Source organism: Carica papaya, chromosome 3, assembly GCF_054855325.1.
Source record: "Carica papaya isolate Zhongbai chromosome 3, ASM5485532v1, whole genome shotgun sequence".
NCBI lineage: Eukaryota > Viridiplantae > Streptophyta > Magnoliopsida > Brassicales > Caricaceae > Carica > Carica papaya.
The window spans coordinates 24,499,703-24,560,650 of NC_142311.1; the positions used below are offsets into that span (position 1 = coordinate 24,499,703).

Consider the following 60,948-nt stretch of genomic DNA (forward strand, 5'->3'; position numbering starts at 1 on the left):
ATCTCCTAAGAATTGCAGCTTGTTTTTCATCTTTTCACACCTTGAAAAATTACATTTGATCGTGTATTTAAAGTATGACTTGTTTGGGGATTGCCCATTCAAAAAAATTAATTTTCTCTTATTTTTGAGTGAATGTCAATATTTAAAAACAACTCTATTACAACTTGATGCAGAACCCCAAGACCCTTGCTTGAACCTTAGAACTCTTCAATCGGTTTAGAACGAAATTTAGATCACAAGTAAAAAAAGGAATCAAATTTGTTCAATCACCCAAATGGTAGAAGTTAAAGAGAAACCAAGAAAGATAAATGATATCCCTTGAACCCAATCCAAATAAGCACCAAGAACAATTGAAATAGGAAATCAAAATTGAAATATGAGTGATAACAATTGTATTCCAAATCAACACCTTGTGCATAAAGTGAAAAGAAAGCCAAAATGCTCTCAACTCAATTCTGAAATGTTTGATTACAACTCTTGATGTCCACAAAGAAGAGTTCCTTCGGTATTTATAGCCAAAGAAATCAATGATAAGTTACAATACAATAACTACAATTGTAACTCCCACAATAACTAGGTTAATTATGTGGTAATTACAATTGTAACTCCAACAATAACTAGACTAATTATAGGCATGTAATTGTTATGTAACTCCTTGTAACTTCAATCTTCTTAACCAACACCACTAATTGTTTGTGGCACCATATAGTTATGGGCTCATTCTTGTAATAACAATAAGACAAAACTTAAGCCCAAAATGAGTTATACTTAACTATATGGGCTTAATTAACTCAAACTAAAATAAAACAATCCAAAATACTTAAAACAACTCAACTAATCCAGCCCATACACAAGGCTTATTCATCCATTATCAATAAGACTCAAACAAGCCCAAATTATACCAAATCACTTAAATCTAATTAAAGTTACGAATTTGGGCTGTTCAAAAAGCTCATATTTGAACTTTCCATAATTGGCCAGCCCATCATCCACATGTTTTTGAGTAAAAACGTGGAGCAACTCTTTAAGCTTCTTTGAATTTGATCTTGTTACTGGTCCGCTGAAACTTTCCAGGTTTGGAACTATATTTTTATTTACATTATTTAAAATTTGCTCCAACTCACGTTCTGATGTTCTTTGAGTATCTTGAGTGTTTTTAGCCTTGTTTGCATCATTCCCCCTTCCCTCAAAAGGATTCGTCCTCGAATCAATTCCTGCATCAATTTCAAAAGGGGATAAATCAGATATGTTAAATGTAGCCGAAACACTATACTCACTTGGTAGGACCACTTTGTAGGCATTTTCATTGATTTTGGCTATGATTTAAAATGGATCATCCCCATGAGCATCCAACTTAGATTTCCGTTTTGATGGAAATTGTTCCTTGCGCATATGTTTCCACACCCAATCTCCAGGTTCAAATGAAATCTTGCGCCTTCCTTTATTGACATGGGATGCTACTTGTTCATTTTTTTTTTCAATGTTCTGCCTCGCTTTTTCATGAATTGTTTTAACCATTTTTGCTTTCTTATGTCCATCCAAATTAGAAATGTCACTTATAGGAATCGACAACAAATAAAGTGGAGTTAAGGGATAAAAACTATACACAATTTCAAAAGGAGAAAACCCAGTAGAAGAATGTATACTCCGATTATAAGCAAATTCAACAAATGGTAGCATATCTTCCTAAGTTTTAACATTCCTTCCAATTAAAGCACGTAATAATGTACCAAGTGTTCTATTTACTACTTCAATTTGACCATCCGTTTGTGGATGTGAAGTAGTAGAAAATAAAAGTTTGATCCCAAGTTTGGACAACAAAACTTGCCAAAGGTGGCTTAAAAACTTAACATCCCTATCGGACACAATGGCTTTAGGAATACCATGCATTCTAATAACTTTGCAGAAAAACAATTCCGCTATGTGTGTGGCATCATCTATTTTGTGACATGGTATAAAGTGTGCCATTTTGGAAAAATGATCAATAACAATAAATATTGAGTCTCGGCCTTTTCTAGTCCTAGGCAAACCCAACAAAAAGTCCATAGAAATATCAACCCAAGGTTGTGTAGGAATGGGTAATGGCATATATAATCTATGTGGTTGAACTCTAGACTTAGCTTACCTACATGAGATGCACTGCGCACAAATTTTCTCAACATGTTTGCGCATATTAGGCCAAAAGAAATGTTCATGTAAAATGCTCAAAGTTTTGCTAATCCCAAAATGTCCCATTAAACCACCACTATGTGCTTCACGAACAAGCAACTCCCTAATAGAACTATTAGGCACACATAATTTTTCCTTTTTAAATAGAAAACCATCATGCCTATAAAAGTCTTGAAATACCTCATGTTCACAAGCCGCATAAACATTTGAAAAATCACTATCATGCACATACAATTCTTTGAAATGCTCAAATCCCAACAATTTTGTAGAAATAGTAGAGATAAGACTGTACCTTCTTGAAAGCGCATCAGCTACCACATTTTCTTTTCCTTCCTTATATTGGATCACATATGGGAAGAACTTTATGAATTCTACCCATTTTGCTTGTCATTTATTAAGCTTGCCTTGCCCTTTCAAATGCCTCAAAGATTCATGATCGGTGTGAATCACAAATTTTTTTGGATACAAATAATGTTGCCATGTCTCTAATGCTCTTACCAAAGCATAAAACTCTTTGTCATAGGTGGAATAATTCAATTGTGCACCATTGAGCTTCTCACTGAAGTAAGCAATGGGTCTTTTATCCTGCATCAATTTCAAAAGTTGAATCAAAATTAGGCAATCTTAATAAAGGCGCATTACATAACTTTTCTTTCAGTAAGGAAAACGAATGTTCTTGTTCTTTTCCCCAAACAAACCCCTTATCTTTTTTCATAATTTCAGTTAAAGGGGCAGCAACGACACTAAAATCTTTTACAAATCTCCTATAGAAACTTGTCAAACCATGAAAACTACGCACCTCACTTACACTTTTAGGTGTCAGCCACTCTTGAATAGCCTTTACATTTTCACTATCTACCTCGATTCCTTTTGCACTCACGACATATCCTAAGAAAATGATGGGATCGATGCAAAATGTACATTTCTTCATTTTAGCATATAGTTGAAATTTGTGCAATGTGTCAAACACTTGCCTCAAATGCATGACATGCTCATCAATAGATTTGCTATACACAAGAATGTCATCGAAGTAGACAACTACAAATTTTTCAATAAATTCACGTAAAACATGGTTCATTAAATGCATGAAAGTACTTAATGCATTAGTTAAGCCAAATGGCATAACCAACCACTCATATAACCCTTGTTTTTTTTTAAAAAAGTAGTTTTCCATTCATCTCCTGATTTCATTCTTATTTGGTGATAACCACTTTTAAGATCAATTTTAGAAAATAACAAGCACCATGCAACTCATCTAACATATCATCAAGTCGAGGTATTAGGTGTCGATATTTTACCGTTATTTTGTTGTCGGCTCTACAATCAACACACATACGCCAACTACCATCTTTTTTGGGTACTAATAAGATGGGCATTGCGCATGGACTTAAACTTTCTCGAATGTGCCCCTTTTGTAAGAGCTCCTCCACTTACCTTTGAAGCTCTTTGGTCTCCTTGGGATTGTTCCTATAGGCTGGTCTATTTGGTATGGCAGCCCCGGGAATGAAATCAATTTGATGCTCAATCCCTCTCAAAGGTGGTAAACCTTAAGGTAGATCATGGGGAAAAACATCGCTAAATTCCTGCAAAACTTCAACCACAACACTTGGCAAAGAAGGGTCAAGTTCGTTAGTTGAGAAACAAGCTTCCTTGTACATGAGTACAATGGCTTGTTAGAAAATAAAGCTTTCCTCACATCTCTCATTTTAGCATAAAAGCTTTCTTTCCCTCATTCCTTTCTATGGTCGAATGCATCTCTCTTTCTTTTTCCTTTTGATCTTTATTTTTCCACTCTAATTTTCTCTCACTCTCTTTTCTTTTCTCTTTTTCTTTTTCGTTTCTTTTTCTCTCGGTCTCTCTTTATGCGAATTTATCATTGGACTTTTCAAGTTGCATTTGGTCTTCAAAAACTTGTTTAGGGGTTAAAGGAAGAAGAGTATACTTTTTTCCCTCTTTTCCTACCATGTACCTATTGAGATACCCATCATGCATCACTCTCCTATCCCATTGCCATGGTCTACCCAGCAAAATATGACTAGCTTGCATAGGAACTACATCACATATCACCTCATCACTATACTTCCCAATAGTAAAAGGCACCCTCACTTGCTTATTAACTCTCACCTCCCCGCTATTGTTAAGCCATTGCAGCTTATAAGGTTTAGGATGTTTTGTAGTTTCCAAACCCAGTTTATCAACAAATAAGGTACTAGCCACATTTACACAACTACCCCCATCAATAATCATGCTACACAATTTTCCATTCACTAGACATCTAGAATAAAAAATGTTCTCTCTTTGCAACTTAACCCCTTCATCATCATTCCTTACTTGCATATTCAAAGCACGTCTAGAAACCAACAATCTACCTTCCATAGGCGTTTCCCCATCACTACAATCCTCCACATCATTCTCATCATCCGTTTCAACACCATCACCACGCATCACCATTACCCTTTTATTTGGGCATTGAGATGCAATATGACCAAAATTCAAGCATCTAAAACACTTGATATCTCTATTCCTAGGAGTTTCGAAGTTAGAAATACCTTTGTTTTTATTATCATTAGTATCTTTTTGCTTGGTTTTGTCATCTCTTTTGAATTGGACAGCCTTGTTATCTCCCCTCCAATTCGGTCTCCAATTGGAATTTTGGGCCGAGTAAGTATTGGCTTACCTTGTGTTCCCCTTTCTCTTTAATTGTCTTTCAATCTTTATAGCCATGTGCACCATATCATCAATCTCCACATAATGTTGAAGCTCTACAATGTTGGCTATGTCTTTGTTAAGGCCATTTAAGAACCTTGCCATAATAGCTTCCCTATCCTCTTTAACATTAACCCTTATCATGGCTATCTCCATCTCTTTGTAGTAGTCTTCTACACTCTTGTTCCCTTGTATAAGGCCTTATAATTTTTTATGTAAGTCCCTATAGTAGTGAGTAGGAACAAAGCACCTTCTCATGATAGCCTTCATTTCGGCCCAAGTGGAAATAGATCTCTCTCTTTTTATCCTTTTACTTGTGATGAGTTGATCCCACCACACAATGACATACTCTCCAAACTCCACAACCGCAAGCTTTATCTTTTTCTCCTCTAAATAATTGTGGCATTCAAAAATAAGCTCCACCTTGCGCTCCCATTCAAGATAAGCATTCGGATCATTCTTGCCTATAAACGATGGGATTTTCATTTTGATGCTCCCAATGTTTTTATCTCGTTTCGACCCCTACCATAATTTCAACTTTCATTGACCAAAGTAGCTTGGTTATCAAATTCTTCCTCCAGTTCCTCATTAAAAGGTGGTGTTGGAAGTCTTCTTGCCGCTGGATTAGTTTGGGAAGCTTCCCCTCTCATGGAATTTAACTCACGCTGTTGTTTCTCTAGTTTCTCATTCATGTTGCCAATAGCTAGTTGAATCCTCTCAAATTGTTGTTGCATTGCTTTGAGGATGAATTCTTGATCTTTTGATGTTCTTTCACTCCCTTGTGGCTCCATCTTCAAATCTAAAATTTTAATGACAAAAAAAATAGATTGGAACCTCAAAAATCACTCCCTCACGTGTTTACTCTCGTAATATGGGCACTCGTGTTTTACTCAATTTTGGCTTTTACCCTCTTTTGAGCTCACACTCTCTTTACTTTTTAACACTCAAGCAATATTTTATAACTTTATACAAAATGGCCAATTCAAACAACAATTAATTATTACTATGTACTCATTTTTAATTAGAGATAACAAAGAATTCCTAAAGAAATAAGATACACGAATTCAACTCTAAAAGCGAACTAGAATAATCTAAATAATGAAGAGCACACACTTGATATAAAAATAAGTGTATGATGATTTTTATGTTAATGCAACAACGAATCAATATTATTACCTCAAGATGTAATAAGAAGGAAATGAGCAGAAATATTAACTGAAAACTAAAGATGCAAGAAAAAAAATGGTGAATATGGAATTTAATGCACGAAACTTGTAATTCTCTAATAGAACCACAAATTATCGCCCAAAATACTCAAATTAAGTAAAACATCAGTTTTGGATGAAAACAAACTCAATTGAGGTGAGTTGTTTTCAAACAGCCCAAAATATTACACAAACAATCTCAACAAAACAAACAGCCTTGAAACGAGTTTTCTTTTTAAAATTTAAATGTATTTGAATGTTATATGAGATAAATAAAAGGGAAATAACAGTAGCTGTGTCAATTACACAAGGTAGAATATGTGGAAATGTGTTTTGCACAATTAAGCAAATTAGGCTAATCTGATTATTTTTTTTTTTGCTGAACGCAAATTTGTTTCTTTTTTTTTGTAAGAAGTAATGAAAATAAAGACAACAAAATAAGGATAGACTAATTTACTTGGTGAACCAATGCTCTGATACCAAATGATGGGGAACCCCAAGACCCTTGCTTGAACCTTAGAACTCTTCAATCAGTTTAGAACGGAATTTAGATCACAAGTAAAAAAAGGAATCAAATTTGTTCAATCGCCGAAATGGTAGAAGTTAAAGAGAACCCAAGAAAGATAAATGATATCCCTTGAACCCAATCCAAACAAGCACCAAGAACAATTAAAATAGGAAATCAAAATTGAAATACACGTGATAACAATTGTATTCCAAATCAACACCTTGTGCATAAAGTGAAAAGAAAGCCAAAACACTCTCAACTCAATTCTGAAATGTTTGATTACAACTCTTGATGTTCACAAAAAAGAGTTCCTTTGGTATTTATAGCCAAAGAAATCAATGATAAGTTACAATACAATAACTACAATTATAACTCCCACAATAACTATGATAATTATGTGGTAATTACAATTGTAACTCTAACAATAACTAGGCTAATTATAGGCATGTAATTGTCATGTAACTCCTTGTAACTCCAATCTTCTTAACCAACACCATTAATTGTTTGTGGCACCATATAGTTATGGGCTCATTCTTGTAATAACAATAAGACAAGACTTAAGCCCAAAATGAGTTATACTTAACTATATGGGCTTAATTAACTCAAACTAAAATAAAACAATCCAAAATATTTAAAACAACTCAACTAATCCAGCCCATACACAAGGCTTATTCATCCATTATCAATAAGACTCAAACAAGCCCAAATTATCCCAAATCACTTAAATCCAATTAAAGTTACGAATTTGACCTGTTCAAAAAGCTTATATTTGAACTTTTCACAATTAGCCAGCCCATCATCCACATGTTTTTGAGTAAAAAACTTGGAGCAACTCTTTAAGCTTCTTTGCCTTTGATCTTGTTACTGGTCCGCTGAGACTTTCCAGGTTTGGAACTGTATTTGTGTTTACATCATTTGAAATTTGCTCCAAGTCACCTTTTGATGCTCTCTGAGTATCCTGAGTGTTTTTAGCCTTGTTTGCATCACAACTTTTCTAAATTTGTATGCCTATAATTCTATGGTTCATGTTTAGGACTGCATATTAAAATAAAAAAGAAAAACAAAGCAAAGGTTTGGATGAATAGAACAAATTAGCTAGCATATGATGGAGGAGATGGAGCGTAAAATACACTCACTATCAAAAACATGTTTGGAGTAAAAATTTGAGATGTAGCATAAAACACACTGACAATTTAAGAAATTATGAAAAATAGAGCACAAATAATAAACTAGTCCTTTAGTCACTTAAAATCGCAACTAACTGAGTAACCAGGTGCATTCATCACAAATGTTTATCCCAGTTTCAAAATATTAGAGACATTTCAAGCAAAAAGATTAGTTATAGATAGATTTTCTGTTTTTAGCATCAACCAAATGCATGAAATCCTTATATCTAGACAGATTATGTGGTTGTTCTACTAGGTATTTATGACATCCAAAATACTAATTAAAGCATAAGGGTGCCATATACAGAAACAGATACGAGTGTATTTTAGATAATTGTATGTAGCGGAATAGAATCTTACAATCCCTTACAAAATAATAATAGATTTCCAAATCTTACAATACTGAGGCGAAATAAAATTAAATATAGTCTCTATAAAAGATAGACTTATCAGAGTATGGAACAAAATATGTACCCGCAACGGTTCATAGATCCACAGGATCTTTGAAAGGTTCAATAGGTAGGTCAACGATCGGTTCCTTACTATCGTCCTCATCTAAAGTGCCATGAAAATGGGTGAGTTTCATATATTTAGTAAGGAAAACAGTATTTAAATAACATCACTAAGATTTTAAAGGCAATTAAACTTGAAAAATGGTACCTTATTTACTCACCATCAGGAATCATGTCAGAGATCCATTTCAATAATTATGAAAATAGTTTACTATATTTAAAGAAAATTTCAAATCAATCATGTAAAATCATGTCATAATCATATCAAATCCTATCAATCATATCATGTCAATCATATCAATCATGTTGAAATTAAATAGAAAAAATCAAACAAATAATGTCATGCTTTTATCTTATTTTATTCTTCACACGAGCTCATTCTGAGTTCCATCTACTAAGGACAATATGGATTCCTAACTACCCATGTGGAATGACCAATTCATTTTATATCATATCAGAAATTTGGGGCTTGCTAAACCATAGCACATTTATAGCTTTCCAAACTATGACACAATTTATGACCACGACCGTGCCAACCACAGTGGTTCTACATGTAAACTATAATCATGGTCGTACTTGCCAAAGGTGACCCCTACAATCATATTGCATCACCACTTTCATCAGAGGGTACGCCATCATCCATAGAGAGCGATCCTCTCACGTCTTTTCATATCAGATAAGGGAGAAACAGAAACTCCTCAGAGATAAAAAGCTAATGAATCATGTCATCTATAAGCCATTCATGCCAATATCGATATCTATTTTCCATATTTATAGTACAATATCATGCTTCATTTCTTTATCATGTTAACACATATACTTTATTTACATATAATATAAACATGTACTAACACATAACATTTGCTTAAGTGATATTAAATTACAACGAAATTGAGCATGCAACCAACCAATTAATATTACAATTAATTATTCTAGAAATACTCCTTAGAATGTAAAGATAAATACTAAATTCCTTACTGAAACTTGAAGTTTTTCCCTATGTCTTTCCTCCTTCTATTCCTTCCTCTTTTCTCTCTAAAATCTCTTTAGTGGATGGAAGAATGAAGTTAGAGTGGTGAAGAAATGGTGAAAAGGGGTTCCTATTTATAGAAAATGATGACCGTAGGATTGGCACCAAGTGGCAAAATCTTGTGAGGAGAGAGGGAGGAAAAATGTGACTTGATGCAACGCGACAACTGACAGACGCGATTGATGGATGGTCAACATGACGACAATGACACAACAATAGTGCAAAAACCAAAGGCATACTGTCCAATCAATGGCGGCATGCCCCCCCAAGGGGCAACGCGCACTGCTTGAGGGCAATGCACGCAGGCCTGCTGTGCACAGCCAGCACCTCCCGCGTGCGCTAGTTAAGGGCCTGTGCGCACAGGCACGTGGGCAGACCACGCACCTCCTACTTCATACGGATGGGGAAGACTTTCCCACAGCCTTTTATGCGGGATTTTTTTGCCATTTTTCCCTCTCCATTTTTTCTGAAAATTTTTAAATTAATAATGATAAAAACAAATACATAATTAGGCAAAATAAATGTAAAAAAATTAAATTTGTCCGTAAAGTATATAATTAACACATTAACCCATTTTCATTCATAATTTAAAATAACATAAGATAAAATAGAATTTAAAGAGTTAATGTCCTTAGGAGCCGAATAATTAGAGGTTTTATACAACAATTAGGTGCAAAGGTTTTTGGGGTGTTACATTCCCTCCACTATTAAAAAATTTGGTCCTCCAAATTTGTCATAATAAATTAGGAAACATCTCTTGCATTTCACTCTCCAGTTGCCACGCTACCTCATCTGAAGTGTCATGTTGCCACTATATCTTCACCATCGAGATCCTTTTGTAGTGCAAAATTTTTTAAGTCTAACCAAGGATTTCCACAAGAAGCTCCTCATAAGTCATGTCTGCTTGGACCTGTATCTCTTGGTGAGGAAAGATGTGAGAAGGGTCAAGGTGGTACCTTTTAAGCATGGAGACATGGAAAATATCATCCAGACCCGTAAACTCTGGAGGTGGAGCAAGGTGGCATGCAACGGGTTTGATACGTTCCATGATCATATAAACTCCCACATAACAGGGGCTTAGCTTATCCTTCTTACCAAACTGCATTTTACCCTTTTAAAGGAAGATCTTGAGGAAAACATGGTCGCCAACAGTAAACTCCAGTGGTCTCCTATTATTATCAGTATAGCTCTTCTGGTGACTCTGAGTGGTGGCTAGGTTCTTCTGAATGATGGCGACTTTCTCAATAGTCTCCTGAATGTAGTTCAGTCCCAGGTAACATTGGTTCCTAACTTTGTTCTAACAAGTGGGGGAGCGGCAGGGCCTACCATACAGGACTTCATATGAAGCCATGCCGATGCTACAATGATAATTGTTATTATAAGCAAATTCACATAAGGGAAGATACTTATACCAATTGTCACCAAAGTCGAGAACATAAGCGCACAACATATCCTCGAGCGTCTGGATGGTACGTTCAGACTAACCATCAGTCTAATGGTGATAGGCAGTACTGAAGTACAATCCCAAACTAAAGGCTTCCTAAAAACTGTCCCATAAATGAGAGGTGAATCGAGATCTCTATCTGAAACAATAGAAGAGGGAACGATGTAGAGTTGAACAATCTCCTCAACGTAGAGACGAGTTAACTTGCTTGTGGAATCAGCTGTTTTGATAGGTAAAAAATGCGCAGTCTTGGTCAACCTGTCAATAATGACCCATATTATATTACAAGTGGAACAAGTTTTGGAAAAACTGGTGACAAAGTCCATGGTCGCATACTCTCATTTCTGTTCTAGAATAGGGAGGCCCTATAACAAACCACCGGGTCTCTAGTGTTTGGCCTTAATTCACTAGAACGTAAGGCATCGAGAGACATAATCAACAATGTCTTTCTTTATTTCACACCACCAATATTGGCGCCTCAAGTCTCGGTACATTTTAATACTATTGGGGTGAATAAACAACTTGGATACATGGGCAGCTTTAAAAACATCCATCCTGAATGCGGCATAGAGCCAAATACGATCCTGGAATCGACACAAACCATCATCGGTAAGCCTAAAATTAGGAAATTTATTAGAAGTAAACTTACCCAGATTCTTAATTATCTCTAAATTGATGGATTGAGCTTCTCAAATCTTCATGAAAAGATTAGGTAAGGCCCGAATCTGGGTGAGGTAGGCACAATTTCCATAATGGTTAAGGTAGAGTGTTTGTATTGCATCAACTAGCTTCCAACTGGAGGCTATCATTCGGGCCAACAAAGAGGACTCATTCTGGCTCAAGGCATCAGCAACCACATTTTCTTTACCGGCGTGGTAGAGGATCTTGCAGTTGTAATCCTTCAACAGGTCCATCTAGTGTCTCTGCCTCATATTCATTTCTCTCTGTAAAAATATGTATTTCAAACTTTTATGGTTAATATAAATTTTAAATGTTTGGCCATACAGATACTGGCGCCATATCTTCAGAGCAAAGACTATGTCAGCCAACTCCAGGTCGTGCGTGGGGTAGCTACACTCATGGGGTTTCTGTTGTCTGGATATGTAAGGACTACCTAACAATGCTGCGTCAAGACACATCTCAAACTTATGTGAGATGCATCGCAATAAACCTAAAATTGTCTAGTATTGTCAAGAAAGATCAACACTGGAGCAGAGGTGAGGCGATATTTCAACTCGGCAAAACTTTCTTCATATTCATAATTCCAAATAAAAGTTAGATCCTTTCGGGTGAGACAGGTCAACAAAATTACAATCTTGGAACCCATCAATGAACTGCTGATAGTAATGAGCTAGATCAAGGAAACTATGTACCTCAGCAACTTTTGTTGGCCAGTTCCAATTAATCAGAGTTTCAACCTTGGATGGCCTTTCTACTACTGATATCTCATTTATATATTCAGGCTTAATATCTAATTTACAAGCAAAAGAAAAAGAAATAAAAGAGTGAGTAGGACCTATATCAATCAGAGCTCAAGCAGTAATGTCATGGATAGAAAACATACCCTCAATAATAGTAGGAGTAGTGACGGCACCGGGCTCATAAAGATGGTGCACACAACCATGGGCTACTAGTCTGGCCATGTCCTTTGGCTGCTAGGGAAAGTCTTTAACAAAGTGTTGAGTGCTTCCACACTTATAGCAGGTGTTGTTTGAATGCCAATAGAGCTTATCACCATGAAAGCATCCACAATGCTGACATGGTTGGGTAAGTCGGGCAGGGTGTCCAGTAAGTAAAGTCAAAGTGTGACATCCCAAATACAAATTAAGGCATAAGGGTGCTAAATACAGAAATATATTACAATTGTATAATAGATAAATGTATGCAGTGGAACAAATAATTACAATCCTTTATGAAATAATAATAGAGCTTCATACATAACTGAGGCAGAAACAAAATTAATTACAAGCCTATACAAAAGATGGATTCATCAGAGTGCGAGACAATCATGCACTCATAAAAGATTATGGATCCACGGGATCCTCAAACACTTCAAGGGGTAGGTCAGTAATCGATTTCTCATCTAAGGGGGCATGGAAAGGGGTGAGTTCCATATACTCAGTAAGAAAAATAATATTTAAATAACATCATAAGATTTCAAAGGTAATTAAAAGAACCACGATTACACCATTACTTACCATCAAAAGTCATGTCTGCGTTCATTATTAATTATGAAATCAATTTGATTTAATAAAGAAAATGTCAAGTCAAAGTCATATCATGTAAATCAGACCAATCATGCTGAAAATAAAGGAAATCAAATAAATCATTATATGCACTATTTTGCATTTTTATTCTTCATGCGAAGTCATTCTGACTTTCATCTACTGAGGGCAATATGGATTCCTGATTACCCATGTAGAATGACTAATTCATTTTATTTATATCAGTAATTTGTGGCTTGCCAAACAAATAGTACATTTAAAGCTTGCCAAACCAAGACATGATCTATGACCACGATCATGCCAACAACAGTGATCCTATATGTTAATTATGCCTACGGTCATACTTCACCAACGATGACCTTTACAATTATATCGCGCCATCATTCTCATTAGAGGGTATGTCATCATCCATACGGAACGATCCTCTCATGTCTTTTTAGACTAGAAGGGGGAGAAACAGAAATCCTTCAGAGATCCAAAGCCTAACGAAATACTTAATAAATTATGCATGCCAATAGTAATACATACTTCTCATGTCTATGCATCATTTCATGCTCATTCATTTTTCCACCATCTAATGCATCACATATCAATATTTATCTCAAGTATTAAATTATTTAAATTATACATGCAAATAATCAATTTTTATATGTTCCTAAAACATGCATTAACAATCAATTTTAATCTAGAGATGTCCTTATGATGTTTAAAAGTAAATATTAAATTTGTTACCGAAACCTTGATATTTCCTACACCTTTTTCTTCTTTTCCTCCTCTCCTCTCTCTAGATCACTCCCTCTCTCTCTAAACAACTTTGATGGATGGAAGAATGAAATGGAAGTGATGAGGGAATGGTGAAGTGATGATCCCTATTTATAGAAAATAGGGACTGTTAGATTTGCGCCAAGCAGTGAAATCTGGTGAATAAAAAGAAAGACAACGTGAAAATATGATATGTGACCGACATATAGACCACGGCCGTTAGATGTGACCGACGGATGGACCGCGCAATGTGATGGTGGCGCGAAAACCAGAGGCACGCAACACAAACGACAGTGACACATCGCCTAAGTGACGGTGGAATGCTGCCAAACAATAGCGCACGATTCCCAAGGGGGTGGCACGCACTGCCTGAGGTAGTACATGTAGCCCCAACCTACCATGCGCTGCAAGCTTAGCCTACCGCACGCACAGGTATATGGCATGCTGGCCTACATGTGCAACGGTCTTCCCCGCATCATTCCTATAAAAGAAAGGAAGACAGGAGTAAGAGGCTTAATCTTTGAAAATAGGACATTTATCTTCCCTAGGTACTCTAAAAAGTTTATCTATCCTAGGCCTCAGTTCAAGGGATTTGTTCCGTGATAACCTGGCTCTGGTACCACCTGTGACATCCAAGGTGTCAATTAAGGCAAATGGGTATCAGATACAGATTCAGAATAACGAATGGATGATAATATTTATGCAGCGGAATCAAATGTTAACAAATCCCTTACAAATATATATAGTTTCTAAATACATACATCAGTGAAGCCAGAAGTGGCTACAAAATACAAACATAAGGGCCACTTCTTTCACTATGCTTATGGAATTCATAAGAGTGCAGGAACAGTTAACCACTTAAACTTGTGGATCCAGGGGATCCTCATAGACTTCCAAAGGAAGGTTTGCCTGCAGTTCCTCATTTTCTTCCTCATCTAGGGGAGAATGGAAAGAGTGAGTTCCATATGCTCAATAAGGAAAACAGTATAAAATTAACATTGTAAGATTTCAAAAGTTTATTATTTTATCTCACCGTTTGGTTTTCTTGTTTACCTAACTCATCATTAGAAAAGAAAATTATTTATTTGAATATCAAAATAGAACATTAGCACAAAAAATCAAATATACATATATCAGGCCAAATAATGGGGCGCGCACGTCCCATCTGCATAGGGCATGAGGCACACACTGCACATAATAGGCCTCAGCCTAGGTGCAACACAAGCTTGGGCCGCACGCGCCACCGCAGTTTGGGCAGTGCGCCTTTAGTCTTCGTGCTACTGTCGTCTCGTCAGTCATGTCTGTCAATTTCCACATCGCATTAGTCACTTTTCCCTCTCCCTCTCTCCTGACATATTTATGGCACTTGGCAAAAATCAACCAGTCCCCTTTTCCTATAAATAGGGATCTTCTCCACCACTCCTTCGTCATGTCATCTTCATTCTTCCATTCACCAAAGAAAATTTTAAAGAGAGAAAGAGAGGATAGAAAGAAGAAGACTTTCCTCAAGCTTTCAGTAAGGAATTTGGTATTAACTTTGTACTTTATAAGGATGATTTCTAGATTAATAAAAGAATATTGCATGAATGTGACATGACTTGTTACATGTTTAATTATTGTTATGTTTTAAATATGTTTACATAAATGTTCCATGATATTAGATGATTTGCATCATTTTAACAAGTAAATAAATTAATATACTAAATATGATGGCATGATAAGAGATGATGAAGCATGATGTTATTTGACTAACATTTGGAAGGATTATGGATATTTGCATGCATGATATTTAAATTAATATGATCCGTTAGACTTTTTTATCTCTGAGGAGTTCTATTTCTCCCCCATCTAGTCTTAAAAGACATGAGAGTATTGCATCGTATGGATGACAGCATACCCTCTGACGAGAGTGATGATGCGATATGATTGTAGGGGCTATCTTTGGCAATGTATGGTCATGACTATATTTTACATGCAGGACCACTGTATTTGGCACAATCATGGTCATAGAACATGTCATTGTTTAGTAAGCCGTAAATGTGCTAAAAATGATATGAAATAAATTGGTCATTCTATAGTGGTAGTCAAGAATCCATATTGCCCTCAGTAGATAGAGGTCGGAACGGCTTCGCATGAAAAATTAGTAAAAGATCAATGAAAGTATGATATGATATGATTTATTTGATTTTCTCTATTTACATGATGTGATCCTATGTTTGATATAATTGATTTAATGTTGATATTTTTCTAAATAAAATAAAATGAATTTTAGTATTGAATGGTCCCACGTGCACGTTCCCTGATGGTAAGCGTATAAGGTATTATTTCTAAGTTAATTACTTTTAGATCTTAGTAATGTCATTTAAATACTATTTTTCTTATTGAGTATATTAGAATTCACCTCTTTTCATGACCCCCCTTTAGATGAGGATGATAGTGAAGAACCACTACCTTTCCATTGAAGTCGTTGAGGATCCCATGGATCCATGAACCATTACGAGTGCATATATTATTTTGCACTCTAATGAGTCCAACTTTTAAGAAGCTTGTATTTATTTTTATTTTTTCTCAGTATTGTAAGATTTGGAACTCAAACTTATTTTGTAAGTGATTTGTAATATATTTTATTCTACTGCATGTAATTATTTTAAATGCACTATTATTTGTTTCTGTATTTGGCATCCTTATGCTTTAATTAGTAATTGGGATGTCACATAATCTGACGGTCAATGACTCTCCTTCATTTCCTGCTTAAGAGGCTTTCTTCTTTCTCTATCTTCACTCATTTGAAGAGAGGAAAACAAAACAGCAAACTGGAGAGCTAAACCAAGAGAATAAACCCAAGCAAGATTCTGAGAGAAGACCAAGAGCGGATAGTTACATGAAAAACGTGTTACGGTGCTACTTGTGTGAATTGTACCGTAACTCGTGCATTTCCTTTCTTCCATCAGGTAAACACCCTTCCCTTTGGCCATTTTTTCTTGTTTTTTTTTCCTTTCGTAACTTCCCTTCCTCCTATATAGCAATGTACTCAATTTTTTAAAAAATATAGGTTGACGCAGCAACCGCTTCTCTTCCGCAATTTAAGAAGCCTTTTTTCTTCTATTTAAAACACCAAGCATAGTTGACCCTAAGGTAATGATAGGAGTATTGTCTTTCTTGATACGCGGTGAAGTGTGTGTGTTCATCACGATTTAATAAGATGAATGGTTAAGTGAGTTTACGAGTTTTATTGATTTAGGAAAGAAAATAATCGAGTGAGGCACCAAGGTGCTAGAAGGGACTGCTCCGCACAGTTGTGCCATGCAATCGATGCATGTGGGTTGTTGTCTAGGCACGACCAAGTGCTCAAAGAAAGCCCCTTAGCACATTATGTGCGCTCAAAAAGCTGCATACATGCCCCCAGGCTCTACCAAGCACACATGCAGGTCGATTATGAGTTAGGAACAAATCTTTATGACTAATGGCTGGTGAAGGTTGGGTAATTTAGATCACTGAATTTGTTAATAGTAGTACTTGTGTTTTAGAAATTTTAGTTTTAGGGAGGTCAGTTTATGGTATCATAATAATTGATCTTCTAAGATATTGTATCTAAGATTGTATTCTTTCTTTTATCATTACATATATATATACAACTTTTTTCCAAGCATGGTTGAACAAATCTTGAATATATTGTTTTAACACTTGGGAAAATCTTTAAGGTCTTTCCTGAATGAGAAAAGAAGGATGCTTCCAAAGTGGGCCATTTCTTTTCTGTCTCTAGAAAGAGGATGGATTTATTAGGAATTTGTGTAAACTCATTATCATAATATACTACCAACCTCGAATATAATGGTTATTTACGTCCCACACATACCATCACAACTCCTCAATTTCTCTTGGAGGTCCAATTTCGTGCTTATATTCTCTTATGATTCATAAGTTCTCCTAGGTTGGTTACTTCTCTTCTAAATACTCCCAAACCAAGGTTCATTCACCAAGAACTTGTATTCCAGTCTCATAGATTTAAAACTTAAGTGGTTGACTGTAACATGTTCGAAAACTCTCTATTTCACTTTATATAATCCTTCCATAAAGGTATTATATTACCCTCAAAACCTATCAAAGTTTGGGTGACTCCCAAAATTCCAACCATTGATTGAGTTCCTCTAGGGTATCTAATTACAAAATTCCTTTTTATCGAGATTTATTAGGATGGAAGAATGAAATGGAAGTTTTGAGGAAATAGGAAAGAAGGGGTCCGTATCTATAGAAAATGGGGAACATTAGATTTGCACTAAGTGACAAAATCTGGTGAGCAGCGAAAAAGTTAATGGGAAAGGAGTGATGTGATGCGACACGGTGGTAGTACAAAAAATAGAGGCACGTCTCCCAACCAATAACAACACACTGCCCAATCGGTGGCACACACTGCCCAATCGGTGGCACACACTGCCCAAGATAGTGCACGGTGCCCAAGGGGGAACGACACACTGCCCAAGGCATTTACTCCATGATGGGATGGTCGGTTAGCAACTAGGGTTGATCAACAGCCAAGGGCCAATGCATGTGATATAATGGATCACATGCTCCCCCTTTTGGCTATTAAAGCCAAATTTCACTCTTTTCTCTTCCTTTTTCTTCATTTTTCTTCTTCTTCTTCACTTGGTTGAGAGAAAGAGAGAGAGAGAGTGCATCAACAAGTGACCCAAGAGCTTTTCTCCCCCAAGTGGTGAGCTTCCCACTTTTTCCTCTTGCTTTCCCTTCTTTACTTAGTTTACCAAGAGCTCACTCTTGAGCTTTTTTTTCTTTAAAATTACAAAACTTCTTTTATAAATCCATGGGTGCTGAGCAACCTTCCTTCTCCTTCAAACAATAAGCTAACCTCATTTCTTTGCGAACTTGAAAGCTTAAAAGTTTGGTAAGGGTTTTGCTATTATCATGTATCCTTGTAATGTGTTTTTTAGATTTTGAAATGTTAGAAATAATGAATTCATATGTTTATTTTTATTTTGTTTCATGCATGCATGTGTGCCATTTAGTAACCATATTTTATTGAAAATTTGATCGATTCAAGGTGATTATTTTCTACTTATATTGCCTATATGATTGTGCATGTGTAAAAAGGTACGTGAAATTTCAAAATGAAATGATTTGAGAGGTAAAAGAGAAGCTCATAAATTAGTTTGGGGCACCAAGGTGCCGAGAAGGAGTCATGCAATGCGGCTATGTCTCAACCATGCACAATGGACACGATCCCCAGCTGCTATAATTGCACAGTAGCAGTGCACTAGAGCACAGGCCCCACCAGGCGTGCCAGCATGCCGAGGGGGCCTGCTGTGTGTGTGTGCATCTGTGTGCACGTGCCACATGTACGCGTACACATGACTTTCCTGGCATGTTTGCACGATAAGAAGCCTACACGCACGAGAGGAATTATTGGCATACATAGCATGTGTGCGGTGTTGTCCTCCTAAGTGCGACTACACGGGCTTATTCCTTGCACGACATGCTGAGTTGTGTGACTACTTCGCACACCCAAAAGCCAAAAACACTATGCAGGCTTGGCTCTCAGCTTTGTCCATTTGGGCGAAGCTCGAGAGGATTACCCCAAGGGGGCCTCAGCCTAAGAGGGAAACCCAACGGCCTAACCAATTTTAGCGGACCCCCACTAGTTTTGGATGAAAACAAACTCAATTGAGGTGAGTTGTTTCCAAACAGCCCAAAATATTACACAAACAATCTCAACAAAACAAACAGCCTTGAAACGAGTTTTCTTTTTAAAATTTAAATGTATTTGAATGTTACATGAGATAAATAAAAGGGAAATAACAGTAGCTGTGTCAATTACACAAGGTAGAATATGTGGAAATGTGTTTTGCACAATTAAGCAAATTAGGCTAATCTGATTATTTTTTTTTTGCTGAATGCAAATTTGTTTCTTTTTTTTTATAAGAAGTAATGAAAATAAAGACAACAAAATAAGGATAGACTAATTTACTTGGTGAACCAATGCTCTGATACCAATTGATGCGGAACCCCAAGACCCTTGCTTGAACCTTAGAACTCTTCAATCGGTTTAGAACGGAATTTAGATCACAAGTAAAAAAGAAATCAAATTTGTTCAATCACCAAAATGGTAGAAGTTAAAGAGAACCCAAGAAAGATAAATGATATCCCTTGATCCCAATCCAAACAAGCACCAAGAACAATTGAAATAGGAAATCAAAATTGAAGTACAAGTGATAACAATTGTATTCCAAATCAACACCTTGTGCATAAAGTTAAAAGAAAGCCAAAACACTCTAAACTCAATTCTGAAATGTTTGATTACAACTCTTGATGTCCACAAAGAAGAGTTCCTTTGGTATTTATAGTCAAAGAAATCAATGATAAGTTACAATACAATAACTACAATTGTAATTCCCACAATAACTAGGTTAATTATGTAGTAATTACAATTGTAACTCCAACAATAACTAGGCTAATTATAGGAATGTAATTGTCATGTAACTCTTTGTAACTCCAATCTTCTTAACCAACGCCACTAATTGTTTATGGCACCATATTGTTATGGGTTCATTCTTGTAATAACACTAAGAAAAGACTTAAGCCCAAAATGAGTTATACTTAACTATATGGGCTTAATTAACTCAAACTAAAATAAAACAATCCAAAATATTTAAAACAACTCAACTAATCCAGCCTATACATAAGGCTTATTCATCCATTATCAATAAGACTCAAACAAGCCCAAATTATTCCAAATCACTTAAATCCAATTAAAGTTACGAATTTAGGTTGCTCAAAAAGCTCATATTTGAACTTTCTACAATTGGCCAGCCCATCATCCACATGTTTTTGAGTAAAAACTTGGACCAACTCGTTAAGCTTCTTTGCCTTTGATCTTGTTACTGGTCCGCTGAAACTTTTCAGGTTTTGAACTGTATTTGTGTTTACATCATTTGAAATTTGCTCCAAGTCACCTTCTGATGCTCTTTGAGTATCTTGAGTATTTTTAGCCTTGTTTGCATCACCAACTCAGGTGCAAACCTAGACAGTTGAACAAACTTAGCAGCATTACAGAAAGACTGCCTTGTCGAAGGTCCTGGAACTCTTCCTCTTTCTAACCTAGACTGGGAAAAAGTTATTTAGAAGGCATACATAAATCTATTATAAATAATAAGAACTGACAAAGTCTCCTTCTTCAATCTCTGCTAGTCCTCTGCCTCATCGGTGAAGATGAAAGCAACTAGAGGAACCTTCTGCTCATCATCGATCTCTAGCATAGTGAAAATTTTCTCTGTCTGCATTATCCAACACATAGCGATCATCGGATCAAGACCACCCTAAAGGAAGGAGGGCTAAACATATGAAATTAAGATATGCTGTTGGCAGTTGCCCTAGTATGCACAACTTGATCTTCTCCAAGTCAAATGTAACACCCCAAAAATCTTTGCACTTAATTTGTAATTGTGAACCCTATTTATTCGAGCCTTAAGGCTGCTTAAACTCTTTAGATATTTCATAATTTTCTTATAAAAATCATATTTCGTATTTTAAATTCATATTTTTAATTTATTTAAATAATTCTTAAATTTATATTTTTTGTTTTTATTATTTAAAAAATAATATTTTCAGAAAAAAAAAAAGAGAAAAGGCATAAATCCCACTGGAAACCCCCCCCCCCCCCCCCCCCGAGAAGGGTTCTGCTCGCACGAACATCGGACGTCGCCCATGTAGCCAACATAGGATGTCTGCACTGTGTGCACATCCTATCCGCGCGAGGCGCGAAGCCCGGTCTATTTGCCCTGTGCGTGCATTGTCTGTGCAGTATGCCTGCGTGCAGCACTCACGCGGATGGGTGTGCATGTCCTGTGCCTAATCACGTGCGCACACACGCGCACAACGCATGGTGCCCGCACGAATAAACCTCTCTCGCGGGTGTTTTCCCACGGGATTTTTCCCCATTTTTCTGTTTTCTCCTTAAAATTTTTTTTAATAAAAAAATGTGTAATATAAATCAAAATAATAATAAAATAAAAATAATTATAACAGATGAAATTAAATAAAAATCAAAATAAAAATAAAATAATGAAATCAACAAAAAATTGAAATTATGAATTTAAATCACAAATTATAATGTAAAGCTATGAAATAAATTTAAATGAGTTCAGGTGACCTTAAGGCCCAAATAAATGGGGGTTTTCCAAATAAAAATTTAGCGTGGTGGTTAATGGGGTGTTACATCCCCCCGACCTTAAAAATTTTGTCCCCCAAATGTATTTCAAATAGGTCTAGGAACTTCTCTCTCATCTTGCTTTTCAACTCCCATGTCTCCTCTTCCGGAGTATGGTCCTGCCACTGCACCTTCACCATGGGGATCATTTTGTTGCGTAAAACTTTTTTGGTCCAATCAAGAATTTTCACAAGGAGTTCCTCATAAGTCATATCAGCTTGTACCTGCGTCTCATTGTGAGGAATGATATGAGAAGGGTCAGGGTGGTACCTTTTGTGCATGGAGACATAAAAAACATCATGTAGGCCCGCAAACTCTCAAGGTAGAGTAAGGTGGTATGCTACAGGTCCAATATGCTCCACGATCCAAAAAGGTTTCACATAACGAGGGCTCACTTTCCTCTTTTCCTGAACTGCATTTTTCCCTTGTAGGGGAAAATCTTAAGGAAGACTTGGTCTCCAATGATGAATTCCAAGGGTTCTGCGATTTTCAATGTAACTGTTATGGCAACTCTAGTAGGTAGTCAAGTTTTTATGGATGATTGCAACCTTCTCAACAATCTCCTTGATGTTCATTATGGTCCTAAATAATGTTGGTTTCTGACTTCGCTCCAGCAAGTGGGAGAACGGTAAGGCTTACCATACAGGGCTTCATACGGAGCCATGCTGATGCTGGAATGATACCTGTTATTATAAGCTAATTCACATAGAGAAAAATACACATACCAGTTATCGCCAAAGTTTAGGATGCAAGCGCACAACATGTTTTCCAATGTCTTGATAGTGCATTCAGACTGACCATTAGTTTAGAGATGATAAGCAGTATTTAAGTACAATACAAACCCAAGCACTTCTTGAAAATTGTCCCAAAAGTGGGAGTTGAATCAAGGGTCTCGACTGGATACAATGGATGAGGGAACACCATGGAGTCAAACAATCTCATCGACGTAGAGGCTGATTAATTTACTGGTGGAGTGAGTGGTCCTTATGGGCAAAAAATGGGTAGTCTTGGTTAGTTTGTCAATAATGACCGAAATAGTATTACGATCATAACAGGTCCTGGGTAGTTCGGTGATAAAATCCATAGTTACATACTCCCACTTCCATTCTAGAATTGAGAGGCCCTGTAACAAATCATCGAGTCTCTAGTGTTCTACCTTGACTCCCTAGCAAATAGGGCATCAGGAGACATAGTCAGCAATGTCCTTCTTCATTCTTGGCCACCAGTATTGATGCTTTAGGTGCTGGTACATCTTGGTACTACTAGGATAGATGGACAGTTTGGAGGCATGGGCAGCCTTGAGAATATTCATCCTGACAGTAATAAGGACCAAAATCCGATCCTCAAATATACCCAACCCATCATCTGAGAGTCTGAAATCAAGAAACTCGTCAGAAGAGAACTTACTCAAATTTTTGATGATTTCTTAGTTTGTGGACTTAGCTTCCCAAATCTTCACGAGAAGATCAGACAAAGCTCGGATCTGTGCGAGATATGTACCACTACTGTAGTGGCTGAGGTGGAGTGTCTGCATAGTATCTATTAACTTCCAACTGGAGGCCATGGTTTGGATTAACACTTCGGGCTCCTTTCAGCTCAGTGCATTAGCGACTACGTTCCCTCTACCAGGATGGTAGATGATCTTGCAGTCATAGTCCTTTAGGAGGTTCATCTAGCATCTTTGTCTCATGTTTAACTCCCTCTGCAAAAAGTTGTACTTTAAACTTTTATGGTCAGTATAAACTTCAAAGGTCTGACCAAACAGGTAATGATGCCATATCTTTAAAGAAAAGATGATGGCCGCCAACTCCATGTTGTGAGTAGGGTAGTTCCACTCATGGGGTTTCAATTATCTAGATCCATAAGTGACCATTCTACATTGCTGCATTAAAATGCATTCCAAGCCAATATGAGGCGCATTGCAGTAGATCTGAAGTCTTCTGGTGTTGTCAGGGATGATCAATACCAGAGCAGAGGTAAGATGATGCTTTAATTCCATAAACCTTTCACCACAGTCGTACTCTCATATAAAAGGTATGCTCTTTCGAGTGAGTCAAGTTAATAGAGTAGTAATCTTAGAAAATTTATTGATGAATCGCTTATAGTAACCTGTCAAGCCAAGGAAACTATGTACCTCAGCTATATTAGTGGGCGGGTTCCAGTTGATCATCATTTCAACCTTGGCTGGATCAACAGAAACGCCTTCACTTGAAATCACATGACTAAGAAAGAAAATTCAATCCAACCAGAAGGAGCATTTGCTAAGTTTAGCAAACAGTTGATTTCGATCGAGTGTTCCCAGCACTTCAGATAGGTGGACTGCATGTTCTTCTAGACTCTTGGAGTACACTAAGATGTCATCATTAAATATGATGACATACTGATCCAGTGCATGCCAGACAATCCTATTCATGAGATCCATGAAGGCAATAGGAGCATTAACTACAATTGTAACTCCCACAATAACTAGGTTAATTATGTGGTAATTACAATTGTAACTCCAACAATAACTAGACTAATTATAGACATATAATTGTTATGTAACTCCTTATAACTCCAATCTTCTTAACTAACACCACTAATTGTTTGTGGCACCATATAGTTATGGGCTCATTCTTGTAATAACACTAAGACAAGACTTAAGCCCAAAATGAGTTATGCACAAGGTGTTGATTTAGAATACAATTGTTATCACTTGTATTTCAATTTTTATTTCCTATTTTAATTGTTCTTGGTGCTTGTTTGGACTGGCATCAAGGGATATCATTTATCTTTTTTGGGTTCTCTTTAATTTCCACCATTTGGGTGATTGAATAAATTTGATTCCTTTTTTGCTTGTGATCTAAATTCCGTTCTAAACTGATTTAAGGGTTCTAAGGTTCAAGCAAGGGTCTTGGGGTTCCGCATCATTAAGGGTTTAGTGTTTCGGGTTTAGGATTTAAGGTTTAGGGCTTAGGGCTTAGGTCTCAAGACTTAGTTATTTCACCTTAAGACTGAAGGCTTAGGATTTAAAGCTAGGGCTTAGGTTTTTAAAGGTTTGAGGTTTAGAATTTAAGGTTTAAGATTTTGGTTTTAGGGTTTAGATTTTAAAATTTAGGGTTTAGGGTTTTAGGGTTTAGGAGTTTAGTATTTAAAATTTTGGGTTTATGGTTTAGGTCTTAGGGCATATGTCGTAGGATTTAGGACGTAAGGCTTAAGGCTTAGGGATTTGGCTTTAGGGCTTAGGTCTTAAGTGTAACACCCCTGAACCTTTTAATATTTAATGTTCTAATTTTCTTTGTTTTTATTTAATTTAATTTTTAATTTGGACTTTAAAATATTTTCGAAGAATTTTAAATTGTCATTTTGCCAAAAAAAAAAGTTTAAAATTTATTAAAATTAAAGAGAAAAAAATTTAAAGTGAAATAGAGAAGGGACCCACGGGTAGGCTCGTAGGAAATGCTAGAGGGCATACGCACGAACGCGCACACCCGCGCGCCACATGTGCGCACACCTATAGCGCACGTCTCATCGTGGGCCTGAACACTTGTATCGCATGCTTACACCCTGCAGCACGCGGGCAAAAATGTCCCATCATGGACAGTCACATTCGCGCACTCGTTACTGCACGCCTACACGTCTCACTGTTATGTTTATTGCCTATGTCTGAGATTGGCATTTCAAAAAATATTTTGATGAAGTTAAAGTAAAACATTTTCAAAGGTATTTTAAATGAATCTTTTCTATGACAATCCCTAACGGTAAGTTCATGGATTTCAAAGGTGAGGATAAATTTTAAAGATGTATAACTTTTAAAACTTTAATAGCGTAGTTTAAATATTATTTCTTTTATTGAGTTTTATAGAACTCACTCTAATCCATTTCCTCATAGACAATGAGGAAAGTGAAGAATCACTCCCCAAACTACCCCTTGAAGCTTGTTTGGATCTGTTCGCAGATCTGTAATGGATATTTGAGTGCATATGGATGATTATATACTAATCATTAATTATTTTATAATGAAAGAAGCTGCTAAAATAAGCATTGTATATATTTTATTAGCCAACTTCTTGGCCTCAAACGTATTTGAACATCAAATTTTTATAAGGGATGACTTTTCTTTTGCTACATAAATTATTTATTTATGCACTCTTATATGTTCTACTATCAGAAAACGTTTTCAATCGGGTACTGGGGTGTCACAAGTGGTATCCAGAAAAGATTATTGGACATCCCTTACACTAAGGGCTAAGATTTAAGTATAGAAATCTAGAAATTTTCTTAGAGTGAGAAATAATCTTTGCACGTTAGTGAACAACGTCATTTCTAAACCCTTGTCTCCCTTTTGTAGGCAATATGACTCAAGGGAGACCTTCCCTAGAAAGACTTGGTGATTAAGACAATCCAACCCAGGTAGAGTTCACTGAGCTATTCCGAGCAATTCATGGTTGGACCGCCATTGTGGGCCACAACTTTGCCCATAATGTCAGCCAGCCTCATCCTACAAATGGCCACCATCACGATGATCATGCTATTTCACATAATATCTTGGAATTTTGAAAACTGAACCCTCCTTAATTTGATGGTGGATCAGACCTCATGGCCGTAAAAGCATGGATCATATAAATAGAGAAACTATTCTTCATCCCTGAGCTCACTAAAGAGTATAAGGTTCACCTTGTAGCCTTCATGTTCACTTGAGAGGCCGAGCACTAATGGCTTCTCAAGAAAGAAACCCTGCCTACTCTAATTACGTAGGACCAGTTTATTAATGTCTTCCTCAAGAGCTTCTTTCCAATTAACATTCGAGAGAAGAAAGAAGAAGAATTCTAGGACCTGTCATAAGAAAGCATGACTATGAGCCAGTGCACCTCCATGTTCATTCAACTATCCAGATTTTCCCCAGAGAGCATAACTATGGAAAATAAGAAGGCCTGGAAATTTCTTAAGCGTCTAAGGGCTGACATCTTCGACCAAGTGGACATTATGTGGCTAAACACCTAAGTTGAAGCACTCAAGCATGCTCAATTTACTGAGGAACTTCTTGTTGCCCATTACTGGCACATTTATAATGTCAGAGCATAACACTAATAGGAAATGAAGCAGATCAACCAAGGTCGTGCTGACAAACGACCTAGAATGGCTATTGTCTGTAGATATTTCCTTATCTTCGCCTCCTCGTAATCCTTCTCAGCCTAGTCAAACATGCTAGCACTGTGGTCGAAACCATGGTGACCGACCATACTATAAGTGGAGTATACAAGATTTTGTGAAGGACTGTCCCTAGAAGCCTAAGGATGCTACTAGATCCATTGTGAGAGGAAGGGTCTTTCACCTCTACGAGCCTGGTGCTGTGGTAATGCGGGCTATCATTCAAGTTATGTTTTCTGTAACACCCTGAAAACCTTTGCTCTTAATTTGCAATTGTGAACCCCTATTTATTCGGGTCCTAAGGCTACTTAAACTCTTTAAATATTTCATGATTATAATTTTTGAATAAATATCGTATTTTGTATTTTAAATTTATATTTTTAATTAATTTTAATAATTCTTAAATTTATGTTTTTATTTTGTCGTAGAGAAATTATATTTTTTGTTGTTATTATTTAAAAATAATATTTTCTAAAGAAAAAGATAAATAAAAGGTAGAAATCTTGTGGGAAAACAGTCGTTAGAAGGGTCCCACCCACACAAGCATTGCATGCCACACACAGCCAGCAAAGGATGTGCGTACATAGGCATCGCACGCCACACGCGGCCAGCATAGGAGGTGCGCACTGTGCGCACGTCCTGACGAGGGAGTGTATGGGGAGGATCGAATCTACTGCTGAAACCCATTCAACGTATGCAATACCGAAACAATAACCACGAACAAGGAAAACAAAAACAAAGAGTACGAAAAAAAAAAAACAAGGAAAGAAAAAACACCACGAACTTACTAATAAGTTGATCCCTGCTCCATGACTCAATAAGACTTTTGAAGACTCATGCTTCCCGAAGAACTGAAGAAGCTAATTTTAGCAAAAATACTAAAAGAAAGAAAAGGCGAAGCTCTCAAGAATTCTTTTAAATTTATTCTCAAAGGTGTGCTTTACATCTTAGGGGCAAATCTAGATGAGTACAAAAATCTTGAGATAATTAATAAAATAATAATCTAGATAAAATTTTATCTTAATCTAGGATAATTACATAATAAAATAATTATTCTATCTCAAATTAATTAATTAAATAATCATAAGGGATAGATTTATATTAAAATAATAATTAAAATAATTTCATATTTATCCCAATTTGAAATCCATATAAATCACATAAAAATAAGAGGATAAATAATAAATATTAAAATTATAATAAAATAATAATTTAGGATAATCCTAATATTAAAATTAATTAATCCTTAATTTAAAAATAATAATAAAATATTAAAGGGATAATTACCATGTGCATTTTTGAAAATTTTGGGCTGAAAAAAATTGCACGGACAACCATTTAAAATAAATCCAAAAACACTCACCACATCTCAACCTCATCCATATGGGCTAGGAGAGCCCACACGTGCACGCAGCTTGGGCCAGGCCTGCCTATGTGTGGCCTTTGGGACTCACGGGTCTGCGGCCCGCACAAGTTCCTGCTCGGTTGGGCTCGCGACTGCTACTAGGCTAGGCTGCTGGGTCGGGCATTCGGCCCAGTTCCTTATCTCTCAGTGCGGGTCCGCTAGATCAGGCCTTAAGGTGAGGGCAAATCTTTAGATCTACCCAATGGGCATTGGTTGGGCCATCCGCGGGGCATGCATCATGGGCCGCACGTTTTTCTCGGACGCGCGACCTGCTAGGTTGCAGTCTGGGCCTAGCAGGCTAGGTGACTCGGGTCGCCCACCTGTAGGTATCTCCCCTCTGTGTGACGTCTCAGACTTGCCACCGTCGTCTTCTAAGATCAATCTGAAAGCCCACCACTCATCATCATTGAATGTCTTTGGGCCAGTTGTCTCAACGACCCATAAGGCTTCCAAGTCTTGATGGAATCGATGATCTATCTTACCTGATCTAGGCTTACATGAACTGGATCCTTGGGCTTTATGGGATTGAGCCTTTTCTCAGGCCTTGCTTCTGTATTAGCACAAAATTTGATGGTTGCCTCCTGGGTAACTGGAATGCCCTCCTGGGGTCGCATCATGTCTAATCCATGTGGGGCGTGAGGTTTGGTCTGTGCGCATGTCCCATCGCACACAGAAAGCTCTATGCGCCCTACGCATGCACCATCCGTGCAACTAGCCTACGCGTAGTAGGCTTGCCCGCAATGCATTGTGAGGAGTATCTTGCTCACAAGCTAGGCCTGCGCGTGGTAGGCTAGGTCGGTGCATTAGCAAGCTAGGCCTACAGGGCACGATAAACTGGTGCAGCGAGCTACTGCTTCAGACAGTATGCATCTCCCCCTTCAACGCCATATGGTGCCTTGGGTAGTGTGCGCAATCAGTTGGGTAGTAACTGCCGACTTGAGCAGTGTGCCATTTTTATTTTGGCAACATGCCACCATCATTGGGTGGCCTGCATCTATTTTTTATACCACCATCATGTTGTGTCATCCGTCCGTCGGTCACATCCGTCAGTCACATCCGTTAGTCATCACATCACTTCATTTCCTATTAACTTTCTCTCTCCTCACCAAATTTTACCACTCAATGCAAATTCAACGGTCTCATTTTTTATAAATAGGGACTCTCCCTTCACCATTTTCTCATCACTTTCATTCCATTCTTCCATCCTCTAAGAGCTTAGAGAGAGAGAGGGAGTGATCTAGAGAGAGGGAGATGAGAAGAAAAAGAAAAGGTGTAGGAAACTTCAAGGTTTTGGTAAAAAATTTAGTACTTACTTTTAAACATCATAAGGAGCATTTCTAGAGTCAAATTATGAAGCTTGAATTTATGATTTGCATGATTATGTTTAAATATCTAAACAAAGTGAATTTTACTCAATAATGCATGTTATATGATCATATATGAACTTGATAATTTGCAGATAATTTAAATGATATAATTATTGACATCAATTACTAAAATGTGAGAAAGTGATTAAGCATGAAATGGTATGATAAATGTGTATTTGTATTGACATGCATAATTCATAAAGTGTTTCGTTAGACTTTCTATCTCTGAGGGGTTTCTATTTCTCCCTCATCTAGTTTGAAAAGAAATGAGAGGACTACTCCCTATGGATGACAGGTACCCTTTGATGAGACTGGTGACGTGATATTTCTATAAGGGTCACCTTTGGTGATGTACGACCGTGACCATAGTTTTTTTAATATGACCAATGTGGTTGGCACAGCCGTGGTCATAGATCGTGTCATAGTTTGACCAATCGTAAAAGTGCTACTGGTTTAGCAAGCTGCAAATTGCTGTTATATCTGAACTGGTCATTCCACATGGGTAGTCAAAAATTTGTATCTACATTCAGTAGATGGAAGTCAGAATGATTTCACGAAGAAATGACACGAAAAACTATGCATATTATGATTTATTTGATTTTTTCTATTATCAACATGATTGATTTGATTGATATGACCATGACATGATAGATTTGATGTTTTCATAAATAAACAAATTGTTTTCATAATTTAAGAAAAGTCCTTGATGAGACTCCTGATGGTAAGTATTTGATGACGTAATTACTCACTTTAAAATTTTATAATGTTACTTAAATACTATTTTTCTTACTTAATATAGGAACTCACCTCTTTCCATGCCTCCCTCAAGATAAGGAAGATAGTGAGGAACCCACCGCTGACCTATCCCTTGAAATCTTTGAGGATCTCATGGATCCACAAACCTTGAGTGCATAACTTTACCTATACTTTAATGAGTCCTTTGACATAGTGAAAGAAGTGTCCCTTTTTGTATTTTGATATTTTGTATTTTGTTGCCACTTCTGATCTCAGTTATATGTGTAATTAGAACTCATATATTTCGTAAGGGTTTTGTAATAAATTGTTTTGTTGCATACAATTAACTATTATGCACTCGTAATCTATTTCTGTATCTTGCACTCTTTTACCGTAATTAGTATTTGGAATGTCACATATGGTGTCAAAGCAGTTACGCAGACCAAATCCCTTACAACTGAGGCTGTAGGTAGAAAACCTTTTAAGATATTTAGGAAATGAGTTATCTTTCAAAAAACTAGACCACCAACTCGTGTCTTCCTTATCTTTTGTAGGAATGATACGAGGGAGACCTTCTATAGAACTTATCGAAAGACCCGAGGCCCAGGACAATCTGATCAGGACTGAGTTTACCAAACTCTTCCGAGCTATCCAGGGACTAACCGCAGCCATAGGACAAAATCAAGCTAACCCTTGCCCCATACTATCAATCAGCTGAAAGATCTATCTCTCATAATATAACAGAGTTTGTTAAGCTAGTAGTGATCTTGATAAATGACCCTGTGTTGTCCCTTCCCCTGCTTTGCCTCCACCTACTGGACACCCTGCCTGACCTACCTAATTATGTCAACATTGTGGACGCTTGCATAGTGATCAACCTTGTTGGCGTTTGAACAACACCTGCTATTAGTGCGGAAGCACTCAGCACTTTGTGAAAGACTGTCCCCAACGACCAAAGAACATGGCTAGACTAGTAGATCAGGATCGTGTATACCACCTTGATGAACCAGGTGCCCTCACCACTCCGGCTCTTATCCTAGGTATACTTTCTATTCACGACATTTCCGTTCGAGCTCTAATTGACACAATTGCTACCCACTCCTTTATTTCTTGTGCTTTTGCTTGTAAGTTAGATATTAGGGTTGGACCTCTTGGTGAAGTGTTAGCGACAGAAACTCCCTCTAGGGGTTTATTAAAAGCTTATTGTGTGTATAAAAACTATAAGATAAATGCTTTAGAAATAGAACTATTAGTAAATCTAATACTTTTAGATTTTTTAAGATTTGATGTTATTTAAGGAGTGGATTGGTTAGAGAAATATAGGGCAATCATTAACTATGAAAGTAAAATTATAACTTTGCGATCACCAAAAATGAAATAAAAGTCTAGTTTTGTTATTATCCAACCTCTGAATAAATAGGAATATGGATGTTGATCCTGTTGTATACACTATTCCTACTATTTGTAACTTTCTGGAAGTCTTTCTAGAAGATCTACTTAGTCTTCCTCTCCTACAAGAGATAGAGTTTTTTATTGATTTACTTCTTGGAACACAACCTATCTCAAAACCTACCTATCACATGAGTCCTACTAAGCTCGCAAAATTAGAAAATTAGCTTTCTGAACTTCTTGGTCAAAAATTCATCTGCCTCAGTCATTCCCTTTTGGGTGCCCTAGTGTTATTTATAAACAAGAAAGACGGTTCCCTCAGACTACGCATAGATTACAGAGAGCTCAACTAAGTAACAGTGAAAAGTAAGTATCCTCTACCTCGTATTGATGACCTCTTCGATCAGTTACAAGGAGCTATGATCTTATCAAAAATTAATCTTAGATCAGGATACTATTAGTTGTGGGTCAAAGAAGAAGATATTCTAAAAATCACCTTCCAATGCTGGTCTGTATGAATTCAAGATTAGTCCTTTTGGATTAACTAATGCCCCTACTGCCTTTATGGATCTTATGAACATGGTATTCCAACATACACTAGATCAATATGTCATTGTGTTCATTGATGACATTCTAGTGTATTCTACGAGTCCGGAAGAACGTGCAGTCCATTTGTCTCAGGTATTGAAGACCCTTCACTGGAATAAATTGTATGCTAAGTTTAACAAGTACTCTTTTTGGTTGGATCGAGTCTCCTTCCTTGGCCATGTGATTTTGGGTGAAGGAGTTTATGTGGATCCATCCAAAGTCGAAATAGTGATTAACTGGAACCTGCCAACCAATGTTGTTGAGGTACATAGTTTCCTTGGTTTCGCTAGCTATTACTGGCAATTCATTGATGGGTTCTCCAAGATTGATGCTCTATTGACTAGCCTCACCAAGAAAGGTGAACCTTTTATTTGGGATTATGAATGCGATGAAATTTTTACTGAGTTTTTGAAGTATCATCTCACCTCTGTTCCAGTGTTGATCCTCTCCAAAAATATTAGAAGATTTCAGGTTTACTATGATGCATCTCATATGGGTTTGGGTTGTGTTTCGATACAACACAGTTGGGTAGTCACTTATGGATCCCGACAATTGAAGCTCCATGAGCGTAACTACCTTATTCGCGACCTGGAGTTGGCAGCCATAGTCTTTACCTTGAAGAAATGGTGCCATCATTCGAAGGAACTTAACCACCAACTAGAATTGCCAGAAAACCTACGTCGACAACCATAAAAGACCTTTGGAATTTGCAGTTGGTGATAAAGTCTTCCTTAAAATCTTCCCTTACAAGGAAAAAATGCAGTTCGAAAAGACTGAAAAGTTAAGCCTCAATCATGTGGGAACTTTTTAGATCATGGAATATGTTAGACTCGTGGCGTATTGCCTTGCTCTACCCTAAGAGCTTGCAGGTCTACATGATATTTTTCACGTCTCCATGCTCAAAAGGTACCACTGACCCTTCTCACATCATTCCTCGTAAGGAAATGTAGGTTCAAACTGATATGACATACAAAGAACTCCCCACAAAAATCCTTGATTAGACTGACAAGGTTTTGCGCAACAAGAGAATTCCTATGGTGAAGGTGCAGTGGCAACACCACACTTTAGAAAAGGCGACGTGAGAGTTGGAGAGCATGATGTGAGAGAAGTTCCCATACCTATTCATGACAAATATGGGGGATCAAATTTTCTACGGTGGGGGAAATGTAACACCCCAAAAACCTTCGTGCTTAATTTATAATGTAAACCCCTACCTATTCAGGCCCTAAGGCCATTTAAACTCCTTAATATTTCCTAATTTAATTTTATATTTATTTAGTTAAATGATTATTGAAATTATTTATTTTAATTATCTCATAGGAAATTTTTTTTTAGAAATTAAATAAAATAATTTCAAGGAAAAACAGAGAAAAGCCAAAAACTTCAGTGGGAATGCTCGCGAAAAAAATCTAGCCTGTGCATTGCATATGTGTGCGTGCACGTGGCCAACACAGGACGTGTGCACTATGCGCAAATCCCATCCGTGCGGGGTACAAGGTGCAGTATGCGCACGCGTCCCATCGCGTGCAGATGGGAACATAGCTCTACGTGACCTGTGAACTTGTTGCCCGCGCAGTAGGCCTGCTCGGAGGAGGCCTGTGCACAATAGTCCTGCGTGCATGGCTGGCTAGTCCTACGGCGCGTGGTAAGCTGGGGCAGCATGTGTTGCCTCAGGCAGGGCGTGCCACCCCCTTGGGTGCTGCGCACCTCCATCGGGTGGTGAGCTCTGTCGATTGAGCAGCATGTCGCTGCTGGCTTGGGTGGCGTGCCGCCATCACTTGGGCAACATGTTGCTGTTGTTTGAGTGGCATGCCTTCAATTTTCATGCCATATCACATCGTGTCGTCTATCCATCGGTCACATCATCAATCGACACATCTAACCTTTTTCGTTAATTTTCTCTCTCTTCTACAAATTTTGCCACTTGGCTCAAATCTAACGGTCCTCATTTTCTATAAATTGGGACCCCTCCCTTCCCATTTCTTCATCACTTCCATTTCATTCTTCCATCCTCCAAGAGCTTAGAGAGAGAGAGTGATCTAGAGAAAGAAGGAGAGGAGAAGAAGAAGAAAGGTGTAGGAAAACTTCAAGGTTTCGATAAGGAATTTAGTATTTACTTTTTTTAAGGAGTATTTCTAGAGTCAAAATTTATAAAGCTTGAAATTATGATTTGTATGATTATGTTAAATGTCTTGACAAAGCATGTTATATGATCCTCTATGCACTTGATGATTTCATGTAATTTTAAATGATATAATTTTTGTGATCAATTTCTAAAATGCAAAAAAGGAGATTAAGTATAAAATGGCATGAAAAATATGAATCTATATTGACATGCATAATGCATCAAATATTTCATTAGGCTTTTTATCTCTGAGGGATTTCTATTTTCTCCCTCCCCCATTTGGTCTGCAAAGACATGAGAGGATTGTTCCCTGTAGATGACGGTGTACCCTCTCACGAGAGTGGTGATGCGAATTATCTGTTAGGGGTCAACTTTGGCTAAGTATCGCCGTGTCTATAGACTTTTGATAGGACCATTGTGGTTGGTATGGCCGTGGTGATAAATTGTGTCATGGTTTAGCAAGTCGGAAATGTATTGTTGACAAATTGTCGTTATATATCTTATCTGGTCATTCTACATAGGTAGTCAAAAATCTGTATCTGCCCTCAATAGATGGAAGTTGGAACGACTTCGCGAAACATGACATAAACATTTGAGCATCTCATGATTTATTTGATTTTCTCTATTATCAACATGATTGATTTGATTGTTATGACTATGACATGATAGATCTGATGTTTTTATAAAGTAATAAAATATTTTCATAAATTAAGAAAAGAACCTTGGCGTGAACCTTGATGGTAAGTGTTGATGACATAATAATTTACTTTTAAAATCTTATGATGTTATTTAAATATTATTTTATTTACTGAGTATATAGAACTCACCCTTTCCATGCTCTCCCCAAATGAGGAAGATAGTGAGGAACCAATTATTGACCTACCCCTTGAAGTCTATGAGGATCCTATGGAGCCACAAACCTTGAGTGCATGACTTGTCCCATACTTTGATGAGTCCATTCACATAGTGAACGAAGTGGCCCTTTTTGTGTTTTGTTATTTTGTTATTTTGTATTATGTTGCCACTTTTGTCCTCAGTTATATATCTATTAAGCACTCATAATCGGTTTCTGTATATGGCACCCTTATTGCCTTAATTAGCATTTGGGATATCACAAATGGTATCAGAGTAGTTACGCGAACCAAATCCCTTACAACTAAGGCTGTAGATAGAAAGCCCTTTAAAATAACTAGAAAAATGAGTCATCTTTCCAAAACTAGACCACCAATTCGTGTCTTCTTTTTATTTTGTAGAAATGATGCGATGGAGACCTTCTATTGAACGTACCGAAAGACTTGAGGTCGAAGACCATCTGACCAGGATCGAGTTTACTGAACTCTTTCGAGCTATCCAAGGACCAACCGTAGGCATAGGATAGAACCAAGCCAACCCTTGCCAATATCCTACCCCATAATACCGACCAGCCGAAAGGTTTATCTCTCACAACATAGTGGAATTTAGGAAGCTAACCCGCCATACTTCGAAGGTGGCCCTCACACCTTAGTAGTTGAAGCCTTGATCCTACAAATAGAGAAATATTTCTCTGTCTTAAACCTAACCAAGGAATAAAAAGTGCCCCTAGCAGCCTTTATACTGACTGGTGAAGCAAAACACTGGTGGCGACTCAAAAAGGAAGTCCTACCTACCCCTATAACTTAGAAAGTTTTCATGGACACATTCTTTGATAACTTTTTTCCAGCCTATGTTCGAGAGAAAATGGAGAAGGAATTTTAGGACCTTCACCCGGAAAATTTGACGGTTGCCCAATATACAGCCTAATTTTTCCAACAGTCTAGGTTTGCCATTCTAATGGTCACCCCCAAAAGTCATAAAGTTATCAAGTTTTTGAAGGCCTTTCGTGCCAATAACTATGATTGGGTTGTGATGCTGAGACCCAACTCGAATGCCGAGGTGCTAGAATATGCCCAGTTGGCCAAAGACCTTATCTCGGCTAAGCACCAATGCATTACCCGATTCCGTACCCAACAACAACAACACCAACCTCAACAACCCATAAGAAGATTGCCTGACCCAGTAAGTAGCCACCCTAATAAACGACTCCAAGTTACCCCAACCCCTACTTTAACTCCACCTACTGGACAACCTACCTGACCTTCCTAACCATGCCAGCATTGTGGTTGCTCGTATGGTAATCTACCCTGTTGGCGTAGTAATCACGCCTGCTATCAGTGTGGAAGCACCCAAAACTTTATAAAGGACTACCCTCAGCGATCGAAGGACGTGGCCAGACCTATAACCTAGGGTCATGTGTATCACCTTGATGAACTTGGTGCCCTCCCCACTCCTGTTCTTATCCAAGGTATTCTTTCTATCCATGACACTTCTGTCAGAGCTCTAATCGATAGAGGTGCTACCCACTCTTTTATTTCTTGTACATTTTCTTGTAAATTAGATATTAGACCTGAACCTTTCAGAGAAATATTAGTTGTGGAAACTCCCTCTAGAGAATTATTAGAAGCTCACTGTATACATAAAAATTGTAAAATAAAAGCTTTAGAAATAGAAATATTTATAGATCTAATACTCTTAGATTTCTCAAGGTTCGACATTATTTTAGGAATGGATTGATTAGAAAAATATAGGGAAATTATTAATTATGAGAATAAAGTTGTAACCTTGCGATCCACAAAAATAAAATAAAAATCTACTTTTGTTATTCTCTAACTATTGAATAAACAGGAATATGGATGCTGATCCTACTGTGTATTTCATTCCCACTATTTGTAACTTTTTGGAAGTCTTTCAGGAAGAATTACTTGGTTTACCTCCCCCGCGGAAAATAGATTTTTCTATCGACCTACTTTCTGGAACTCAACCAATCTCAAAACCTACTTATGCATGAGTCACACTAAGCTCGTAGAATTAAAAAACAAGCTTTCTGAACTTATTTGTCAGAAATTCATCCGCCCTAGTCATTCACCTTGGGGCACTTTGGTGCTATTTATGAAAAAGAAAGATGACTCCCTCAAACTATGCATAAACTACTGAGAACTCAATCGGTTAATAATAAAGAGCAAATATCCTCTAACTTGTATCGACAATCTTTTCGACAAGTTACAAAGAGCAACGGTCTTCTCTAAGATTGACCTCAGATTGGGATACTACGAATTGAGAGTCAAAGAAGAAAATATTCCGAAGACTACCTTCTAATGTCGTTATGGCCTTTACGAGTTCAAAGTTATGTCGTTCAGGTTAACTAATGCCCCTGCTGCTTTCATGGATCTTATGAACAAGGTTTTGGCATGCACTGGATCAATACATCATCATATTTATTGATGACATCCTAATGTACTCTAAGAGCCCAAAAGAACATGCAGTCCACCTATTTCAGGTACTGGGGACACTTTGTCAAAATCAGTTATTTGCTAAGCTCAACAAATACTCTTTTTAGTTGGATCGAGTCTCATTTCTTTGTCATCTAATTTTGAGTGAAGGAGTTTTTATGGATTCAGCCAAGGTTGAAACAGTGATCAATTCGAACATGCCCACTAACATAACTGAGGTACGTAGTTTTCTTGGCTTGACAGGTTACTACCAATAATTCATCGATTGATTCTCTAAGATTGCTACTCCGTTAACATGTCTCACTAGAAATAGCATACCTTTTGTTTGTGATTATGAATATGGTGAATGCTTTATGGAATTAAAGTATCCTCTTACCTCTGCTTCGATGTTAAACCTCCCCGACAACACTGGAAGATTCAGGTTTACTGTGATGTATCTCATATTGGTTTGTGATGCATTTTAATGCAGCATTGTAGAGTGGTCGCTTATGGATCCAAACAGTTGAACCATGAGCATAACTACCCTACTCACAATCTGGAATTAGCGGCCGTGATCTTTGTCTTGAAGATATGGCGTCATTACCTGTTTGGTCAGACTTTTAAAATTTATAGTGGCCATAAAAGTTTAAAATATAGTTTCTCATTGAGGGAGTTGAACATGAGATAGAGACATTGGATGGACCTCTTGAAGGAATGTGGCTACAAGATCATCTACCATCTCGATAGAGGGAATGTAGTTGCAGATGCACTAAGCCGAAAGGAGTCCGCTATGTTGGCCCAAACTATGGCCTCTAGTTGGAAACTAGTTGACACTATACAGGCACTCTACCTCAACTATTATGGCAATGGTGCCTATCTCGCTCAGATATGAGCTTTACCTGATCTTTTTATGAACATTTGGGAAGCTTAGTCCACATACCAAGAAATCACCAAAATTTTTAGTAAGTCCACTTCTGATGAGTTTCCTAATTCCAAGCTTACTGATGATGGGTTGTGCAGATTTTGGGACTGTATTTGGGTCCATGTCACTGTCAGGATAGATGTTCTTAGGCTGCCCATGCCTTTAAACTATCTATCCACCCCAGGAGTACCAAGATGTACCGGGACTCGAAGCATCAATGCTGGTGGCTGGGAATGAAGAAGGACATTATCAACTATGTTTCTTGATGCCTTGCCAACAAGTTAAGACAGAACACCAGGGACCCAACAGTTTGTTACAAAGCCTCTAGCATGTAACCATGGATTTTTTTACCAGTCTACCCAGGACCTCTTCTAGTCGTAATGCTATTTGGGTCATCATTGATAGATTAACCAAGACCGTCCACTTCTTATCCATCATAACCATTAACTCCACCAGCAGATTAGCCCACCTGTATATCGATGAAATTGTTTGACTCCATGGCGTCCCCTCATATATTGTATTTGATCGAGATCCTTGATTTACCTCCCACTTTTGGGATAGCTTCAAGAAGTGTTTGGGTTTGGATTATACTTCAGCACTGCTTATCATTCCTAGACTGATGGTCAATCTGAAAGCACTATCCAGACGTTAAAAGACATATTACGTGCTTAGTGATAGCTAGTATGAGTATCTTCCCTTGTGTGAATTTACTTATAATAACAGTTATAATTCTAGCACCGGCATGGCTCTGTATGGAGCCTTGTAGGGTAGGCCTCGCTGTTTTTCCACTTGCTGGAGCGAAGTGGAAAATCAGCATTGTTTGGGACCTAACTTTATCTAGGAGACTATTAAGAAGGTTGTTATCATCTGCAGGAACTTGGCCATCACCTAGAATTGCCAGAAGAGTTATGCTAATAATCGTAGAAGATCCTTAGAATTCGCTATTGGTGACCAAATCTTCCTCAAGATTTTCCCCTATAAGGAAAAAATGCAGTTCGAGAAAAGAGGAAATTTGAGCCCCATTTATGTGGGACCTTTTCATATAGTGGAGCATGTTGGACCCGTGGCATACCACTTTGCTCTGCCCCAAGAGTTTGTGGGTCTACATGATGTTTTCCATGTCTCCTTGCTTAAAAGGTACCACCCTGACATTTCTCATATCATTCCTCACGATGAGACGTAGATGTAAGCTGATATGACGTATGAGGAATTCTTCGCAGAAATTCTTGATTGGACTGACAAGGTTTTACGCAACAAGAGGATCCCCATGGTGAAGGTACAATGGCAGCACCACACTCTAAAAGAGACGACATGGGAATTGGAGAGCGAGATGAGATAGAAGTTCCAAAACTTATTCATGACGAATTTGGGGGGACCAAATTTTCTAAGGTGGGGGGAATGTAACACCTTGCAAACCTTCGCACTTAAATTGTAATTGCGAAACCCTTATTTATTCGAGCCCTAAGGCCACATGAACTCTTTAAATTATTTCGTAATTTTAATATCGTATTTCATAAAATTTATTCAAATTTTTAATTTTATTTTGAAAATTATATTATTATTATTATTGTTATTTTTATCGATATTATTTTATTATTTTATTTTTAAAAATAAATTTTCAGTAGAAAAGACAGAGAAAATGGCAGAATCCAGTAGGAAAGGACTTGCCCACGTGGGCATCGCACGTCGCGTGCGCACGGCCAACACAGGACGTGCACACTGTGTGTACGTACCATCCGCACAGGGTGCATGGTCGGTCTACACGCAGGTCCTATCGTGCGTAGACTGGCGCGGCCTGTGTCTGGGCCTGTGCATAGTAGGATAGGAAGGTGCACCTACAGGCTAGGCCTGCAATGCGTAGCTGACTAAGGAGGCATGTTGCTGCCTTGGGCAATGTGTTGATGCCCCCTACTAGTTGCAGTGGTTGAATGAAAGTCGCAAAGTAAAGGTAATCTAATAAGTCATGGTACCATTCTCCATTGGTGAGTACAAAGATGAGGTATGTTGTGATGTTGTTCCTATGCACATAGCCATGTCATACTTGACTGGCGTTGGCAATTGGATAGACTAGTCCAGCATTATGATCGGGCCAACCGCTATTCTTTGCGAAAGGACGATCTCACTCATATCCTCACACCCCTCTCACCCGAAGAGGTGCACGAGAATTAAGGGAAGGTCAAGAGGGCCTTCGAGGAACACTTGGAGAGAGAAAGGGAGAGAAAAAGTTAGAAGTCCTCATAAAGAAGTAAACCTAGCCTAGTGAAGACCTAAGAGAGAGAGGAAGGGAAAGTGAGCCTTTACGTGAGGGGACGACAAATGAGGCGAGCCGTTTATGAAAAAAAAGCCTCGTGGTATTGCAATATAAGGAGGTCTACCTAAACCTATCTGACCTAGACAAAACACTACTGCGAGGTATTGTTAAACTCCTCTAAGAGTTTAAGGATGTTCTGACAGAGGAAATTCTAGACGGACTTCCACCACTATAAGGAATTGAACATCAAATTGATTTTATCCCGGAAGCCACCATTCTCAATCATCTTGCCTATAGGAGTAATCCAAAAGAGACTAAGGAACTCCAGAGCTAGGTGGAAGAGCTGTTGGCCAAGGGGAATGTTAGGGAAATTTTGAGCCCATGTGTTGTACCTGTTCTGTTAGTAACTAAAAAGGACGGTACCTAAAGAATGTGTGTCGATTACCAAGCTGTCAATAAAATTACTGTAAAGTATAGACACCCATTCCTCGATTAGACGACATGCTAAATGAACTTAATCGGGCAACTACCTTCACCAAACTTGATCTCAGAAGTGGGTACCACCAAATTAGGATGAACCCTTGAGACAAATGGAAGATGGCTTTCAAAACCTAATACGACCTTTCAAATGCCCCTAGTACCTTCATGAGAGTTATGAACCATGTCCTACGACCTTTCCTAGGAAAATTCATAGTTGTGTACTTCGACAATATCCTAATCTATAATGGAACTACCTTGAGATAAATGGAAGATGGCTTTCAAAACCTAATACGACCTTTCAAATGCCCCTAGTACCTTCATGAGAGTTATGAACCATGTCCTACGACCTTTCCTAGGAAAATTCATAGTTGTGTACTTCGACAATATCCTAATCTATAATGGAATCTAGACGACCACATCCAGCATATTCGTTATGTTCTTGAGGTTCTATGGAGGGAACAGTTGTATGCTAATATAAAAAAAATGTACCTTCTATAGCAGTAAGTTGATCTTCTTAGGATTCATGGTAAGTGCCCGTGGTATTAAGGTTGACAAAAAAAAGATAAAAGCCATTAAGGAGTAGCCCACACTGATAATTACAATGAAGTAAGAAGCTTTCATGGGTTAGCTAATTTCTATCATCGGTTTGTTAAAGATTTTAGTACCATGACGACACCCTTAAACGAGTTGGTAAAAAAGGATGTCAAATTTTTGTGGATTGATAAGCAAGAATCCACATTTACCTTATTAAAAAAAAATTATGCTCTACCCCTATACTTGCTTTACCTAACTTTAACAATAAATTTGATGATGCAAACAAGGCTAAAAACACTCAAGATACTCAAAGAGCATCAGAAGGTGACTTGGAGCAAATTTCAAATGATGTAAACACAAATACAGTTTCAAACCTGGAAAGTTTCAGCGGATTAGTAATAAGATCAAAGGCAAAGAAGCTTAAAGAGTTGCTCCAAGTTTTTACTCAAAAACATATGGATGATGGGCTGGCCAATTGTGAAAAGTTCAAATATGAGCTTTTTGAACAGCCCAAATTCGTAACTTTAATTGAATTTAAGTGATTTGGGCTTGTTTGAGTCTTATTGAGCTTGTTTGAGTCTTATTGATAATGGATGAATAAGCAGTGTGTATGGGCAGGATTAGTTGAGTTGTTTTAAGTATTTTGGATTGTTTTATTTTAGTTTGAGTTAATTAAACCCATATTGATAGCGATCAAATGCACAAAAGCTCAAATGTTGCCAATCAGGAAGCTCAAGTTTGTGAAGATGATAATTTGATCAACATTGCTGGTCCAATGACACGTTCAAGAAGAAATAAAATGCAAGAAGCCTTGAAGAATTTGATTAGCACAAGTCTTTCACTAGAATGCTCCAAAGCCCACAATGTGAAGTCTAGAATTGCAAATTTCATGACCATTTCAGATCATGGGCCAATAAGGGCTAATGGATCATATTGGGTTGATCAAGACAATCATTTTGGCCCATAATATGGCCTAAAATTAGTGCAAAAGCATGGCTGGTTCAAGACTACACTCTTTTATCAATTCTAGTCAACAATAATGGCTTGACTTTGAAGTTGAAGGACATCAATAAATCTGATCATTTATGAACAAGATTGGTGTCTTCAAAAGCATTAAAACTCTTTATTAGATGATGGAAAATCAGCATGGAGTAAAAAGAAGTCAGCCTTGGAAAAATGAATTCAAAGAAGACTAGAATCCCAAGTCATTAATTAGTCTTGAATTTTTTTTTATTAGCTTCTATTTCCAAAGTTAATTTTAAGTAATTTACTTTTGAATTTCATGCTCCCTATGACCTATAAATAGGGATGCATTCTACTTGTAAAAATCATATTGAAATTACGTACTTGTTAAGGGTTTTCCTTAATTTACTATTCTCTTTGAGCTAGTTTGGGTCTTGCAAGTTGCTTACAAAACTTATTAAGTTTATCAACTAGGATTCTTCCTCCTAGTTGTGGCATCTTGGCCTTTCTTCTTTCTCTTCTGTGATTCAAAGGTTATCAGGTTTAATATACCGATTATTATTGGGTTCATTAGATTTAGGGGTGGGTAACAGTAATTCAATTTTTTTACCTTTTTGTGATTCAAAGGTGGTAGGTTTGATATACCTACTATTATTGGGTTCAAATAGGTTGGGTTGGGTTGCTTAGAAGATTTCTATAATTCTTTCCTTTTGGTGTAATTCAAAGGTGTTGAGTTTGATATGCTCAATGTTGCTGAGTTCATCCAAGATTGAAGATTGGCTGAACTAGATCATCAAGGAACGATCTTAATCAACGGGTAACCGTTGATATCATTTTTGGTATCAGAGCTAAGTTTTTCTTGATTCATTTGATCAAAAGTAGCTGTGAAAAAAAAATATTGATTCATTTGATCTTTGGAAGTACTAACATCATTTGTTTTGAAGGTTTCATCATTGGGAAAATAAAGAGTTACAAAAGTTTTCAACACCTTTGAATCGGTTCTTCCTTTCTTTTTTTTTTCTTTCTTTCATTCTTCTTGATTTTCTTTATTCACTTTGTCCTTCTTTGTTCTAGTTGTTTTTGCTTAGTAAGTGCTGTTTTAGCATTTGTAAGACTTGAACAAATTCTTAAAGGCTTGCAACAAGGAAAAAAGTGGTAAGAAATGAGTGAATCTATCCCCCACTATATTAAGCCGAGAGTTACATTTGGGGAGTGACATTTTAGAAAGGGAAACAAGGGTGTGAGGATTTAAACTTTTCATTTCCTATGGATACAACAGAAATAGAGGCACCACAAGAAAGCTTTGAACGGCTTGGAGACAACAATTATTGAGACAATTCAATCAAACAATGGAGACGGTGATGGAGTGCTTGGATCAACTCGAAGCAAATTTGCAAAGGAATGCAAGTAGGCATGAATCTGATGAAGAGGTTCAATCCGAAATATCCCAAGGAAGTAGGAGGAGAAGGAATAGAGGTAGAGTTGATGACAATCTCAAAAGCATCAAGGAGTGTGGAGGAGTACTATCAAGAGTTAGACATGGCTATGACCAGAGCCAATATTGAAGAAGATCCCGAGGCTACTATGGCACGTTTCTTGGGTGGTTTGAAAGGGGAGATTGCTGATGTTGTTGAATTGCAGAACTACATGGATTTGGAGGAAATGCTTCATATGGCTGAGAAGGTAGAAAAGCAATTAAAGAGGAAGAGTGGTTCAAGTAAGTTTTCTTCTACTCAATCATCTTGGAAAGGAAATAATGTGAATAAAAAGGATGATGTGAAGAAGGCAGAATCCAAGAAATTTGAGTCAAAGAGTTTTTCAAATGGTGATTCAAGTAAGAGGTCTTCTATTTCTAAACTCACATGTTTTAAATGTTTGGGAAAGGGGCATATTGCTTCTCAATGTCCTAATTCCAGAACCATGGTTATGCTTGATGATGGATCTTATGTGAGTCAAAGTGAAGGGGAAGATGAAAAGGAAGCCAATTCATGTGAAGATGAAGGTGATCAATGTGAATTCAGTGGTGATGAAGTTCTTGTTACTATGAGGGCTTTGAATATGCAAGTTCAAGAAAAAGAGGCCCGAAGGCACAACATATTCCATGCAAGATGCAAAGTGCAAGATAAGGTATGCATGCTTATAGTTGATGGTGGAAGTTGCACTAATTGTGTAAGCACTTATCTTGTAGACAAGCTGGAGTTGCCAATGATCAAGCATCCTACACCATACCGCTTGCAATGGCTCAATGATAGTGGAGAAATAAGGTTAATCGGCAAGCTATGGTAAAATTTTCCATTGGTAAATATGAGGATGAAGTTCTTTGTGATGTAGTACCAATGAGTGCAGGTCATATTCTACTTGGACGGCCATGGGAGTTTGATCATGAAGCCAATCATGATGGCAGATCCAACAAGTACCGAATTGTTCACAAATAAAAGGCTTATACCCTTGTACCTTTGACACCCCAGCAAGTACATAAAGATCATATGAGAATGAGGGAAAAAAGACTTGAATATGAAAGTGAGCTGAAAAAGCCTAAGGAGTGTGTTGAGAAAAAGCCAAAAGCAAGTGAGAAAGAAGGTGCTTTCTTTGCTAGCATGAGAGATGTAGATAGGGCCATGAATTCTCACAAACCAGTGATTATGCTTTTGTACGATGAAACTTGTTTGGTTACTAATGAGTTACCTAACGATTTGCCTTTAGAAATTGTTGGTGTTTTGAATGATTTTGCAGATGTGCTACCCGAGGAAGTGCTTGATGGATTACCTCCAATTCGAGGTATTGAGCATCAAATTGATTTCCAGCCCGGTGCAACTATTCCAAACCGTTCAGCATATCAAGCAAATCCGGAGGAAACAAAAGAACTCCAAAGGCAAGTTGATGAATTGTTATCTAAAGGACAAATCCGTGAGTCTCTAAGTCCTTGTGCTGTTCTTGTGATTTTAGTTCCAAAAAAAGATAGTACACGGCGCACGTGCATTGACTGTAGGGCTGTTAATAAAATCACCATTAAGTATTGTCATCCAATTCCTAGATTAGATGATATGCTTGATGAGTTACATGGTGCATGCATTTTTACAAAGATTTATTTGAAATCTGGATATCATCAAATTAGATTAAAAGAAGGTGATGAATGGAAGACGGCTTTCAAAACAAAATTTGGTCTTTATGAGTGGCTTGTTATGCCCTTTGGTTTAACTAATGCCCCCAGCACTTTCATGAGATTGATGAATCATGTTTTGAGGCGTTTCATTGGAAAATTTGTGGTTCTTTATTTTGATGATACTCTGATTTATAGCAAGAATATGAGTGATCATATTGAGCATCTTAAGTTTGTTCTTGCTTCTTTGTGTGAAGAAAGGTTGTATGCTAATTTGAAGAAATGTACTTTTTATGTGGAAAAAGTAATTTTCATTGGCTATGTGGTAAGTGCTAATGGTTTGAGAGTTGATGAAGCAAAGATTGAGGCTATTCTTGACTGGTCAATTCTAACAAGTGTGACTGACTTAATCTTTCCATGGGCTTGCTAGTTTTTATCAAAGGTTTGTTAAAGATTTTTCAACAAAAGCAGCCCCTCTTAGTGAGTTGGTAAAAAAGAATATAAAGTTTGAATGGTGTAATTCACAATAAAAAGCTTTTGATCAATTGAAACATAATTTAACTAATGCAACCGTTCTAGCTTTGCCTAATTTTTTTAAAACTTTTGAAGTTTAATGTGACGCTTCAAGAATTGGAATAGGTGCTGTTTTGCTTCAAGAAGGTCGACCACTTGTTTACTTTAGTGAAAAGTTGAAAGGAGCTCATTTGAATTATCCAACTTATGATAAGGAGCTTTATGCTATTGTGAGGGCATTGGAAACATGGCAGCATTACCTCATGCCAAAAGAGTTTGTGATCCACACTGACCATGAATCTCTCAAGTATCTCAGGAGACAAAAGAATTTGCATAAGAGGCATGCTAAGTGGATAGCATTCATTGAGACTTTTCCCTATGTTGTGAAGTACAAGAAGGGTAAGGAAAACATTGTTGCTGATGCACTCTCCCGAAGGTACACACTTCTTGTTACCTTAGATGCAAAAATTATGGGATTTGAGTATATTAAAGAATTGTATGCTAATGATTCTGATTTTTCTCAAATTTTTGAAACATGTGAAAATGGAGCTTTTAACAAGTTCTACAAAAATAATGGTTTCTTGTTTAGAGAAAACAGATTGTGTATTCCACATTGCTCTTTAAGGGAGTTACTTCTACGAGAGGCACATAGTGGTGGATTAATGGGACATTTTGGAATTCCTAAAACTCTTGATGTCTTGAATGAACATTTCTACTGGCCACACATGAAAAGAGATGTTGGAAAGCTTTGTGGAGGATGTGTTGAGTGCAAACGAGCAAAATCCAAGCCCCTTCCTCACGGACTTTACACTCCACTGCCTATACCTCAATCACCTTGGATTAACATATCCATGGATTTCATTATATGGCTGCCTAGATCACAACGAGGTATGGATAGTATTTTTGTTATGGTTGATCGTTTTTCTAAAATGGCACATTTTATTCCTTGTAGGAAATCGGATGATGCAAAGCATGTTGCCAATTTGTTCTTTAAAGAAGTGGTTCGACTACATGGGGTTCCTAGAAGCATAGTGTCCGATAGAGATGTCAAATTCTTGAGTTACTTTTGGAAGACACTTTGGGGAAAATTGGGAACCAAATTGCTGTTTTCAACCACAAGTCATCCTCAAACAGATGGACAAACGGAGGTGACAAATCGAACTCTTGGTACACTCTTAAGTGGAATCCTAAAAAAGAATCTCAAGAGTTGGGAGGATTGTGTACCAATTGCTGAATTTGCATATAACCGAACTATGCATTCATCCACAGGTCTATCTCCTTTTGCAATTGTTTATGGTTTTAATCCACTAACTTCTTTAGATCTTTCTCCTCCGCCCATAAAGGAATATTTGAATTTAGATGGGGTTAAGAAGGCTGAGATAGTCAAGAGATTGCATAAAAAAGTTCAGCAACGTTTGAAGCACAAAAGTGAGCTAGTTGCTACAAGGATCAATCGTGGACGAAAGGAAGTTGTCTTTGAACCCAGAGATTGGGTTTGGGTTCATATGAGGAAGGAAAGATTTCCCAACAAAAGACAGATAAAGTTACACCCTCGTGGAGATGGTCCATTTCAAGTCCTTCAAAGAATCAACAATAATGCCTACAAGTTGGACTTGCCCGATGAGTTTGGAATTAGTAATACTTTCTATGTTTCTGATCTGTCCATTTGAAAATGATCCAGGACACGATTCGAGGTCGAATCTTTTTAAGGGGGAGGGAATTGATAGCGATCAAATGCACAAAAACTCAAATGTTGCTAATCAGGAAGCTCAAGTTTGTGAAGATGATAATTTCATCAACATTGCTGGTCCAATGACACGTTTAAGAAGAAAGAATTTGCAAGAAGCCTTGAAGAATTTGATTAGCACAAGTCTTTCACTAGAATGCTCCAAAGCCCACAATGCGAAGTCCAGAATTGTGAATTTCATGACCATTTCAGATCATGGGCCAATAAGGGCTAATGGATCATATTGGTTGATCAAGACAATCATTTTGGCCCATAATATGGCCTAAAATTAGTGCAAAAGCATGGCTGGTTCAAGACTACACTCTTTTATCAATTCTAGTCAACAATAATGGCTTGACTTTGAAGTTGAAGGACATCAATAAATCTGATCATTTATGAACAAGATTGGTGTCTTCAAAAGCATTAAAACTCTTTATTAGATGATGGAAAATCAGCATGGAGTAAAAAGAAGTCAGCCTTGGAAAAATGAATTCAAAGAAGACTAGAATCCCAAGTCATTAATTAGTCTTGAATTTTTTTTTTATTAGCTTCTATTTCCAAAGTTAATTTTAAGTAATTTACTTTTGAATTTCATGCTCCCTATGACCTATAAATAGGGATGCATTCTACTTGTAAAAATCATATTGAAATTACGTACTTGTTAAGGGTTTTCCTTAATTTACTATTCTCTTTGAGCTAGTTTGGGTCTTGCAAGTTGCTTACAAAACTTATTAAGTTTATCAACTAGGATTCTTCCTCCTAGTTGTGGCATCTTGGCCTTTCTTCTTTCTCTTCTGTGATTCAAAGGTTATCAGGTTTAATATACCTATTATTATTGGGTTCATTAGATTTAGGGGTGGGTAACAGTAATTCAATTTTTCTACCTTTTTGTGATTCAAAGGTGGTAGGTTTGATATACCTACTATTATTGGGTTCAAATAGGTTGGGTTGGGTTGCTTAGAAGATTTCTATAATTCTTTCCTTTTGGTGTAATTCAAAGGTGTTGAGTTTGATATGCTCAATGTTGTTGAGTTCATCCAAGATTGAAGATTGGCTGAACTAGATCATTAAGGAACGATCTTAATCAACGGGTAACCGTTGCTATCACATATAGTTAAGTATAACTCATTTTGGACTTTAAGTCTTGTCTTAGTGTCATTACAAGAATGAGCCCATAACTATATGGTGCCACAAACAATTAGTGGTGTTGGTTAAAAAGATTGGAGTTACAAGAAGTTACATAACAATTACATGCCTATAATTAGCCTAGTTATTGTTGGAGTTACAATTGTAATTACTCCATAATTAACCTAGTTATTGTCAGAGTTACAATTACAGTTATTGTATTGTAACTTATCATTGGTTTCTTTGACTATAAATACCAAAGGAACTCTTCTTTGTGGACATCAAAAGTTGTAATCAAAAATTTTAGAATTGAGTTGAGAGCGTTTTGGCTTTCTTTTCACTTTATGCACAAGGTGTTGATTTAGAACACAGTTGTTACCACTTGTATTTCAATTTTGATTTCCTATTTCAATTGTTCTTGGTGCTTGTTTGGATTTGGTTCAAGGGATATCATTTATCTTTCTTGGGTTCTCTTTAACTTCTACCATTTAGGTGATTTAACAAATTTGATTCATTTTTTACTTGTGATCTAAATTTCCTTCTAAACTGATTGAAGAGTTCTAAGGTTCAAGCAAGGGTCTTGGGGTTCCGCATCATTTGGTATCAGAGCATTGGTTCACCAAGTAAATTAATATATCCTTATTTTGTTGTCTTTATTTCCATTATTTCTTACAAAAAAAAGAGACAAAATTTTCATTCAGCAAAAAAAAAAAATCAAATTAGACTAATTTGCTTAATTGTGCAAAACACATTTCCACATAGTCTACCTTGTGTAATTGACACAGCTGCTGTTATTTCCCTTTTATTTATCTCATATAACATTCAAATACATTTAATATTTAAAAAAAAAACTCGTTTCAAGGCTGTTTGTTTGGTTGAGATTGTTTGTGTAATTTTTAAGGCTGTTTGGAAACAACTCACCTCAATTGAGTTTGTTTTCATCCAAAACTGTTTGTTTCACTTAATTTGAATATTTTAGGTGATAATTTGTGGTTCTATTAGAGAATTACAAGTTTCATGCATTAAATTCCATATTCACCATTTTTTTTTCTTGCATCTTTAGTTTTCATTTAATATTTTTGCCCATTTGCTTCTTATTACATCTTGAGGTAATAATATTGATTCCTTGTTGCTTAATTAACATAAAAATCATCATACACTTATTTCTATATCAAGTGTGTGCTCTTTATTGTTTAGATTGTTCTAGTTTGCTTTTAGAGTTGAATTCGTGTATCTTGTTTCTTTAGGAATTCTTTGTTATCTCTAATTAAAATTGAGTACATAGTAATAATTAATTGTTGTTTGAATTGGCCATTTTGTATAAAGTTATAAAAGATTGCTTGAGTGTTAAAAGCAAGAGAGTGTGAGCTCAAAAGAGGGTAAAAGCCAAAATTGAGTGAAACACGAGTGCCCATACTACGAGAGTAAACACGTGAGGGAGTGATTTGTGAGGTTGCAATCTATTTTGTTTGTCATTAAAATTTCAAATTTGAAGATGGAGCCACAAGGGAGTGAAAGAACATCAAAAGATCAAGAATTCATCCTCAAAACAATGCAACAACAATTTGAAAGGATTCAACTAACTATTGGCAACATAAATGAGAAACTAGAGAAACAACAACGTGAGTTAAATTCCATAAGAGGGGAAGCTTCCCAAGTCAATCCAGGGGCAAGAAGACTTCCAACACCACCTTTTGATGAGGAACTGGAGGAAGAATTTGATGACCAAGCTACTTTGGTCAATGAAGGTCAAAATTATATTAGGGGTCGAAACGATCTTGATAAAAACATTAAGAGCATCAAAATGAAAATCCCATCGTTTCTAGGTAAGAATGATCCGAATGCTTATCTTGAATGGGAGTGCAAGGTGAAGCTTATTTTTGAGTGCCACAATTATTCAGAGGAGAAAAAGATAAAGCTTGCAGCCGTGGAGTTTGGAGAGTATGCCATTGTGTGGTGGGATCAACTCATCACAAGTAAAAGGAGAAATGGAGAGAGATCTATTTTCACTTGGGCCAAAATGAAGGCTATCATGAGAAGGTGTTTTGTTCCTACTCACTACTATAGGGACTTACATCAAAAATTGCAAGGCCTTATACAAGGAAACTCTTGTATAGAAGACTACTACAAAGAGATGGAGATAGCCATGATAAGGGCTAATATTGAAGAGGATAGGGAAGGTACTATGGCATTGTTCTTAAATGGCCTTAACAAAGACATAGCGAACATTGTAGAGCTTCAACATTATGTGGAGATTGATGATATGGTGCACATGGCTATAAAGATTGAAAGACAATTAAAGAGAAAGGGGGACACAAGGCAAGCCAACACTTACATGGCCCCAAATTCCAATTGGAGACCGAATTGGAGGGGAGATAACAAGGCTGTCCAATTCAAAAGAGATGATAAAACCAAGCCAAAAGATTCTAATGACAATAAAAACAAAGGTATTTCTAACTCCCAAACTCCTAAGAATGGAGATATCAAGTGTTTCAGGTGCTTGGGTTTTGGTCATATTGCATCTCAATGCCCAAATAAAAGAGTAATGGTGATGCGTGGTGATGGTGTTGAAACGGATGATGAGAATGATGTGGACGATGAAATGCCTCCTTTGGAGGATTGTAGTGATGGGGAAACGCCTATGGAAGGTAGATTGTTAGTTTCTAGACGTGCTTTGAATATGCAAGTAAAGAATGATGATGAGGGGGTTAAGTTGCAAAGAAAGAACATTTTTCATTCTAGATGTCTAGTGAATGAAAAATTGTGTAACATGATTATTGATGGAGGTAGTTGTTTAAATGTGGCTAGTACCTTATTTGTTGATAAACTGGGTTTGAAAACTACAAAACATCCTAAACCTTATAAGCTGCAATGGCTTAACAATAGTGGGGAGGTGAGAGTTAATAAGCAAGTGAGGGTGCCTTTTACTATTGGGAAGTACAGTGATGAGGTGATATGTGATGTAGTTCCTAGGCAAGTTAATCATATTTTGCTGGGTAGACCATGCCAATGGGATAGGAGAATGATGCATGATGGGTATCTCAATAGGTACATGGTAGGAAAAGAGGGCAAAAAGTACACTCTTCTTCCTTTAACCCCTAAACAAGTTTTAGAACACCAAATACAACTTGAAAAGTCTCATGATGAATTCGCACAAAAAGAGACTGAGAGAAAAAGAAAAGAAAATGAAAAAGAGAAAAGAAACGACAGTGAGAGAAAATTAGAGTGGAAAAATGAAGATCAAAAGGAAAAAGAAAGAGAGATGCATTCGACCATAGAAAAGAATGAGAGAAAGAAAATGAGCTTTTATGCTAAAATGAGAGATGTGAGGAAAGTTTTATTTTCTAACAAGCCAATTATTGTACTCATGTACAAGGAAGCTTGTTTCTCAACTAACGAACTTGGCCCTTCTTTGCCAAGTGTTGTGGTTGAAGTTTTGTAGGAATTTAGCGATGTTTTTCCCGATGATCTACCTCAAGGTTTACCACCTTTGAGAGGGATTGAGCATCAAATTGACTTTATTCCCGGGGCTGCCATACCAAATAGACCAGCCTATAGGAACAATCATGAGGAGACCAAAGAGCTTCAAAGGCAAGTGGAGGAGCTCTTACAAAAGGGGCACATTCGAGAAAGTTTAAGTCCATGCACAGTGACCGTCTTATTAATACCCAAAAAAGATGGTAGTTTGCGTACGTGTGTTGATTGTAGAGCCGTCAACAAAATAACGGTAAAATATCGACACCCAATACCTCGACTTGATGATATATTAGATGAGTTGCATGGTACTTGTGTATTTTCTAAAATTGATCTTAAAAGTGGTTATCACTAAATAAGAATGAAACCAGGAGATGAATGGAAAACTGCTTTTAAAACAAAACAAGGGTTATATGAGTGGTTGGTTATGCCATTTGGCTTAACTAATCTGCCAAGTACTTTCATGCGTTTAATGAATCATGTTTTACGTGAATTTATTAGAAAGTTTGTGGTTGTCTACTTCAATGACATTCTTGTGTATAGCAAATCTATTGATGAGAATGTCATGCATTTGAGGCAAGTGTTTGATACATTGCGCAAATTTCAACTATATGCTAACATGGAGAAATGTACGTTTTGCATTGATCGCATTATTTTCTTATGATATGTCGTGAGTGCAAAAGGAATCGAGGTAGATAGTGAAAAGGTAAAGGCTATTCAAGAGTGGCCGACACCTAAAAGTGTAAGTGAGGTGCGTAGTTTTCATAGTTTAACAAGTTTCTATAGGAGATTTGTAAAAGATTTTAGTGTCGTTGCTACCCCTTTAACTGAAATCATGAAAAAAGATAAGGGGTTTGTTTGGGGGAAAGAACAAGAACATGCGTTTTCCTTACTGAAAGAAAAGTTATGTAATGCGCCTTTATTAAGATTGCCTAATTTTGATTCAACTTTTGAAATTGAATGTGATGCCTCTGGGCTTGGGAAAGGTGCTGTTATTATGCAGGATAAAAGACCCATTGCATACCTCAGTGAGAAGCTCAATGGTGCACAATTGAATTATTCCACCTATGACAAAGAGTTTTATGCTTTGGTAAGAGCATTAGAGACATGGCAACATTATTTGTTACCAAAAGAATTTGTGATTCACACCGATCATGAATCTTTGAGGCATTTGAAAGGCCAAAGCATGCTTAATAAACGACATGCAAAATGGGTAGAATTCATAGAGTCCTTCCCATATGTGATCCAATATAAGTAAGGAAAAGAAAATGTGGTAGCTGATGCACTTTCAAGAAGGTACAGTCTTATCTCTACTCTTTCTACAAAATTGTTGGGATATGAACATTTCAAAGAATTATACGTGCATGATAGTGATTTTTCAAATGTTTATGTGGCTTGTGAACATGCGGTATTTCAAGACTTTTATAGGCATGATGGTTTTCTATTTAAAAAGGGAAAATTATGTGTGCCTAATAGTTCTATTAGGGAGTTGCTTGTTTGTGAAGCACATAGTGGTGGTTTAATGGGACATTTTGGGATTGGCAAAACTTTGAGAATTTTACATGAACATTTCTTTTGGCCTAATATGCGCAAACATGTTGAGAAAATTTGTGCGCAGTACATCTCATGTAGGAAAGCTAAGTCTAGAGTTCAACAACATGGACTATATTTGCCATTACCCATTCCTACACATCCTTGGGTTGATATTTCTATGTACTTTTTGTTGGGTTTGCCTAGGACTAGAAAAGGCCGAGACTCAATATTTGTTGTTGATGATCGTTTTTCCAAAATGGCACACTTTATACCATGTCACAAAACAGATAATGCCACACACATAGCGGATTTGTTTTTCCGTGAAGTTGTTAGAATGCATGGCATTCCTAAAACCATTGCTTCCGATAGGAATGTTAAGTTTTTAAGCCACTTTTGGCGAGTTTTGTTGTCCAAACTTGGGACCAAACTTTTATTTTCTACTACTTCACATCCACAAACAGATGGTCAAACTGAAGTAGTAAATAGAACACTTGGTACATTATTACATGCTTTAATTGGAAGGAATGTTAAAACTTGGGAAGATAAGCTACCATTTGTTGAATTTGCTTATAATCGGAGTATACATTCTTCTACTGGGTTTTTTCCTTCTGAAATTGTGCATGGTTTTAATCCTTTAACTCCACTTGATTTGTTGCTTATTCCTATAAGTGACAATTCTAATTTGGATAGAAATAAGAAAACAAAATGGTTAAAGCAATTCATGAAAAAGTAAGGTAGAACATTGAAAAGAAAAATGAACAAGTAGCATCCATGTCAATAAAGGAAGGTGCAAGATTTCATTTGAACCCAGAGATTGGGTGTGGGTTCATATGCGCAAGGAACGATTTTCATCAAAACGGAAATCTAAGTTGGATGCTTGTGGGGATGGTCTATTTCAAATCATAGCCAAAATAAATAAAAATGCCTACAAAGTGGACCTACCAGGTGAGTATAGTGTTTCGGCTACATTTAACATATCTAATTTATCCCCTTTTGAAATTGATGCAGGAATTGATTCGAGGACGAATCCTTTTGAAGGGAGGGGGAATGATGCAAACAAGGCTAAAAACACTTAAGATACTCAAAGAGCACAAAATGTGACTTGGAGCAAATTTCAAATGATGTAAACACAAATACAGTTCCAAACCTGGAAAGTTTCAGCGGACCAGTAACAAGATCAAAGGCAAAGAAGCTTAAAGAGTTGCTCCAAGTTTTTACTCAAAAACTTGTGGATGATGGGCTGGCCAATTGTGGAAAGTTCTAATATGAGTTTTTTGAACAACCCGAATTCATAACTGTAATTGGATTTAAGTGATTTAGGATAATTTGGGCTTGTTTGAGTCTTATTGATAATTGATGAATAAGCCTTGTGTATGGGCTGGATTAGTTGAGTTATTTTAAGTATTTTGGATTGTTTTATTTTAGTTTGAGTTAATTAAGCCCATATAGTTAAGTATAACTCATTTTGTGCTTAAGTCTTGTCTTATTGTTATTACAAGAATGAGCCCATAACTATATAATGCCACAAATAATTAGTGGTGTTGGTTAAGAAGATTGGAGGTACAAGGAGTTACATAACAATTACATACCTATAATTAGTCTAGTTATTGTTGGAGTTACAATTGTAATTACCACATAATTAACCTAGTTATTGTGGGAGTTACAATTGTAGTTATTGTATTGTAACTTATCATTGATTTCTTTGGCTATAAATACCAAAGGAACTCTTCTTTGTGGACATCAAGAGTTGTAATCAAACATTTCAGAATTGAGTTGAGAGCATTTTGGATTTCTTTTCACTTTATGCACAAGGTGTTGATTTGGAATAAAATTGTTATCACTTGTATTTCAATTTTGATTTCCTATTTCAATTGTTCTTGGTGCTTGTTTGGATTGGGTTCAAGGGATATCATTTATCTTTCTTGGGTTCTCTTTAACTTTTACCATTTAGGTGATTGAACAAATTTGATTCCTTTTTTACTTGTGATCTAAATTCCGTTCTAAACCGATTGAAGAGTTCTAAGGTTCAAGCAAGGGTCTTGGGATTCCGCATCATTTGAGCTTGAATGTGATGCTTTAGGAATAAGTATAGGAGTTGTGCTAATACAAGAAGGGCGCCCAATAACCTACTTTAGTGAGAAACTTAGTGGCACATTGTTTAGATACTCGACCTATGACAAGGAGCTGTATGTCTTAGTGCAATCCTTGGAAGTGTGGCAACACTATTTACTACCAAAGGAATTTGTCCACACTGATCACGAATCCCTTAAGCATTTAAAGGGCCAAGGTAAGATCAACCACTGACACGATAAGTTGTCATAATTCACATAAACGTTCCCTTATGTGGATAAGAGAACATACCTTCGAGATAATACATCTGCAAAGATGTTGTCTTTCCCTTGCTTAAGCTCTAAATTCTTAGTGTTTGAGCGCATAAAGGTGATGTACGTCAATGATAAAGATTTTTTCTTTCTTTACAAAGCTAGTGAGCACTATGCTTTCCAAAAGTATCACCAGAGTAATGGATTTCTCCTAAGGGAAAACAGACTCTGTATACCAAGTTATTCCATCAAGAAACTATTAATATGGGAAGCACATAGTGGGGGACTCATGGGACATTTTGGGGTAGCACAAATCCTAGACATGATATAAGAACACTTCTATTGACTAAATATGAGGGATGTCGAGCGTATCTATAGCCAGTGTATCGCATGTAAGCAAGCCAAATCTAGAATGATGCCTTATGGTTTATACACCCCGCTACCTATACCCACCGCCTCGTGGGTAGACATCTCTATAGACTTTGTACTAAGGCTGCCTAGGACAAGTAGAGGTCATGATAGTATATTTATTGTTGTAGACCGTTTTAGCAAGATGGCCCATTTTATTGCATGCCATAAAATAGATGATGACACAAATATCACTAATCTATTCTTTAGGGAAGTCGTCAAACTTAACAGTATACCTAAAACTATTGTGAGTGATAGGGACATTAAGTTTCTCAGCCACTTTTGGAGAGTGTTGTGGGGAAAGTTAGGAACAAAGTTGTTGTGCTCCACTACCTATCACCTCCAAGCCAATGGGCAAACCAAGGTGTTAAATAGGACCCTAGGATCCCTTATAAGAGTCGTGGTAGGCCGCAACTTGAAGACCTGGGAAGATTGTCTACCTATGATTGAGTTCGCCTATAACCGAAGTATTCATACTTTCACTAGGATGTCACCTTTCGAAGTAGCACACAATTTTAATCCTTCGACTCCATTAGATCTAACCCTTGTTTCCATGCAGGAAGTAAAAAGTATGGATGGACAATAGCACACTGAACTCATTAAAGCCATACACTAGAAGACTCAGGAGCACATACAAAAATAGAATAAAGCTTATTGCTAACAAGGGATGGAAACGCCTTGTTTTCCAATTGAGAGACTAGGTATGGGTTCACTTAAGGAAAGAAAGGTTCCCAATCAGCAAAAATCTAAGATGAATCCTTGAGGAGATAGACCATTTCAAGTTCTAGAGCGTGTCAACAACAATGCCTACAAGATCAACCTACTAGGTGAGTATGAAATATCCACTACTTTTAATGTATCTGACCTGTTGCCTTTTGATGTAGGTGAAGATTCGAGGATTAATCTTTTCAAAGAAGGGGGGGGATGACAGGAGAACCATCACGAAGGATATCCTGATAAAAGAATATGTGTAGGACTCTAAAGTCCATGACGAACTAGGACCAATGGGGAAATAAGTCCAGTTGCCTATAGGTCTAATCACCAATGACAGGCCCGCAAGCTTGCAGGAATTTTCAATTTGCTAGTCCAGGATTGGGTCAGTAACATGATCATTAATTAAGCATAAATGGATGCCCAAAGTCCAGTCTGAAGATGGAAGACACTTGAGGTATGCATAAACCTCCTTTGGCACATGAGTAACAAGCATGGAGATCCACCCGTGCAGGTGGGTAACTCGAACATGTCAAGCAACTTGCGAGCATGCGACCGGAATAGCCCGCATGCCCCGGGTAGCGTGCACGCAATTCCCGCTTGGCATGCACGTGGCCCCGTGTGTGCATGACCTACAGCACGAGATTCTTACTCGGCCACCGCATGTGGATGGCCTTGCGAAGGGCCCAACTAGCCCAAGCACACCAGTTCACAACTCCCGCAAGCCTTTTCTCGCACAACTCGTGCGGATCAGACAGCCCGGCCATTCGGGTGACCCAAACCAGGCTGGCCCTTTTCCCTTTTTTAATTATCTAGTATTTATTTTATTATTTTAAAATTTTAAAAGGCTTTTGGGATCCACTTTTTAAATTACCAATGTTTTAAATTAAAATTCCATATGCCTAAATTAATTTTTGCATGTGTTTTACATGAAAATCACATGGGATAAACATTAAATTATTTTAATTATTATTTTATTATAAATTTATCCCTTAGGATTATTTAATTAATTTATTTAGAATAGCATAATTATTTTATTATGTAATTATCCTAGATTTAGAGAGATTTTTTTTTAAGGTATCATTTTATAAAATTATCTCAAGAGTTTGTACTCATCTAGATTGCTCGAGAAATGTTACAAATAGACCTTTGCCCATAGGTCGTAAACACACCAATTACAACCAATTTGAGATAGTTCTTTAAAGCTTAGGCTTTTCTTCTTTTTAGCATTTTTTCTAAATTAGCTTCTTTAAGTTCTTCAGAAAGCAGGAGTCTTCAGAAGTCTTGTTGAGCTAAGGAACAGAGATCAACTTATCAGTAAGTCTATGGCATTTTTTCTTTCTTTGTTCATTTTTCCTAGTCTTTGTTTTTACTTTATTTTTTGGATTGTAGATTCAATTAGAGGGAGGAGTTTATCTAAGAAGTTATAGTTTTGGTATTGCATACATTGAGTGGGTTATAGGAGTTGATTCGATCCTCCCCATACCCTACCGCGTCATAACTTATTTCAATGAGAAACTCAGTGGAGCAACATTAAACTACTCAACCTATGACAAGGAGTTGTATCCCTTGGTACAAAGATTAGAGGTATAGCAACATTACCTACTGCTGAAGGAGTTCATAATTCACACAATCATGAGTCCCTAAAGCATCTAAAGGGTCACGATAAACTCAACCATCAACATGGTAAGTAGGCTGAGTTCGTCAAGTCATTCCCATATGTTATCAAGTATAAAAAAGGTAAGGATAACACTGTAGCTTATGCATTATCCCGCAGGTATGCTTTGATTTCTACTATTAGTTCTAAGTTGTTAGGATTCGAGCATATTAAAAAGATATATGCTGATGATTTCGAATTTGCCTCTGTTTATCATGCATGTAACCATTATGCATTCTAGAAGTTCTATAGGCATGACGGGTTCTCTTTAGGGATGTTAAACTTTGTGTGCCTAATTATTCACTTCAGGAATTGTTAGTGCTAGAAGCACATAGTAGGGGACTCATGGATCACTTTGGGATAACGAACACTCTAGACATCTTACATGAGCAGTTCTATTGGCCTAACATGAGGAAGGATATAAAATGCATTTATAATAAATGCATTGCATGTAGACATACCAAGTTTAGGATATTACCTCATGAGCAAGCCCACGTTGCTACATGCATGCACAAAGCTGCATAGGAAGGAGATGTCTGCGGACACGAAAGTAACATGCAAGAACACTTACCCGTGCACGGAGGTGACACGCATGCGAATAACATATACATGCAAAGAGATAGTGCAAAGGAGCATCCACAGGAAACCACAAGCCTGTAAGAATGAAGAATCCTTATCCTTCTTGGATTCCTACAAGCATGGAGATCTGTCACGACCACCCCTCTTATAGGGCATGTTCGGAGCACAGTAACGCTTTACACTTAATTAAATGAGATATAATTAAACTTTCATTAATATAAAAATGTAAAAGTGTTACATCCCTTAATATATATACATCATATACAAACAAAACGAGACTCTAAAATTTTTTCTTTCTTACATTACAAAGTAAAAGCACAAAATAGTAAACTGAGTTCTTACAAAACCTAACTTGTAAAAGACTTCTCTGCTATTATGACTTACTCTTCGTCGGTCTCTACAGGATCTGAAAATGATGAGGGAGTGAGATATACACTATCCTAGTAAACAGATATCATGATACACACATAATACATGCAATAGATATAATTTTCACACACATCAAAACATATATCTTATATATTTATAAATAATAAATAACTGGATCAGAAAACAGATAAATAGGGGTTCACATTACAAATTAAGCACAAAGGTTTTTCAGGGTGTTACATCTTCATAACCCTAAATCGGTTTGCCCATTATCATGGAAGGGTTATTACTATCCATCTATTTACTGATTTTTG

At 37.1% G+C, this 60,948-nt stretch overlaps 1 protein-coding gene and 1 pseudogene across 1 annotated transcript; one reads left to right on the top strand and one right to left on the bottom strand.

Moving 5' to 3' along the window:
* The window catches only part of LOC148267360 (uncharacterized), a 9,659-nt pseudogene extending 4,514 nt beyond the window's left edge, over window positions 1–5,145 (bottom strand).
* Window positions 5,146–51,386: 46,241 nt separating this feature from the next.
* Window positions 51,387–60,692, top strand: LOC148267361 (uncharacterized). The gene is given in 11 exon segments (XM_088216082.1): window positions 51,387–52,602; window positions 53,023–53,271; window positions 53,719–54,352; window positions 54,485–55,257; window positions 55,403–55,534; window positions 56,670–56,876; window positions 57,012–57,214; window positions 58,203–58,286; window positions 58,370–58,414; window positions 59,422–59,616; window positions 60,669–60,692. Coding segments are annotated over 11 exon segments (3,762 nt in total).
* The last annotated feature ends 256 nt before the right edge of the window (window positions 60,693–60,948 follow it).